General features: G+C 39.2%; 2 pseudogenes; both read right to left on the reverse strand.

Moving 5' to 3' along the window:
* Window positions 1-12667: 12667 nt before the first annotated feature.
* Window positions 12668-13680, reverse strand: LOC137223030 (hsp90 co-chaperone Cdc37 pseudogene; annotated as a pseudogene).
* Window positions 13681-43758: 30078 nt separating this feature from the next.
* LOC137223031 (ataxin-2-like protein pseudogene) lies at window positions 43759-47318 on the reverse strand (annotated as a pseudogene).
* Window positions 47319-72089: the final 24771 nt, after the last annotated feature.

Here is a 72089-nt window from a genome sequence, read left to right on the forward strand (position 1 = left end):
CATATTCCGCCTCTGTATCTCAGGTATCTGTTTTTCCCCTCTCTGTCTTAAAATCTTCTGACCACCATCACCCTTATCCTCTTTGACTTCCCAAGAGCTGCTGAAACTTAAAAGTCTCTCGTAGGCAGTCCCCACAGAGCGTGCTGTTGGGCTGTTGGCCCGCAGATGAGGCCTCACTCTTGTTGTGGATGCTGTGAGTCTCCTCAACATCCATTAACATCCTCCCCCATTAGCATCGACCCTGTCTCCAGCCTGGCTTGGTGTAAACCCAGAGGGCAATCCCCTCCTCCTGGCTACAGTTTTTAGTTAATGCACTAAAGCAAAAATTTACCAAAATATAACTTTTGGGGAGAAAAAGAATTATTTTAAGATCTGACTTTACAGTTTCAATTGTAAACCTCCCTGTCTCACCAAAGCTTTCAGCCGATGCTTTTAACACTAAAACCTTGTGCAAGTGGATTCTGGTGGCAAACAGGAAAGAGTTTTCAGTTTTACATCTGGGTTGACATGGTACAGAGTAAGAGTAAAACAATTCATAAGCTAAAGCTCAGAGTCAGAGGTTAATCTGAATCCATGACTCCATCCCTCTCAATGTTTGGAGTAGCTAGAGGAATGATCTCCTCTAGTGGGGTGTGATTCAAGCTTATTTTATTTGACCGGCCAGAAAGGATTTTTTTTTTTTTTTGGTAAAACCATTTGAGTTACATATAGGAGGGAAAAATTACAATATACATACTTTTGAATTTGTACAGATGCCAAACAAAATAATCTCATCTAGCATGAGATAGATTAAGGGTGGTGCTATTTCCAATTCCAAATTGAAGTCAGCAGGAAATAAATGATTACAATTGAACAATTTTGAGTGTAAACAGTTTCATCAGTCATGTTGTTGTTTTAAGCCACCTCTTGTGTCACTTTAGGGATGGACACCATTGGTTGTGTTTTCCTGGTTCAAATTCTAGAGGATGCACGTTTGTCTATGTTCTCACATTGGCTGCAGCCCATTCCTTGCGTTTCATATTTAGGAAAGTGGATATCTCTTTGTGAACCTAACACTTTGAGCTTGGGTTTACTATGTACCAGAAGTAACTGAATTTATTCTGTAAGTATAAAAAAACTAAGTCTTAACTAGAACAAAAATTTCAGAAAATGTCAGAGTTGTAAGGTGTAGCTTTTCAAGTTTATTTTCAGATTTGATACGGAAAAGAGAAACAGCTGTAGTATGTCTGCATTACTGGCATCATATGATTTATTTTTCATAGGAAAATAAAAATGAAATGGACCTTGAAATGAAAGTTGTTTGTTAACCAAATTTAAATTTAGACCTTATGGCAAGAAATATGGAAAAAAGGAAGAGCTGTCTCCAGCCATACTTAGCCACGTGCTGGCTGAGTCCCTCCACTTCCCTCAGGCTTCTCCGGCGAGCACTCCCTTTACACATCTCTTTCATAAAAATCCCCACCCCAATCTCCAACCAGGCACAGTAATATGTACAAATAATATATTAAAAATACATATACACACAACTATTCTTATTCCCAAGTGGAGATTTTGGGGTGTATATTTCAGATATGTAAAAACAGTGCTTTTCTGTTACTCTTGTTTTTGTCTAACTTGAATATTTGCAGCTGAGAATTCAGCCCAAGTATTATTTGTGCTGAGAGGGTACTCAACTATGGAATATAGTTTATCTGCTGTCTGTGAATCTATCCCATAGAGGTGGATTTCAATTAGATTGAGAAGTACTGAGAGATAAGTTTTTCATTCTGGAAAGGGTTGATTTTTGCACTGCTTGCTGGAGTTTCAGTCTCCTCTCGCATGGTAGATGTATGTCTCTAACCTACTCGAATAGTTTCTTGATCAATAGTTTCTTGTCTTTCAGGCATTCTCTAGCTGGGGGTCTTGGGAACTGATGAAGCAGCTTCTGGCGAAGACAACAGGAACCCACACCCAGAAGCCAGAGTCTTCTCTCTGCCCCTGTGGATTATTAGGCTACATTTTGCTGATTTTCTTTACTGCCCCCTATACGTGGAAAAACCTCTCTCTTCATTATAAGATATTTCACCTCCTTCCCTCCTTCCTTTTTCCACTTGCGGAGAAGCAGGGAAGAATGCCAGCTCTGGGGTCTGACTACCTGGGCTGAATGCTTCTTCCAACACTCTGGCCCTTAGAGCAAGTCCCTGGATCACTCTGAATTGGTTTCCTTATCTGTAAAAACATTTGCTGCTGTGAGGATTCAATGAGTTCATATGTGTAAGGCATTTAGAATAGTGCCTGGCACTTTGCAATTGCTCATAAATGTTAGTCAGTAGTTGTTAATAGCTAGTAGTTATTCTGACTCTACACAAGGCATTCTGAGGGCCACAGAGATGGGAAAGGGACAACTCTTGGTTCAAGGCGGGAGAAAAGATAGCTCCTCAGGAACCCAGAGGCCCCACCTTTGGAGGGGACCTCACTTTCCCATCCTTCTTCTTTGCCCCCATGTTTCATGCTGTCCTATCCCTGCCTTTGTCTTAGGAAGAGTCTTCCAAAGCTCATGCCTTGACTCCCAGGTGCTGTGACTGACATGTTCTATGAGGTGTGTCCTTCACATTCCCCCACCCCACCCCTCAAGCCCTTGACACTTTGGCTCTCTCTAAATGGCTACAGAGACCCCTTAACTCTGGACAAATCTTCCTTCCTTGCCTACACCAACTAAGTCAAATAACTAGTGCTATTTACTGAACTCTTAAGGTACCAAATTATTTTCAGGTTGAATGTTTCCCTTCTATCCTTAATTCAGTCTAAATTTAAGCCCGATTTACCTCGATTTTTCTTAAAACTGAGAAAATTGTTTTAAGAAATAGAAAATATCATAAAATGGGAAAGAACCAGAACACTTATGCAGATAAGCATTTCAATTAATATATTCTATATAAAAAAGAATGCTTCATAGTTGATATACAAAATAGTTTATTTTCCCTTTCCCTTTCTTTATAAAAAAAACTCATTTTCTTTTTCTGATAAAAGACGCTACACATGGACATTGAAGGCAATTTAGAAAACAGACTAAAGAAAAAGTATGAATTACCCCCAATCCCATATGAAGTGGGGCACTTTTAATATTTTCACAACCTCCGTGAATTAGAAAAAAAACACTATTTCTGCATTTTTTGAACATATATTGTGTATAATGTAATTCCCATTGTTTTTATTGTTGTAAATATATGTCTTCCACAAATCGCAAGTGTGCAAAAAAAAGTTTAAAATTTTTGCGTAGATGAGGGCAATTATTAAATATAAACCTAGATGCTTTCAAGGATTGTTAAAATCAATGTTGTGGAAAGAAGAAGGAAGGGACAATGGACAATTCCTCTTGTAATTCTTCTGGTCAAAATTATAATTAATTTTGGAGTCAGATTCACTCATTCCAATCATCTTATTATTTCAATAATGAGGAGACAGAGGCCCAGGGAGCTTATATGCATTGTTCAAGTTCACATGCTTTCTTAGTTCTCTCTTTTGCTGAATTGTCCTGTCAATGATCCCTGCATTGACTCCTCCATTTCTCTGGGTAAGTTACACAGATTCTGCTTTTCTGACAGTGCATGTGAGTAGGTTTTCCTGGAAATGTAATGTGAATCTTCTATCTTCTGTATTTATAACAGTTTTTTTTGTTTAGGTTAACTTATTCAATATCCATTCTATCTTGATGATTTCATTTCTGAGAATTTCGCATTGCCTAGTGTGATCTAAAGCTGATGGGTGCATTTAGCACCATAATTTCAAGAACTATCCTGGGACATTTATATTCAAGCAGTTTCTTTGTGAAATGCTTTCCCATCATTCCTGTCTCCCAGCCAGGAATAGATGGCTTACTATGCCTCAGAATTTAACAAATTCCCAGTTGAAGAGTCAGCATCTAATTGAATTAATGAAACAGTATAGATGGATGAGAAATATATTGGCCACACCAAAAAAATGTCAGCATAATCTCTGAACAGAATTCAGGGAAGCTCAAAATACTCCACAATTTCCAAAATCATTCAGAGAAAGCCCATTAGTCTTGGGTTCAGCACTGTACTGCGGAAGTCAATTATTATTATTAAAACATCTAAATCTGTGCAATTCCTGCATTTCAGCTCTCATATTACTGTTGTCTTCTCTTTTTATTGCTAAAACCAATCTTGAAAGAAAAGAAGTTGTTACCTATACTATAGTTGCATTTACCATAGCCTGTTGGTGATTGTTTTCTGGCTCTTTTATGATTCCTTTTTTTTTTTTCTTTTTGATGTAGACTATTTTTAAAGTCTTTACTGAATTTGTTACAGTATTGCTTCTGATTTATGTTTTAGTTTTTTTGTCGCGAGGCATGTGTTCCATCCCAACCAGGATTTTGGTTTTTCTGGACCAGGTTTTTTGGTCGCAAAGCATGTGCTCCATCCCGACCAGGGATGGAACCCCCACCCCCTGCACTGGAAGGAGAAGTCTTAACCACTGGACCTCCAGGGAAGTCCCTGTCCTCTGGCCCTTTAGAAATAGATTTTTTCTTTTTCTTTTTTTATTGAAGTATAATTTACATACAATGTTATGTCAGTTTCAGGTGTACGAAATAGTGATTCAACATTTATATATATTATGAATTGATCACCGTGATAAGTCTAGTAATCTGTCACTGTGCAAAGTTATTACTATATTATTGACTATATTCCCTATGCTGTACATGACATTCCCATGAATTATTTGTCTTATAACTGGAAGTGTGTATCTCTTAATTCCCTTCACCTATTTTGCCCAGCCCTGTACCCCCTGCCCTCCAGTGACCACCAGTTTATTCTCTGTATTTATGAGTCTGCTTCTGTTTGTTTTATTTGTCCATTGTTGGTAATTTCTTTCCAGTGTAATATTGCTATTTCTGTGCATCTGTACAGAATGGATTATTTCAAGGACTTATGAGTTAAAGAGACACATCTAGATTTCAGAAGAAACAGATTATCCCTGAAAATTCAAATCAAATCAAGTCAATAGGCCTTGAAGCAAAAGCCAAAAGTAGTTTGGAGGAATGTGAAAAGAGGTGGTTGAGTGAAAGTTGCTGGTGAGTTCCTAGAGGTACACAGGCATAAGTAGGACCTGAAGATCAGAAGAAATTAGCTTTGGTGGGTGTCTAGAAAATTCATTTGGCGGAGCTAGGCCTGGGGTGCGAGCAGGGTAGCTTTAAAATGGGAATACAAATTTCTTAGGAGCAGAGGGACATAACCACCCACATTTCCTCCTTACTGCCAGCTGGAAAAATGACGTGATGCATGGAGCTCAAGCAGCCTCATTGGACCATGAGATGAGGGTCACACTCAGGGAAGTGAAAAAGCTACAAAGAGGCTAGGTCCCTGCCAACTTTATGGAACGCTCATGTTTACTCTTTACTCCCCAAATTCCATACTTCTGTGGAAGAAATGGACCTCATGTGTTTAAATCATTATTGAGTTGGGTGTTCTGCCTTTTGAGCTGAATCTAATCCAGAAAGTTATACCACACATGCTTCTTTTCACTTTCCAGATTCCAAAATGTTCTTTCTATAATTTCTCTCCTGCTCTCCATGTCCTTATATATTTATTTACCAAAACAAAATAAAAAGTACTTCTTTTTGAAATTTTATTGAAATTTTAATGAGCTTTCAGTAGAAAATGCCTATAAATATATGTGTCCAGTCTACCATCTTTAATAAAAAAAAAAAAAAACCCCAAAAAACTGTCTTGATACAAATTACAAAACAGAAATAGACTGACAGACATAGAAAACAGACTTAAGGTTACCAAAGCAGTTAATAGTGGGGTGGGTGGGGAGACAAATTAGGATTTGGGATGAGCTACTATATATGAAATAAACAACAAGGACCTACTATATAGCACAGGGAGTGATATTCAATATCTTGTAACAACATATAATCGAAAATAATCTGAAAAAGAATATATATATATATATATGACTGAATCACTGTGCTGTATATCTGAAACCAACACAACATTGTAAATCAAATATACCTCAATTAAAAAAACAAAATTAAATAAACCATAATGTTATAAAAGACCACAGATCCCTACAATATAAAAACAATAATAATCTTGTGTAGCATATTTGAAGGCTGCTAATAGAGTACACCTTAATATTTCTCATCTCAAGAAAAAAATTGTAACCGTGGTGATACTGACTAGACTTATTATGGCAATCATTTCGAAATATATACAGATATTATATCATTGTGTTGTATACCTGAAAAAAATATAATGTTTTATGTCAATTATACCTCAATAAAATTTTTAAGATAATAAGCACTAAAAATAAGAAGTCTGTTCTGTTGAATTATGACATAAAATCAAATAATAAAATCTGTATTTGTCAGTAAGTGCCACCCTCAGGAAAACAGTCTGGTTAAGAGCAGGGGCTATGTGCCACATGAAGCAGCTGACTGAGCTGGAAAAGCTTGGCCTTTAGGGGCTTATCTGTATGTGTCTCACTTCTCTGTGTCTCACTTTCCTCCTCTATAAATTTGTGATAATACCTACTTCACATAATGTCTGACATACTTTCCATTGGCCTCAACTCTTTCTCTGTACTTCTGTGTCCCATTTCTCTGCTGACCTGTAAAGACCACATCAGCTTGGCTCCCAAGCCTGTATTCCGGACAAGGGGAAGCACTGTCAGGAGACGGGAAGTAAGGAGGAGTGAGAATTCAGGGGAAGTCTCCCTCCTGCCCCATGACTTTGCAGGGAACTTCCCTGACTACAGCTCAGGTTGAACAAACCTCCTCTGGCCCTGGGTCACCCAGGAATACTGTGCCTCCTGTACCCCTTTATGTCAGGGGCTGATGACTTTCTTCCCAGGATGCACCCACAAGATTCATCCTTCTTGGTTCCCTATATCCTGCCCGCTCCTCTGTAAATAGTACCTTCATAAAAAAATGCCTTCAAAAATCCTAGCTAAGCGTGCCATCTGTTTCCTGTCAGGACTTGGATTGAATACACTGATCAATAAATACTATTTTTTTAAACATCTTTAGTGGAATATAATTGCTTTACATTACTATATAACAAAGTGATTCAGGTATATGTATACATATATCCCCATATCCCCTCCCTCTTGGGCCTTCCCCCCACCCTTCCTATTCCACGGCTCTAGGTGGACACAAAGCACCGAACTGATCTCCCTGTGCTATGCAGCTGCTTCCCACTAGCTATCTGTTTTATATTTGGTAGTATACATATGTCCATGCCACTCCCTCACTTTGTCCCAGCTTCCCCTTCCCCTTCCCCGTGTCCTCAAGTCCATTCTCTACATCTGTGTCTTTATTCCTGTCCTGTCTCTAGGTTCCTTTTTTTTTTAGATTCCATATATGTGTATATACATACAGTATTTGTTTTTCTCTTTCTGACTTACTTCACTATGACAAACGCTAGGTGCAACCACTTCACTACAAAAAACTAAGTTTCATTCTTTTTCATGGCTGAGTAATATTCTATTGTATATATGTGCCACATCTTCTTTATCAATTCATCTGTCAATGGACACTTAGGTTGTTTCCATCTCCGGGCTATTGTAAATAGAGCTGCAATGAACATTTTGGTACATGACTCTTTTTGAATTCTGGTTTTCTCAGGCTATATGCTCAGCAGTGGGATTGCTGGGTCATACGCTAGTTCTATTTTTATACTTTTAAGGAACCTCCATACTGTATAGTGGCTGTATCAACTTACATTCCCACCAACTGTGCAAGAAGGTTCCCTTTTCTACACACCCTCTCCCACATTTATAGTTTGTAGATTTTTTGATCATGGTCATTCTGACGAGTGAGAGGTGATACCTCATTGTAGTTTTGATTTGCATTTCTCTAATGATTAATGATGTTGAGGATCCTTTCCTGTGTTTGTTGGCAATCTGTATATCTTCTTTGAAGAAATCTCTATCTAGCTCTTCGGCCCATTTTTGGATTGGGTTGTTTGATTTTTGATATTGAGCTGCATGAGCTGCTTGTATATTTTGGAGATTAGTCCTCTGTCAGTTGCTTCATTTGCAAATATATTCTCCCATTCTGAGGGTTTTCTTTTAGTCTTGTTTATGGTTTCCTTTGCAGTGCAAAAGCTTTTAAGCTTCATTAGGTTCCATTTGTTTATTTTTGTTTTTATTTTCATTTCTCTAGGAGGTGAGTCAAAAAGGATCTTCCTGTGATTTATGTCATAGAGTGTTCTAGGTTTTCCTCTGAGTTTGATAGTGTCTGGCCCTACATTTAGGTCTTTAATCCATTTTGAGTTTATTTTTGTTTATGGTGTTAGGGAGTGTTCTAACTTCAATGTTTTACTTGTTAAAGTACAGTTTTCCCAGCACAACTTATTGAAAAGGCTGTCTTTTCTCCATTGTATATTCTTTCCGCCTTTATGAAAAATAAGGTGACCTTATGTGTGTGGGTTTATCTCTGGGCTTTCTATCCTATTCCATTGATCTATATTTCTGTTTTTGTGCCAGTACCATACTGAGTTGATTACTGTAGCTTTATTGTAGAGTCTGAAGTCTGAGAGCTTGATTCCTCCTACTCCATTTTTCTTTCTCAACATTGCTTTTGCTCTTCAGGGTCTTTTGTGTTTCCATACAAATTGTGAAATTTTTTCGTTCTAGTTCTGTGAAAAATGCCAGTGGTAGTTTGAGAGGGATTGCATTGGATCTGTACATGTCTTTGGGTAGGAAAGTCATTTTCACAATGTTGACGCTTCCAATCCAAGAACATGGTATATATCTCTCCATCTGTTAGTATCATCTTTAATTTCTTTCATCAGTATCTTTTAGTTTGCTGTATACAGGTCTTTTATCTCCTTAGGTAGGTTTATTCCTAGGTATTTTATTCTTTTTGTTGCAATGGTAAGTGGGAGTGTTTCCTGAATTTCTCTTTCAGATTTTTCATCATTAGGGTATAGGAATGCCAGAGATTTCTGTGCATTAATTTTGTATCCTGCAACTTTACCAAATTCATTGATTACTTCTAGTAGTTTTCTCATACAGTCTTTAGGATTCCCTATGTATAGTATCATGTCATCTGCAAACAGTGACACCTTTACTTCTTCTTTTCTGATTTGGATTCCTTTTATTTCTTTTTCTTCTCTGATTTCGCTGTGGATAAAACCTCCAAAGCTATGTTGAATACTAGTGGTGAGAGTAGACAACCTTGTCTTGTTCCTGATCTTAGTGGAAAGGCTTTCAATTTTTCACAATTAAGAATGATGTTGGGTTTCCCTGGTGGCACAGTGGTTGAGAGTCCGCCTGCCGATGCAGGGGACGTGGGTTCGTGCCCCGGTCCGGGAAGATCCTTCATGCCGCAGAGCTGCTGGGCCGTGAGCCATGACCGCTGAGCCTGCACGTCCAGAGCCTGTGCTCTGCAACAGGAGAGGCCACAACAGCGAGAGGCCTGCGTACTGCAACAAACAAACAAACAAACAAAAACAATAAAAAAGAATGATGTTGGCTGTGAGTTTGTCATATATGGCCTTTATTATGTTGAGGTAAGTTCTCTCTGAACTTACTTTCTGAATTGTTTTTATCATAAATGGGTGTTGAATTTTGTCGAAAGCTTTCTCTGCATCTATTGAGATAATCATATGGTTTTTATCCTTCAGTTTGTTAATATGGTGTATCACATTGATTGATTTGCATGTATTTAAGATTCCTTGCATTCCTGGGGAAAAACCCCCAATTGATCATGGTGTATGATCCTTTTAATGTGTTGCTGGATTCTGTTTGCTAGTATTTTGCTGAGGACTTTTGCATCTATGTTCATCAGTGATATTGGCCTGTAGTTTTCTTTCTTTGTGACATCTTTGTCTGGTTTTGGTATCAGGGAGATGGTGGCCTCATAGAATGAGTTTGGGAATGTTCCTCCCTCTGCTATATTTTGGAGGAGTTTGAGAAGGATAGGTGTTAGCTCTTCTCTAAATGTTTGATAGAATTCGCCTATGAAGCCATTTGGTCCTGGGCTTTTGTTTGTTGGAAGGTTTTTAATTACAGTCCCAGTTTCAGTGCTTGTGATTGGTATGTTTATATTTTCTGTTTCTTCCTGGTTCAGTCGTGAAAGGTTTGCATTTCTAAGAATTTGTCCATTTCTTCCAGATTGTCCATTTCATTGGCATGTTGTTCCTTGTAGTAATTTCTCATGATCCTTTGTAATTCTGCGGTGTAAGTTGTTGCTTCTTTTTCATTTCCAATTCTATTGATTTGAATTTTCTCTCTCTTTTCTTGATGAGTCTGGTTAATTAATGGTTTATCAATTTTGTTTATCTTCTCAAAGAACTAGCTTTTAGTTTTATTGATCTTTGGTATTGTTTCCTTCATTTCTTTTTCATTTATTTCTGATCTGAGCTTTATGATTTCTTTTCTTCTCCTAACTTTGGGGTATTTTTTGTTCGTCTTTATCTAATTGCTTTAGGTGTAAGCTTAGACTGTTTATTTGAGATGTTTCTTGTTTCATGATGTAAGATTGTATTGCTATAAATTTCCCTCTTAAAACTGCTTTTGCTGCATCCCATAAGTTTTAATTCATCATGTTTTCATTGTCATTTGTTTCTAGGTATTTTTTGATTTCCTCTTTGATTTCTTCAGTGATCCCTTGGTTATTATGTAGTGTATTGTCGAACCTCCATGTGTTTATATTTTTTACAGATTTTTTCCTGTAATTCATATCTAGTCTCATAGCACTGTGGTCGGAAAAGATACTTGATACGATTTTATTTTTCTTAAATTTACCAAGGCTTGATTTGTGACCCAAGATACGATCTATCCTGGAGAATGTTCCATGAGCACTTGAGAAAAATGTGTATTCTGTTGTTTTTGGATGGAATGTCCTATAAATATTAAGTCCATTTTGTTTAATATATCATTTAAAGCTTGTGTTTCCTTATTTATTTTCATTTTGGATGATCTGTCCATTGGTTAAAGTGGGGTGTTAAAGTCCCCTATGATTGTGTTACTGTCGATTTCCCCTTTTATGCCTGTTAGCATTTGCTATGTATTGAGGTGCTCCTATGTTGGGTGCATAAATATTTACAATTGTTATATCTTTTTCTTGGATCGATCCCTTGATTATGTAGTGTCCTTCCTCGTCTCTTGTAAGTGTCTCTATTTTTAAGTTTATTTAGTCTGTTATGAGAATTGCTACTCCAGCTTTCTTTTGATTTCCAGTTGCATGGAATATCTTTTTCTGTTCCCTCACTTTCAGTTAGTATGTGTCCCTGGGTCTGAACTGAGTCTCTTATATGCAGCATATATATGGGTCTTGTTTTTGTATCCATTCAGCCAGTCTATGTCTTTTGGTTGGAGCATTTAACACATTTACATTTAAGGTAATTATCGATATGTATGTTCCTATTACCATTTTTAAAATTGTGTTGGGTTTGTTATTGTAGGTGTTTTCCTTCTCTTGTGTTTCCTGCCTAGAGAAGTTCCTTTACAGTTGTTGTAAAGCTGGTTTTGTGGTGTTGAATTCACTTAGCTTTTGCTTGTCTGTAAAGGTTTTAATTTCTCCCTCTAATCTGAATGAGATCCTTGCTGGGTAGAGTAACTTTAGTTGTAGGTGCTTCCCTTTCATCACTTTAAATACGTCCTGCCACTCCCTTCTGGCTTGCAGAGTTTCTGCTGAAAGATCAGCTGTTAACCTTATTGGGTTCCCTTGTATTTGTTGTTTTTCCCTTGCTGCTTTTAATTTTTTTCTTTGAATTTAATTTTTGATAGTTTGATTAATATGTGTCTTGGTGTGTTTCTCCTTGGATTTATCCTGTATGGGACTCTCTGCACTTCCTGGACTTATTTCCTTTCCCATATTAGAGAAAGTTTCAACTATAATCTCTTCAAATATTTTCTCAGTCCCTTTCTTTTTCTCTTCTTATTCTGGGCCCCTTATAATTCAAATGTTGGTGTGTTTAATGTTGTCCCAGAGGTCTTTGAGACTGTCCTCAATTCTCTTCTTTTTTCTTTATTCTGCTCTGTGGTAATTATTTCCACTATTTTATCTTCAGGTCACTTATCGTTCTCCTGCTTCAGTTATTCTTCTCATGATTCCTTCTAGAGAATTTTTAATTTCATTTTTTCTGTTGTTCTTCCTTGTTTGCTCTTTAGTTCTTCATGTCCTTGTTAAATGTTTCTTGTATTTTCTTCATTCTATTTCCATAATTTTGCATATCTTTAATAACAGTACTCTGAGTTCTTTTTCAGGTAGACTGCCTATTTCCTCTTCATTTGTTTGGTCTGGTGAGTTTTTACTTTGCTCCTTCATCTGTTGTATATTGGAAGATAATTGCTGTTTACTATATAGAATACTCAGTGTGGATGAACAGTGAAAACATAGCCCACGGTGACTGGAGCAGGCCCCTCTGCTGGGGACCCCATCCCTACCCCGTGGACCAGGCTGGCAACATCTACCCCTCCCTGGATCCCCGAGCCTTTTGCATAATGCTGAAGTGGGGGAGCTGCAGGCAGTGAAGTCCATTGACTCAAAGCAAAGACTTGGATGAGCACTGGGGGTATGGCAGCAGTGGAGCAGTTGGGCAGGCCCCTACAGGCTAGGTGGGGGAGCAGCAAAAGTGGAGGAAGCCAGGAGCTAGGGAGATGGTGTCTATTTCTGTTTTCTGAAAACGGGCACACAGGGACCTGCAGGCAGTCAGGAAGCAGCTGAGGTGGGCCATGTGCTGACATCTTTCTCATCACCCGGCTTGGAGGCTTCCAGCAAAGGGTCCCCGGGACTCATCTCCTCCTCCTCCTTGGCCTCGTTGGACTTGGAGTTGGGGATCCAGAGGCTGGAGTTGATGCAGTGATGCCTGTGGTACTTCATGTCGGTGGGGTCCATCTTGCTGATGGCATCTTGTAGAATCTGCACATCATTCACCTCAAAGCATTTCTGGAGTTCCTCAGGGAGGGACTCGTATACCTTGATGGGGTCCAGGCTGCTCAGCCAAGCTGCTGCTTGCACTCTTCCTCCTCGTACTCCTTCATGACCTTTTTTTTTCCTTCATGACCTTCTTGATGCGCAGCTTGGCCCGGCCCTGCACGTAGTCTTTGAAGGCCTCCAGCTTGTCATTGAAGCCTTCCATGTACTGACGGTTGGCAGTCTTGATCTTGGTGAAGAATTGCCAGAAGCAGGCACGAGGGTCCACCTTCAGGCTCTTGGCCAGCTCCAGGATGAACTGCATGACAATGGTCTGGTGGGTCACCTGCTCCATCAGTGCACATTTCTCCTCCACCTTTAGGTCAAAGCACAAAATAACCAGGTAAGTTGGTGGTCTCCTCGCACACCAGGTGGACGTTGTCCAACAGGTACTTCTGGCTGTCATCCCAGCAGCAGAGCATGCTGAAGTGCTTGATCTGTTTCTCATACTTTTCCATGAAGGCTTTGTGTTTCTGCTCCCTCACCTCCTCCAACTCCACCTCCGCTTGCTCAGGCTTGGTATTGACTATGCTCTTGCTGAAGCCGTCCTTGCTGAGCGGGTCCACGTTCCAGGGCATGCTCTTCTCCTTCTTGCACATCTCCTCTAGCTTCTGCTCCCAGCTCCGCTCCTCCTTGCACAGCTGCTGTGCCTCAGCCTACAACCGTTACAGCTCGGCCCTGCTGCCCACGCCCTTGGCCACCTCCAGCCCCTTCAGCTTCCACTGGCACTCAGACACCTGTCTTCTCATTTTGCTTAACTTACTGTGTTTGGGGGTCTCCTTTTTGCCAGCTGCAGGTTCGTAGTTCCCATTGTTTTTGGTGTCTGACCCTAGTGGGTAAGGTTGGTTCAATGGGTTGTGTAGGCTTTCTGGTGGAGGGGACTGGTGCCTGTGTTCTGGTGGATGAGGCTGGATCTTGTCTTTCTGGTGGACAGGACCATGTCCGGTGGTGTATTTTGGGATGTCTGTGACCTTATGATTTTAGGCAGCCACTCTGCTAATGGGTGAGGACGTGTTCCTGTTTTGCTAGTTGTTTGGCATGGGGTGTCCAGCATGGGAACTTGCTGCTCATTGAGTGGAGCTGGGTCTTAGCATTGAGACGGAGATCTCTGGGAGACCTCTCGCCAATTGATATTACATAGGGCCAGGTTGGCTCTGGTGGCTTAATGTCCTGAATTTGGCTCTCCCACCTCAGAAGTTCAGGCCTGACACCTGGCCGGAGCACCAAGACACTGTCAGCCACATGGCCGCAGACGTAAGGAGTTTCTTGCCTTTTGGGAAGTCTGAGGTCTTCTGCCAGTGTTCAGTCGGTGTTCTGTAGGAGTTGTTCCACATGTGGATGTATTTTTGATGTACTTTGGGGGAGGAAGGTGATCTCAATGTCTCACTCCTCTGTCTTTTTCTTTCTTTTTTTTGGTCACAGTTAAAAAATGTCATTCATGAATATTTTAAAATATTATGGACAATGTATCCTAATATTGATGTATTTTTGAAATGAAATTCTGCTGCTTTTTGTGTCAACTAATTCATGGGTGATTAAGTTGTTCAAGTTTTCTAGTTTGCACACCAAGGGGCCATTAAAAATTAGCAAGTGAGTGAAATAATGAGCCTTGACTTTCTCAACTGTAATAATCTAAATGTAAGTGTTTCATTCTAGAACTAGCATGTCCTTTCATTTTATGAGTAATACATACAAATTAATTAATCCAAATCTGGATTTGGTATATAAATACCCAGGGAGAGATTTATGTATTGATATAAAAATGCAAATATTTGAAGTGAAAATGTGGAAAGTGGCCATCAGATAACTAAAGCCTTCAATGTGCTGACATCTGGTAGCTGTCTGGAAAATTTACAATCAAAACTGGACTAGAACATGAGAGAAGTAAAAGGAAAAGAACCTTTGGGAAAATGTATCACTAAACAGCACTAACACGGTATGACAGGTGTCTTGAGTAGAAGTGACTGAGAGAATGCTAATGCCTTGAGGATGCAGTGTCTGGGGGGACTTGGACATCTTGGCCTCCTGAGGAATTCAGGTAGGTTATCACAACATGAATAAATCTTAGGTACATAAAGTGTAACAAGAAATAGCCATGAATTAACGGGCTGGTCGTCCCCAGATCACTAAATTGCAGAGGCAAATGGAATGGGGTTTATACAAAAGAAGAACAAGAGCAATCTGTTCTTATCACTTCACTAAGGATTTACAACAATAAGGGGACAGAAGGAATTCTGTAATTATTCCTTCACTCATTCATTCCTTTAATGCATTTTTAGAGCACATCTGATGTTCAGAGCATGACAGCGACCATCTAATATTTGCTTGACCTTTTTTGTCTCTAGTTTTATCCATCGTACCCCTCTTCCAGAAAGCAAATTCCATTTTGCTGAGTTACCTTTCCATCCAAATTCTTAGTGGCACAGCCAATCTCACCTCTGGGAATCTTTCCCTGGACAGAAAAGCACCAAATGTAAAGATATATGAACAAGAAAAATGGATTGCAGCCTTTTTTATAGGGGCAAAACCTGTAAACAAAAGGAATATTCATCAGTGGGAGAATGAATGAATATACTGTGGCTTATCTATGACATGAAAAAGTATGCAGCTTTTTTAAAGAATGATTTCAATCCATACCAATGAACCTGAAGGAACTTCTACAACTTATTGTTGACTTACAAAAGCAATAGGGAGAGATGTATATATAATGAATTCTACTTTTGTAAAACAATGACTTAAAAATTTCCCTATAATGTGTGTTTATATATGATTATATGCCCTGGGAAAGGTATGGGGAGATGCACACTTGGCAGTTAAAAATGACAAGGTGGAGAGAGGACATAAAAAATAAAAGATTTAAGATGTCACATTCAAAAACAGCATGTTTCATATATCATTTAAGTAAAAATTTAAGCTATGTGTTATGTAGGTATAAAATGTTAATGGTAGTTATCTCAGGGTGGTGGAACTTTAATTTACATGGCTTTCATTTTCTTCCTTACACTGTAAATTTTTTTCAACTTTACAGTATTAAAAATCTGTTAATATTACAAAAAAAAATTTTTTTTTAATTTTATAGTAAACCACCAGGCCACAGATTCCTTACACTAGACTCATAAAAAAAAAGTCCTGAATAGTGGGCTGCTTTCCATATTTTATTTTTCTATTATTTTTATTGAAGTATAGTTGATTTACAATATTATATAAGTTACAGGTGTACATTATAGTAATTAATAATTTTTAAAGGTTATACTCCATTTACAGTTATTATAAAATATTGGCTATATTCCCCGTGTTGAACAATATATGTTTGTAGCTTATTTTATACCTAATAGTTTATACTTCTTAACCCCCCACCCCTATATTTGCCCTCCCCTATTCCCTCTCCCCACTGGTAACCACTAGTTTGTTCTCTATATCTGTGAGTCTGCTTCTTTTCTGTTTTATTCACTAGTTAGTTGTATTTTTTAAATTCCACATATAAGTGATATCATACAGTATTTGTCTTTCTCTCTCTGACTTATTTCATTTAGCATAATGCCCTCTAAGCCCATCCATATGGCTGCAAATGGCAAAATTTCATTCTTTTTTTATGGCTAATATTCCATTGTGTATATATGTACCACATCTTCTTTATCCATTTATCTGTTGATGGACACTTAGGTTGCTACCATATTTTATCAATTGTAAATAATACTGCTATGAATATTGGGGTACATGTATCTTTTCTAATTAGTGTTTTTATGTTTTTCAAATATATACCTTTTGGATATATATGCTTCCCATATTTTCTTCCCACAGGAAGATGTGGGCCAATGATACTAATGTTGATGCTGATTTTCCACTGGCCATGTGACTACAATGTTACACTGTCTTCTGCACATCTTATTCAAGCTTCACCTTATCATTTGTTTGGACTTAATTTCGCTATGGAAACCAACATATTCATTAGAGCTTATGTGAATGTTATTCACAGAGACTGGAAAGAATCATGTAAATGTTTTCCCAGACATTGCTGCCCCTAAGTGATCATTCTGCCAAAAGCAGGCCTGATATCTACCTCTCCTACCCCTTACTAAGCTCATAACAGAACAATGTAATGATGACCTCCCTCTTATTGTTCTATAGATCTTGAGGACCTCAGCTAAGCATGCACATTCCAGTGGTCGTAAGTTAACCAGGACCTGGTTAGCTTTGCAGAGCAAGGTGGCAGAAAAGCTCCATTTATTTTGTTCTAACAGAGAGAACTAAATATAATGATAACAAAAGCTTTTTACTAATGTTAAAAAGGAATTTTAACTTTTCATAAGCATTATATAGGGCACAGTCAAGAGTTTAAAAGTTCACTCAGACACTTTATGCTGAGTATAAACCAAGTAAACCAAATAAGCTCCCAATGGGTGAGGCTCCTGGAGGTGGGATTTGTAATGCCAATGAATACCCAGCAGTGGCACCAGAAACAGAGAGGAGTTTATCCATCAAACATGATTGTCCCTCCTCCAAGAGCAAGCAGCACTGTAAAAGTCACAGGCCAATTGACCTCCAAGGAGGTCCAACCCATGATGATTTCTGAATTAATTAGGTATGTTGCTTTCTAGTTTTCTGCATACATCATCCCCTGAATTTAACACATTTGTTGAGTATTTAACTGTGTTCTAATTTTTTTTTTTAGTAGATAAGAAAAGTGAAGCAGACAGATTTAAAAACTTATTTAAGCAAAACAGCTGACAAGGGCTTCCCTGGTGGCTCAGTGGTTGAGAGTCCTCCTGCTAATGCAGGGGACACGGGTTCAAGCCCTGGTCTAGGAAGATCCCACATGCCGCGGAGCAACTAGGCCCGTGAGCCACAACTACTGAGCCTGCGCGTCTGGAGCCTGTGCTCCGCAACACGAGAGGCCGCGATAGTGAGAGGCCTGCGCACCGCGATGAAGAGTGGCCCCCGCTCACTGCAACTAGAGAAAGCCCTCGTACAGAAACAAAGACCCAATGCAGCCAAAATAAATAAGTTAATTAATAATTTTTAAAAAATCTGACAAAATAAATTAAAATTTGTTGTCTGTGTGACCTTTCCAGAATGCAAGCTCCCTGAGGGCAGGAGCATTTTTTACTATTCATTTCTGTATCTCTAGTGCCTGGGACACTCGCCAGCACATGAGAGGCTTTCGGTAAATATCTGTTGGATGGATGAACGACTCCGTTCATTAGAGTATTGTCCTTTATATTCTATTAAAAAAATTGAAGGAAGTTTATTGATATGGGGTGTCCAGAGCCTGCAGAAAGAAACACAGCATAGATTAAACCAATTACTTTTAATTCCAAATGCTTTAAATGCAAACATTCCCCATTGATTAGAAGACAGGGTTGTAAAAAATGTAATTACACATTCATTTTGATGAGTCCTTTCACCTGTTCTTCTTGTGCACATATCTTTATAATAATTCTCATAGTGGAAAACTGCAGGGAGTCCCATGGCAACAGGGCCTATGCTTTGCCAAGAAGAGACACATAGGTTCCCTCATTTTGTGATTTAATTTACCGATGAAGCAGGGAAGAGGAACTACAGGAAGAGATAAAAAGGAAAATCATTATCTCACTGAATCATCGATATTTTCTAGGTGGATGCATCCATGGAGTTAATAAACTGGTAGGCAGTTCTGATGTATTCACTGTCCTCCCTATCCTCTCTGCAAATATGGAGACACACCCTCAGCCCTAGCAACTCCCAGAGCCACCCACAACAGGAATGCATCACTGAGCACCCACATCATCCTTTGGCTTCTCTCTCTGAGCTTCCTGATTCCCTTCCTGTTTTCTGATTGCTGCTTCCCTGCCCATCTCTCTCCCTGCCCTCTCAATGCCATCACCCTACAAGGTTCCGTCATAGTTCTTGGCATCTGGGCACCCCAGCACAGTGGCCCCTTACCCCTTGCCACAGCATCAACACTTCCACTTTTGCAAATCTGGATCTCCAGCCCCAACTCTCTCAAGGGCCCAAGGCCAGCATTTCCAACTTTGTGCTTGTCATCTTCCAGAAGGGAAGGTACGTCACAGGTCAAACACTGCAGAAAGGTGGACAAAGGGAAGAACTGAGATAACACTTTGGGATCTAGGAGATCATTGATGATGTGCAGGAGAGCATTTCTGTAAAGCACTGAGAGAAGCCATATTAGGAAGCTGTGTATTGACCACCCAGCCAAAAACCACTTGCCTAACCTGTAATCTCTCCATATTTTGACATTACCCCTTTTATCGATACAACCTTTTTTTTCCTACTCCTCATTAACTCAGAATCTCAGTCACTCTCACACTTTCCTTCCTATCTTTATTACTAATATTACCTATGTTTCATCCATTTACAGAGGCTCAAGTTTCGCCCTCTCTGCTAGTGTCTCAGATCCTTCTGAATTACTGGGTTCAGTGGATCATACTGAACCACTGCACCTTCATATACCCTAGTCTATTATCCTTTTCTTGTGACGTGAACCTAATTTAGTTTGACCATATGCACTTCTTAGGATAGACCATGTTTGTAGGTAATCCTACAAAGTTTTATTTGATATGGAGAGTTAGCTTCTCCCCCACAACCTCTCCACTGGGCTATAATAAAAGCAAGTCTCAGAACAAATTCTCTCATATAAATATAATTATTACACAAATATTCATTAGCAGGTAGGCAAACAAATGTTCATATAATCTGTTGGAAGCTCCATGAATTCCAGTTCTTTATGTTTTTACTGTTCTAATTACCTTCATACAGTAAATGTCTAATCAAGGCAAAATGATAATATTTCAAGGCAGAATTCTGTTTCCTTTACAGTTGGCATCAGGAAACCAGAACCCTTTGACTTAATTGCTGGACCCAGAATAATTAAGGATTAAATCTTGAACGTCATGCCTGCTAGCCTTGCTCTTATATCCTGTTCATGCAAGGGTAGAAGGACAGAGCGTGTCTTTAGGTTATGCTAACCAATCTACACAATTTGAATACCTTTAATTTCACCAGTGAGAACCCATTTCTGACATTTAGCATGTTATTAAGCAAGATATCTGATGTCAACTGATTTTATTTGTTTAACACTTATACAGCATTTACTACGTGGCATATACTACTCTAAAAATGATATCCATATTAATTCATTTAATCCTCTTAGCAGCCTATAAGGCGGCCACTAGTATTATTCCCCTTTTACAGATTCAGAAACTGAAGTGCAGGTAAGTTAAATTCCTGAGATTTTATAACTAGTAAATAAAAGAGCCAGGATTCCAATGGAGGCAGTCTGATTCCAGGGTTCACAGTCTCCACAAATCCTCTGCCCCTCTGGACAAAAGAAGCATTTATAGATGTTACCTCTGGAATATGGGCTTCCTGACTGGAAATGCTAGCTGATCCAGTGAATATACCAGGACAACTTGTGTTGTGGCTTAACCTGACTAATAATGACAGCCATAATGTCCCACTCTCTATATTGAAGTATTTTTAAGTGAATAGCTAATAAAATAGTTAACTTTATGCTTTATTAGTATGTCAGTGAAGAATGCTGTTTTTTACAAGAACCTATTTACTAATTATTTAGGTTTGTAGATCTTGTTTCTCCAGCTCTACTGTTTATCCCTTGTGCTGGTAAGCATTCAGTGTACTTTGGAATGCATAGAATTATAGAATCTATATATAAAGGGAATTGGAGCTCAACCAGTCTAACTGCCCTTCCAAACTTTTCAATTCTCTGTCTACATCCTCACTGTCAGATGACTGTGTAGTATTTGCTTGAACAGTACCCATTTGGAGGATACTCACCCTCTTGGGGGCAGCCATCTAACTGATAGATTTTTCTGCCTGTAAGAAAGTTCTTCTTTTGTTAAGCAGGATATTTTCCCCCCAAACTTCCACTGAATTGGTCATGATTCTATGTGGTCATTAAGGGGTAGAACTTATGAAAACAAGACATGCCCCCTCACAAAATAGTACCAAAGATACGGTGTTTCCTGAGGTTACACACTGCCCTCATGAAGGACGTGGTCCCATGAGAAGAGTTCATTGTGGTGGGGTTAACAGACCAGCAAGTCCACGAATGTAGGACTAAGAGGAGAGAGGTCTGTGAGGACTGGTGTGGTCAGGGAGGGTTTTGGCAGAGGCGGTACCAGAATGACCAAGTTCACAGTAGGCAAACAATGCATTTTGTTGATGGATGGATTGAGCTGGTTTTAGGCAACCTGGTATCTAAGCATGGTTCCTTTTATCATAATTCTTGATTTCTGCTTTTGACTGATCATGAATCAAGATGCAGCTGTGGAAGTATCCCAAAGGTGGCTAATTGCTAATTTCTTGCAGCTTGAGGCAGAAACACAAATCAACAACCCTTGCATGATTATTTTACACGTCTGAATCTGCCTCCAGAGAGCTGCTGATTCTGAATTGCAAGTTGCCGATGGTTAAGTGTTTCACATGGAGCAAGGCTGCTATGCATTCTGAGCAAAGTATGGATAACAACTTACAGATTTGTCCACATTGGAAAACCCCAGTCTTCATGTTGATGATAAGAATAACAGAAAGAGGATTAGGAACCAATATGGTGGAGTAGAAGGACGTGCTCTCACTCCCTCTTGCGAGAACACCAGAATCACAACTAGCTGCTGGACAATCATTGAAAGGAAGACACTGGAACTCACCAAAAAGATACCCCACATCCAAAGACAAAGGACAAGCCACAGTGAGATGGTAGGAGGGGCACAATCATAGTAAAATCAAATCCCATAATTGCTGGGTGAGTGACTCACAGACTGGAGACCACTTATACCACAGTAGTCCACCCACTGGAGTGAAGGTTCTGAGCCCCACGTCAGGTTCCCAACCTGGGGGTCCAGCAATGGGAGGAGGAATTCCTAGAGAATCAGACTTTGAAGGCTAATGGGAGTGGGATTTGATTGCAGGACTTAGACAGGACTGGGGGAAACAGAGACTACACTCTTGGAGGGCACACACAAAGTAGTTTGTGTATTGGGACCCAGGGGAAGGAGCAGTGACCCCAGGGGAAACTGAACCAGACCTACCTGCTAGTGTTGGAAGGTATCCTGCAGAGGCGGGTGGTGGCTGTGGTTAACCGTGGGGACAAAGACACTGACAGCAGAAGTTCTGGGAAGTACTCCTTGGCTTGAGCCCTCCCAGAGACAGAAATTAGCCCTACCAAAGGGCCCACGTAGGCTCCAGTGTTAGGTTGCCTCAAGCCAAACAACAAACAGGGAGGGAACACAGCCCCACCCATCAGCAGTCAAGTGGATTAAAGTTTTACTGAGCTCTACCCACCAGAGCAACAGTCAGCTCTACTCACCACCAGTCGCTCCCATCAGGAAACTTGCACAAGCCTCTTAGATAGCCTCATCCACCAGAGGGAAGACAGCAGAAGCAAGAAGAACTACAATCCTGCAGCCTGCAGAAAGATAGACAAGATGAAAAGGCAGAGGGCCATATACCAGATGAAGGAACAAGATAAAACCCCAGAAAAACAACTAAATGAAGTGGAGATAGGCAATCTTCCAGAAAAAGAATTCAGAATAATGATACTGAAGATGATCCAGGACCTCGGAAAAACAATGAAGGCAAAGATGGAGAAGATGCAAGAAATGTTTAACAAAGACCTAGAAGAATTAAAGAACAAACAAACAGAGATTAACAATACAATAACTGAAATGAAAACTACACTAGAAGGAATCAATAGCAGAATAACTGAGGCAGAAGAATGGATAAGTGACCGGGAAGACAAAATGGTGGAATTCACTGCTGTGGGACAGAATAAAGAAAAATGAATGAAAACAAATGAAGACAGCCTAAGAGACCTCTGGGAAAACATTGAATGCAACAACATTCGCATTATAGGAGTTCCAGAAGGAGAAGAGAGAGAGAAGGGACCCGAGAAAATATTTGAAGAGATTATACTCAAAAACTTCCCTAACATGGGAAAGGAAATAGCCACCCAAGTCCAGGAAGTGCAGAGAGTCCCATAGAGGATAAACCCAAGGAGAAACACGCTGAGACACATAGTAATCGAACTGGCAAAAATTAAAGACAAAGAAAAATTATTGAAAGCAGCAAGGGAAAAATGACAAATAACATACAAGGGAACTCCCATAAGGTTAACAACAGCTGATTTCTCAGCAGAAACTGTACAAGCCAGAAGGGAGTGGCATGATATGCTTAAAGAGATGAAAGGAAAGAACCTACAACCAAGATTACTCTACCTTGCAATGATCTCATTCAGATTTGATGCAGAAATCAAAAGCTTTACAGACAATCAAAAGCTAGGAGGATTCAGCACCACCAAAACAGCTCTACAACAAATGCTAAAGGAACTTCTCTAAGCGGGAAACGCAAGAGGAGAAAAGGACGTACAAAACCAAACCCAAAACAATTAAGAAAATGGTAATAGGAACATACATATCAATAATTACCTTAAACATGAATGGATTAAATGTTCCAACCAAAAGACACAGGCTTACTGAATGGATACAAAAACAAGACCCATCTATATGCTGTCTAAAAGAGACCCACTTCAGACCTAAGGACACATACAGACGGAAAGTGAGGGAATGGAAAAAGATATTCCATGCAAAAGGAAATTTTAAAAAAGCTGGAGTAGCAATACTCATATCAGATAAAACAGACTTTAAAATAAAGAATGTTACAAGAGACAAGGAAAGACACTACATAACAATCAAGGGATCAATCCAAGAAGAAGATATAACAATTATAAATATATATGCACCCAACATAGGAGCACACCAACACATAAGGCACCTGCTAACAGCTATAAAAGAGGAAATCGACAGTAACACAATAATAGTGAGGGACTTTAAAACCTCACTTACACCAAACGACAGATCATCCAAAATGAAAATAAATAAGGAAACAGAAGCTTTAAATGACACAGTAGACCAGATAGATTTAATTGATATTTATAGGATATTCCTACCAAAAACAGCAGATTACACTTTTTCTCAAGTGCACATGGAAAATTCTCCAGCATAGATCACATCTTGGGTCACAAATCAAGCCTCAGTAAAATTAAGAAAATTGAAATCAAATCAAGCATATTTTCTAACCACAACACTATGAGATTAGAAATGAATTACAGGGAAAAAAACGTAAAAACCACAAACACATGGAAGCTAAACAATATGTTACTAAATAACCAAGATATCACTGAAGAAATCAAAGAGGAAAAATAAAATACCTAAAGACAAATTACAATGAAAACATGATGATCCAAATCCTATGGGATGCAGAAAAGCAGTTCTAAGAGGGAAGTTTATAGCTATACAAGCCTACCTCAAGAAAAAAGAAAAATCTCAAATAAACAATCTAACCTTACATCTAAAGGAACTAGAGAAAGAAGAAGAAACAAAACCCAAAATTAGTAGAAGGAAAGAAATCATAAATATCAGAGCAGAAATAAATGAAATAGAGACAAAGAAAACAATAGCAAACATCAATAAAACTAAAAGCTGGTTCTTTGAGAAGATAAACAAAATTGATAAACCATTAGTCAGATTCATCAAGAAAATAGAGAGAGGACTCAAGTCAATAAAATTAGAAATGAAAAAAGAGAAGTTACAACAGACACCGCAGAAATACAAAGCATCCTAAGAGACTACTGCAAGCAATTCTATGCTAATAAAATGGACAACCTGGAAGAAATGGAGAAATTCTTAGAAAGGTATAACCTTCCTAGACTGAACCATGAAGAAACAGAAAATATGAAGAGACCAATCCCAAGTAATGAAATTGAAACTGTGATGAAAAATCTTCCAAGAAACAAAAGTCCAGGACCAGATGGCTTCACAGGTGAATTCTACCAAACATTTAGGAAAGAACTAACACCCATCCTTCTCAAACTCTTCCAAAAAACAGCAGAGAAAAGAACACCCCCAAACTCATTCTACGAGGCCACCATCACCCTGATACCTGAACCAGACAAAGATACTACAAAAAAAAAGAAAATTACAGACCAATATCACTGATGAACATAGATGCAAAAATCCTCAGCAAAATACTAGCAAACAGAATCCAAGAACACATTAAAAGCATCATACACCATGATCAAGTGGGATTTATCCAAGGGATGCAAGGATTCTTCGATATACATAAATCAGCTCAATACGATAAACCATATTAACAAATTGAAGAATAAAAACCATATGATCATCTCAATAGATGCAGGAAAAGTTTTGACAAAATTCAACAGCCATTCATGATAAAACTCTCCAGAAGGTGGGCAAACAGGGAACCTACCTCAACATAATAAAGGCCATGTACAACAAACCCACAGCAAACATCATTCTCAATAGTGAAAAACTGAAACCATTTCCTCTAAGATCAGGAGCAAGACAAGGATGTCCAGTCTCACCACTATTATTCTACATAGTTTTGGAAGTCCTAGCCACAGCAATCAGAGAAGAAAAAGAAATAAAAGGAATACAAATTGGAAAAGAAGAAGTAAAGCTGTCACTGTTTGCAGATGACATGATTCCATAAATAGAGAATCCTAAAGATGTCACCAGAAAATTACTAGAGCTAATGAATGAATTTGGTAAAGTTGCAGGATACAAAATTAATGCACAGAAATCTCTTGCATTCCTATACACTAACGATGAATAATCTGAAAGAGAAATTAAGGAAACACTCCCATTTACCATTGCAACAAAGAGAATAAAATACCTAGGAATAAACCTACCTAGGGAGAGAACAACCTGTATGCAGAAAACTGTAAGACACTGATGAAAGAAATTAAAGATGATAGCAACAGGTGGAGAGATATACCATGTTCTTGGATTGGAAGAATCAATATTGTAAAAATGACTATACTACCCAAAGCAATCTACAGATCCAATGCAATCCCTATCAAATTACCAATGGCATTTTTTACAGAACTAACACAAAAAATCCTAAAATTTGTATGTAGACACAAAAGACACCGAATAGCCAAAGCATTCTTGAGGGATAAAAATGGAGCTGGAGGAATCAGACTCCCTGACTTCAGACTATACTACAAAGCTACAGTAATCAAGACAATATGGTACTGGCACAAAAACAGAAACATAGATCAATGGAACAGGATAGAAAGCCCAGAGATAAACCCGCGCACCTATGGTCAACTAATCTATGACAAAGGAGGCAAAGATACACAATGGAGAAAAGACAGTCTCTTCAGTAAGTGGTTCTGGGAAAACTGGACAGCTACATGTGAAAGAATGAAATTTGAACACTCTCTAACACCATACACAAAAATAAACTCAACATTGATTCAAGACCTAAATGTAAGACCAGACATTATAAAACTCTTAGAGGAAAACATAGGAAGAACACTCTTTGACATAAATCACAGCAAGATCTTTTTTGATCCACCTTCTAGATTAATGGAAATAAAAACAAAAATTTACAAGTGGACCTAATGAAACTTAAGTTTTTGCACAGCAAAGGAAACCGTAAACAAGACGAAAAGACAACCCTCAAAATGGGAGAAAATATTTGCAAACGAATCAACGGAGAAAGGATTAATCTCCAAAATATATAAACAGCTCATGCAGCTCAATATTAAAGAAACAAACAACCCAATCCAAAAATGGCCAGAAGACCTAAATAGACATTTCTCCGAAGAAGACATAAAGATGGTCAAGAAGTACATGAAAAGCTGCTCAACATCACTAATTATTAGAGAAAGACAAATCAAAACTACCATGAGGTATCTCTTCACACCAGTTAGAATGGGCATCATCAGAAAATCTAGAAACAACAAATGCTGGAGTGGGTGTGGAGAAAAGGGGATCCTCTTGCACTGTTGGTGGGAATGTAAATCAATACAGCTACTATGGAGAACTGTATGGAGGTTCCTTAGAAAACTAAAAATAGATTTACCATATGATCCAGCAATCCCACTACTGGGCATATACCCAGAGAAAACCATAATTCTAACAGACACATGCACCCCAATGTTCATTGCAGCACTATTTACAATAGCCAGGTCATGGAAGCAACCTAAATGTACATCGGCAGATGAATGGATAAAGAAGTTGTGGTACATATATACAATGGAATATTACTCAGCCATAAAAAGGAAAGAAATTGAGTCATTTGTTGAGATGTGGACAGATCTAGAGACTGTCATACAGAGTGAAGTAAGTCAGAAAGATAAAAACAAATATCATATAATAACACATGTATGTGGAACCTAGAAAAGTGGTACAGATGAGCTGGTTTGCAGGGCTGAAGTTGAGACACAGATGTAGAGAACAGATATATGGACACCAAGCGGGGAAAAGCGCAGTGGGGTGGGGATGGTGATGTGCTGAATTGGCCAATCAGGATTGACATGTATACACTGATGTGTATAAAATTGATGACTAATAAGAACCGGCAGTATAAAAAACCAAACAAACAAACAAATCAACTAATACTAAACTTTCATTGAATTATTTGTATGGAAATATGTTAATATAAATGTTTCAGACATTACATGAAATTTCTAAAAATCTTATATGTTCTGGTATAATGTTATAAGTCATAATTCTAGTTATTACTTTAAAATGTATATTTCAGAAATAACTAAATTTCCTTGTCAATTCTGAAAAAAAATAAATAATAAGGATTTCAAATCAATACCTTAATACTCCACCTCAAGAATCTAGATGAAGAAGAGACAACTTATCCCAAATGTTCACCTACTGATGAACAGGTAAACAAATTTGGTATATCCATAATGGAATATTATTCAGCAATAAAAAGGATTGAAATATCAATAAATGAGACATCATAGTTGACCCTTGAAAGCATTAAGTTAAGGGATGATGCCTAGTCACAAAAGGACACATATTGCATGTATCCATTTGAATGAAATGTTGAGAATTAGATAAATCAATAAAGATTAAAAAGTAGATTAGTAGTTGCATAGGGCTGGGAGGAAGGGAAAGTGTGTTGTGACTGCTAATGGCTGTGAGAGTTCTCTTCAGGGTGATGAAAATGATCCGAAATTATATTGTGGTGATAACTGCACAATTCTGTGTATAAAGACCACTGAATCATACACTTTAAAAAAGTGAATTGTACAGTATGTTAGATCTCAATACATTTGTTATTAAAATAAAATGCAGGCTTTGTTCCTAGAGATTCTGATTCAGGTTTGGGGTGGACTCAGATCATGTACTGTGGGAAGTGTGTGAGCTACAAGTCATGCTATTGTGTTTTCAGAAGACTGCTGTCAAAAATGCAAATATAGCATCTGGGAAGAGTACGGTAATAAACATCTGTTCTCCCACTGATATGAGTTAAATCCTCCATCTGTCTTGTGGACTCTGAAAGACTGAAACCTAATCATGAGAATCTTAGTGACAAGAAAGTGGAAGATAGTTAAGTGGCTGGCGATGGAGGGTGGAAGGGAGTCCTTGGAGGGACACTTAGTAGGAAAAAGGGGTGCTGGGCAGATGGAGGTGCCTGAAGCCCACTATTCCTAGACTAACACGGCTGCATCTGCCTCTCCACTTAAGTATCAGGGTGAATATGATAGCCCACATGTATTAGGCACTTATTTTGTAGCAGGCAATGTTCTAAGTGCTTTTTAGTGTAGAAACTTCTTTATTCCTTAAAAAAAATGAGATTGGTACAATTATTATTTCAATACTACAAAAGAGGAAACTGAGGCACAGAGCAATTATCATGTCCCAAATCACATAGCTGATGCAATAAAGAGCCAGAATTCAAACTTTGCAGTCTTGCTTCAGAGCCTTGTAACCACCACACTACTTTGTTCCTCCAATGCTACCTGGGAATCACCAGCCAAGGCAGATGGTGGAAGGAGAAGCTGCCAAGTGCCTTATCTGTGGCTTCTAGAGGCCGTGATAAGGCTGTGTGGAGCTCCAGAGAAGTTGAGTAACACACGTGGTTGTAGAAATGAGTATTAGACTTGCATTTGGACCATCCTGAGATTAAAACCACAGCAGAGGCCTAGCTTTTAGGTTCTCATGATTCCTGGAGGCTCTTGGATTTATAAGTGATCTGGGAAAGAAAAACTGTCTTTTCAGACCACTCCTTAGAGATGAGAGATGTCCATTGCAGTTTGAGGATAGCTGTCTCAAACAGGATACAGGTCTCCTAGTAGGTAAGTCCAGTTTTAAGTAATTGACATTAAAAATAATAATTCTTTCTAGAAAATTATTGTTAGTTTGTTTCGTGAAAAAAAAAGTGGCAGAAGAAAAGTTAGTTCACCTCCACCTCAGGGCAATTGTTCAGCAAATCTTACAGAAGTCTGGCTGTGCATGGGGGAACAGGCTCTGAAAAGTTCACCTCGAGGGCTCGCTTCATATTATGACGTCACTCTTTAGTCAGGTGGGGTCCATCTTTTATGTCTGTGTTATGTACAGTTCAATGGCAGGAGGGAAGAGGAGAAAGGATTTGATTTTGATTTCAGCTTGCTCTGATTAGGGGGTGGTGGAGGACTTTTTCTGAATGTGCTGTTAGGATGGCTGACAGATGTCTTCTTAACATTTGTACTGGAATTTAGAAATTCGCCAAGTGTGTTCAATGACTTTCTGGTAGCTGTGGGATTTCATAGCTCCTGAATGCGCTAATTTAACATTTGTTTAGTTTGGATGGCCTTGGTTTGAAATGGTAGCAAAGAAGGCTCTGAGGATCATTTTGAAGGAGAGTTGTTTTGGAATGTAGTGACAAGCTCATAAACTGAAGGTCATAACTGTGACCAGTGGATCATTAACTTGTTTTTCTACTTCTTGGCAGACCAGATCCTGTGTATTTGCAGCAGACTTTAATGATGATGATTTAGACAATGAGAAATGTCCCTGCTCGTATTCCTGCATTCAGAGGCTCTGAAGTATAAGTGAGCTGAAAGCCTAGAACAGGTCTTAGCACCATTTTACTCTAGTGGATCCTTTTACGCCAGTCTCTCTCTCTTTCTTTTTAACTGGTACAATAGAAACCTACAGATAGATTTCTGAGCCCAGTTGAGGAAATTATTCTTCTAGGAATTTTTTTTAAATTTTTATATTTTCTTCCTTGGTTAGATTCATTAATCAACAGGTAGAAATAGTTTAAAAGTAGTATGGGACCCTCTCTGCTGCTCTCCTAGGGCAACCTAACCAGGTTGCTCTCTCCTATTCTCTTTCTTCTGAATATGTAATTACGCATCCAAGAGGATTTGTGTTCCTCTGGTTCCTGCCTTTTTATACTGCATTAGTCCAGTTCTTCCAGGCATATTTACGATTTACTTTCAGAAGAAGATGAGTCCTACCTCATCAATCATGCCTGAGTCACATACTCCAACTCTGCTTTCACCAAAAGGCCCTACTTTGGCAGTGTCTAATATTGACTCACTTATATATAAATAATTGCTTCCCTACATGACTAGTCTTTCTTTCCCAGAGTTCTCTAGGACAGAGGCTGTGTAATAGCTCAGGACATGGATATCCCTGATCTCCTGATCATAATATTCTCAAAATAAAATAAAACATTTTTTAGAACTCAAAACAGTAAGCGTTTCACTGCATGCTTGTCTGACTATTGCTTTTGCCACAGTAAAATTGGAAGTACGCTGACTTGGTGATCCTTGATTCTATTCTGTTCCAACTCCGCCTCTTACTCCTTTGGTGCCCTTGGCCCTTAATTTCCTCATTTGTAAAATAAAGAAGTAGATTCTTTCAGGTTAACCTTTAATCTTTAACACTTTCTGATACTGAAAATACCTCTCTAATGAATTCAGAGCCCACTTACATAGGAAATTTATTTTTATTTTTAATCTTTCCTCTGAATTTACTTTTGAATCTCAATCTGCCTCTCTCTCCCTCTCTGCTACCTCCACCCCCATACACACACTTAAATATCAGTGAATTAAATACATTTTCTGTGAATGGAGAAAAAATTTACATGACATAAAACGTCTATGGGGAAATGGAAGAAAACACCCAGAGTAAAACAGGTCTCACCATATTTAGGAGGTGTTTTTTAACGCAACTTCAAACGAAATATCCTCGTGTCAGAAGAAGCAGTTTCAAGCAGATCAAGCAGTTTCTAATATGCCTCATTTATAGCCTTTTCACATAACCAAGGATATCACATTTTTAAAAAGAATGAGCCATGCCGAACTCTGAAAAGAGCTTAATGTTTCTATGAGTAACATAATTACGATGAACATTCACATCAATGACTTAATCTGGGCCATTGCTTTATGAAGAAGTTCAGAAAGAAGGATTTATTCAGGAGGCCTGTGGAGACGATAGTGAAAAATAAAAATACAGCTCGGCTTTGGAGCAGGAGGTTATACAATCACAGAGGGCAGCTGCTGAGTCCAAGCTGGATGAAAGGTTCTGCCTGGAATCGCAGGCCAAATGGACAGGAGAAGAACTGGATGGAGAAAAGGAGAGCAAAATCCAAAATACAAAGTGTAGTATCTCAGGATGAGTACATGAGGCTCAGCCTCAATAATACGTAGCTGAAAAGGAGCACTTGCTGGAGCACCGCGCTTGTGAAAGAACAGAGTGACAAAGGGGATGGAGATGCAGCACCTGCTCTGTGCAGTCTGTGTAGTCTTCTTTGTGCTTAACCCTGGAACTTTCAGGGGTTAGAATGGGTTGAGCTGTTTGTGCAGATATTCAATATTATCCTCATATCCTTGAGGAAATACCCTTTGCTCTGACAAATCCCTGTTTGATTTCAGTTTACGATCTGAGTACCTGGTGCTTCGTGTGTTTTTGCTGGATCATCTCATGTGGAAGAAAGGGGGAAAGGACAGTGTGAAGTGGTGGAAAGCAAGCCAAGCTCATCACCAACTTTTACCATCATCCCAGAGGAAGTTCTATTTCATGCACAAATTGCTTGGCATATATTATTCATGGAGTCACCCAATGAAAACAATGAACTGTCAAATACAAAATAATCACTTTTATTCACTCACGGACTTGGTCTCCCAAATCTAATTATTATTTGGAGAATTTAGGAGAGTTTTAATCCAAGCCAGTAGAATGTTGATTTTTTTTTTAACCAAATTCTTATTTGTATTGTTAGGACAACATTCTCCATGGATGTCTCAATGTTCCTGTGTGTCTTATGACAGAGGCACTAATTGCTCTCTTATTCTGAGCTACCTCTTAGTGTTTATATACCAAACAGCCTTGAAAAGATAGCTCCAAAACAAAGAGCAGGCATGTCTCTCTAAGCAAAGGGCGTGCATGCATACCACCAATTACAGAAGATGAAGGTTCTTCTGCTCTAATGCAAACCACTCTGTGTGCAGCCATCTTTCTGGGCTTATTCATGTCTCCCTCTGGGACTTGGGACAAGGGGAAATATGCTGATTCTCATGCCTTTTGCTACGTCATGAGTAATAAAGTCCTTTGTCTCTGACCCAGGAATCTTGTGCCTTCCACCAGCATCCATGAACTGCTAATGAGTTGTGGTTAACTTGTTAGCTTGTAAATCAAGTAGCATTTCAGACAATTAACAGTTCTTGATGAGGTGGTGCTAAGGTTGAGATGTTGACAGAGATATACAACTGAGAACGATCCTAACATTCTCCTCTTCCCTTTCACTTCACTAAATGGGAGTTAGGCCAAGAAAATAAAGTGATCCAACAATTTTTATGAGCTTTAAAAAAATTTGTCATCAGGAAGCAAAAGATTAGATTTATAAAATCTTTAGACTTATATTACTTTCTGTTGTAAATATTGTGTTCCAAATGGGCTTTGTGTGCACATGAGTGACCAATATTGAAAGTGGAAACAGGCAGAACTCACAAATTCAGAAAACATTGTAGTCTCTGGGAGCATCTGAGTGGCAATGTAAATTCAAGTTCTCTAGGGCTAAATCTTTACCTAAATCTCAGTTTTATCTAATATATGATAGATAAACATACACTGATGTTTGTTAAACTGAATTAACTAAAAGCCATTTTGCTTAACTCAGTACACACATGATACACATGACCAGTACACAGTTAAACATTTGCAAAATTTATCGTCTTTGTTGATTAAAAAAAATTGGTTTCAGGATAAAGAGAGAGAAAAAAAAACCCAGTATTGTAGAAGGACTTCACAAGGCTGGGAAAATGCAGTTATGAGGAAGGGCTTCCGGGACAAATATGATTTGACAATAGAATAATCAAGTTTCCCAAAGAGCATGAAACTCCTCTGAACCATTCTTATCACTTAACAAAGAGGAAGAGGGTGATGCTGTAAATAAACCCTATCTATGCATATGGATATACCTATGGTTCCCTCATATTTGAGAGCTAGACTCAGCTATGTTATCTAGGCATGTGGTTGTGACTGATAAGCTGGTATTCAACCAGCTGGGCTTGCCAGACCTGTGGATTAGGACTTCAGCTCCTCCTGGCAGAGCCTTGTTTTTATTTGTAAATCTGCACTTTTGCTAGGAGTCTGACTACCTGCACTCAGAAAAGGTTCCTATAGGCTCCATTCCCACCACCTAGTTGATGCACCCCAAACTGGTTTCGATAGGGACAGAGTAAAGGGACAAAGTAGGGAATTAAGTAGCTAACCCTACTAGGGGATTGTAAGTAAAGAAAAAAATATGGGAAACCCCTGTAAATTAATGATCACTCAAGAAAGCATGTTTGCTTAACCACAAAACCAAGCAGGCTTGCTTAGCAACAAAACCATGCAACAGAAGCATGAGATATACCCCAAAACAATAAAACAATGGTGACATGAGACCCACTTCCTGCCCAGTGAGCTCAGTAAGTCAATGATTCCTAGGACATGCTCCTCTGTGCACATTAAAAAAAAAAAAAAAATAAGGAAAGGGTGACATTATACTGAAACCTGAAATGATTTGCCATTTTTAGAATATGTTACCTCCTTTTTGCTTATTTCTATTGTGCCATGACAGTCCCAGCTTCACCCTGTAGGGACAAGAAAACTCCCCTGCCCAATGTGGAGGAGGAACTGATAATGGAGGTGTGATGTCTACTAGACAAGAATGAGGAAGAAGGTGGTCTTTTCCCCCCTCCCCTCTTTTCCTTTGATTATAAAACTGTAACCCTGTTCTCAGGGTACAGCACCCTCTCGCCCACCTGCTTGTAAGCCTCACAAGCATCCTATTCTAATAAATCACTTATCTATCACTTTGCCTCTCGTTGAATTCTTTCTGTGCTGAGACATAAAGAACTGGAGCTCCTCAGAGAGCCCCTGAAACAGCACTTAGCTGTTTCAGCTTCTCTCGTCATGCTCCAGTTAAGGCCCTCTACACAGCTTAGGACTTATAGCAGGTGTCTCACCTGATTGCAGCTGCTGTTTATTATTATTTTTCATTACCATTTATGCTAATAGATTTATTATTTTCTCCATTAATTTTTTATGCTTATAAACTTTCCATATCTCAGGTCTCTAGCCTATTTTTTAAACTTTATCTTTTACAAAAATATAATTTTTACATATACACACATATGTACATATATATAACAAGATGTGTACAAATGTGTGCAATAAAAATTCCTGTGTATCTATCAAACAGATCAAGAAATAAAATTTAAAACCCTCTTTCATGCTTTCTTTGAATAAGTACTTTCTCCTATCAAAAGTAGTTAGTATCTTGACTTCTAACACTAGAGAGGAGTTTTGTCTTTTTTTGAACATCGTGTGAAGGGAATCAGTATGTATTTTTGTGTGTGTCTGTTCTCCTTGAATCAGAATTTTTTTCATATTTGTGAGATTCATCCATGATATTGCATATAGGCATTGTTGTAATTCACCCCCCCTCCCACACACACTATGCTTTATACACTCTACTGTTTATAGACTGTTGTGCTGTTTCCAATATTTGGCCATTATGAATAAGACTTCAAAAATCATTTTTATGCATCTTTTAGGGCACATATGTACACCACTCTGTTGGATATATAACTAGGAGTAGAACTGCTGGGTATATTACATATATGTGAAGTTTAATGTTATGTGTCAACTTGACTGGCCATGGGGTACTCCCACATTTAACATATTTCTGGGTGTGTCTGTGAGGGTATTTCTGGATGATATTACCATTTGAATCAGTAGACTCAATAAAGTAGATTGTCCTCCCCAATGTGACAGGCATGATGTAATCCACTGAGGGTCTGAATAGAATGAAAATAGAGGGAAGGAGGAATTCCTGTCTCTTTGCTTCCTGTCTGCTTGAGTTGGGTCATTTCATCTCATCTCTTGCTCTCAGACTGGGATTTAAACCATCAGCAGCTCCCCTGATTCTCAGGCCTATGGACTTGGACTGAAGTACACTATTGGCTTTCCTTGGTCTCCAGCTTGCAGAAGGCAGATTTTGGGACTTCTTAGCCTCTGTAATCATGTGAACCAATTCCTCATAGTAAATCAATCTCTACATATATATATATATATATATATATATATATATATATATATATATCATCTACACCCTCACAGACACACAAAGACAAAAATATGTATATATGTCTTACTGGTTCTATTTCTGTGGAGAACCCTGACTAATACAACATGTGTGCTCAGTTTAATAGATAGGAATAAATACTTTTCTAAAGAAGTCGTGTTAATTGCAGTCCTACCAACAGTATACAAGGGTTCCACTTCCTTGTCAGTAATCAATACTGTCAATTGTTTAATTTTCTTTTGTCTATATAGTATCACATTGAACATTAATTTGCATTTATTTGAGGGCTGATGAGGTTTAATAACTTTTTTTTTTGCAGTAAGCGGGCCTCTCACTGTTGTGGCCTCTCCCAAAGGCTCCGGAGCACAGGCTCCAGATGCGCAGGCTCAGTGGCCATGGCTCACAGGCCCAGCCGCTCCTCAGCAATGTGGGATCTTCCCAGACCGGGGCACGAATCCGTGTCCCCTGCATCAGCAGGTGGACTCTCAACCATTGAGCCACCAGGGAAGCCCTTAATAACTTTTGATATAATATTTGGCCTTTTGCAATGTTGGTGTTTTGTCATTTTCTCTTTTTCTTTCCGAAGCTTCAATTACACATGTTAGATCCTTTGTTTCTGTGTTCCCTTTGTTTTATGCTTTTTTCTGAACTTCCTATCCTTGTACTTCTCTGGACCCCAGTCTGTCCATTTTTTATTCTCTTATATTCTAATTTATTAATTTTTCTTCAACTGTGTCTAATCTGCTCTTAATGCCATTTATTGAGTTCTTGATCTCAGTTATGACAATTTTATTTTCAGAATATTGGCTGATTTCTTTTTTTAAATTTTTATTGAAATATATTTTATCTACAATGTTGTGTTAGTTTCAGGTATACAGCAAAGTCATTCAGTTTTATATATATATATATTCTTTTTAGATTCTTTTCCATTATAAAGTACTACAAGATATTGAGTATAGTTCCCTGTGCTATAAAATAGGTCCTTGTTTTATATATATATATATATATATATATATATATATATAGTAGTGTGCATATTTTAATCTCAAATTCCTAATTTATCCCCCCACCCCTTTCCCCTTTGATAACCATAAGTTTATTTTCATGTCTGTGAGTCTATTTCTGTTTTAGAATTAAGTTCATTTGTATCATTTTTTAAGATTCCACAAATAAGCAATATCATATGATATTTGTCTTTGTCTGGGTTACTTCACTTAGTATGATAATCCCTAGGTCAATCCATGTTGCTGCAAATGGCATTATTTCATTCTTTTTTATGGCTGAATAATATTCCATTGTGTACATATGCCACATTTTCTCTATCCATTCATCTGTCAATTGATACTTAGGTTGCTTCCATGTCCTGGCTATTGTAAATAGTGCTGCTATGAACATTGGAGTGCATGTGTCTTTTTGAATTATAGTTTTGTCTGGATATATGTCCAGGAGTGTAATTGCTGGATCATATGGTAGCTCTATGTTTAGTTTTTTAAGGAACCTCCATACTATTCTCCATGGTGATTCCTTTTATTGTTGCCAGCTCTGTACTGAAATTCTCTTTCCTCTAATTTATTGAACAAATTAATCACAGTTGTTTTAAAGAGAGTGTATCTTTGATAATCTCCAGTGGATATATTTCTATTTTCTCTTTTCCCTCACTCTCTCTCTCTTCTCTCTCTCTCTCTCTGTCTTTCTCAATTCTCAGTTCCTTTTGGTCAAGTTTTCTAATCTCCTGCTAATTCTGGTAACATTTAATTAAATCCTGGAAAATTATAGAGATAATTTGAGGTGCTAGAAGATTATATTTTTCTCCTTCTAAAAGGCAAGTATATGTTACATTAATGCATCTAGCAATTGAACTGATTTGAAGCAATTTGTGAGGCTTGACCTTCTTCATTACTAGTTCTAGAGTACAGATTTTCTGGAGTTTCAGCCAGAAACCTGGTTGGTTGGCATGGCCCTTCCTTCTGGGGTTTCCAATTTATATAAAAACAAACAAACAATAAAAAACAAAAAAACCCTAAAATGAAGCAAAAAGAATGCCCAGTTAATTTTGAACTTTGAATTACTAATATTATGTGAGGCATATTATGCTAAAATTTTTTTGTTTGTTTTTTTTCTGAAATTCAAAGCTAACTGGCATCTTGTATTTTATCTGGCAGCCTTGTTGGACCTGATCTTCAATTTCCCATTAGCCGACCCTGTGAGATTTTTGCAGCTTCTGCTCAGTTTCTCTTTTACCAATTTCTATTTAGCTTCTGCTTTGGAAATGGCAAATACCTCATGATGAAATTTGGGGCTGAATACTGAGCTTACCACTGAGCTTCCTTTCTTAATCTTGATCTCTTAAGTCTTCACACAATTGTAACTACTTTTCTAGGAAATTTTGTTCTAGACACCAGTAATGAAATAGAAATCTTAGGTTAGCCAGGATTCAAACTTCAAATACATTTATTAAAGTTACTATTTTTGACTAATTGTTTCATTATTAATAGCAATATTAATACTAATAATAATAGAAGATAACATATTGAGCACACGATGTGTGCCTGGTAATATTTTAAGTGTTTTTCATAAATTAACTAATTCTCACTATCTGTATGCCCATTTTTCAGATAAAGTATTAAGCAGCTGCGTGAGATGTTTGCTAATGTCTGAGAAGTACAACCACAGAGAAATTAGAAAACATTTACTGCTCTCAGCTGGAGCTTGCCATGGTGCCTAGTACTAAATTTTCACTCAATGAATAATAAATTATGGTCATTAGATACTTCTCTATTCAGGTAGCACACATCCCATTAGCTGTTTGAATTTATTGGCCTCGGTAATGCCTACCTCATTCAGAATCTTAGTCTTTAAACAGCATTATACTTTGGTTGGTGTGTTTCCCCAGACGATTTTAGAACCATGTTTTTCAAAACCCTGTTTTAACAGCAGTAGACCAATACCCCAAACACATGAAAGTTATTTACTCTGGTTGAAGAAAATTAGAGTGACACAACCCACCCAATTATCTTTCCCTCTCTCCACTGTGGACTGAGAACCATCTAGAAATTTCTAGGACTCTGGGACAGCACATATTTTTGGAAAATGTCTACTGTCAGTCCAACCTGATTGGTCTAGAAATTTTATGATAGTAAAATATGATTCCAGCTCATGGGCATAGCTAATTGATCAGGACTGGGAACCTGATGCAAGCGGAGGCTAACTCTCCTCCAGTGTTTGGGAAAATAAGCTGAGGAAAGAGCTGAGCTTTAAAGCATAAAGGAACTAATTCTCAGTCCTATCACAGATAGCTTGGATTTTTCTCAGGAGTTTCCTGCTTGGAAACATTGATTCTTTACTTATTTTTACTGAGGGAAATTACCAGAAATTTATTATGAGGTCTCTCAGATGGTAGGCCTCTTGGAGGGCCCAGGCCATGTGCTTTTGTCACAGGGCACCCTCTGCAGCAATGATCGTAGTTGTACTCATGTTTGTTGAGGACAGAGCAAAACCCTGGAAGAAGGTGACTCTGCACATCTCAATTATAGTAGCAACTGGTCTAAGTTCAGAAATTGTAACTTATCAGTGCGCTAGATCTCTGGTTCTTCAGTTAACTTCAGAGGGTGTCATGCAATCTCTCTGGTCAGAAAGAAAAAAGGATTTTCTTTTGTATTTATTTAAAATGTAGAAAAGAGATGACACAGAAACAAATAGAAAATAGTACAGGTTCACAACTACAGAAAGTCAAAAAATCTGACTAAAAAAAAGAAAGATAGATGAGGGTGACAGAATTTTTAAAGAACTATAAAAAGAGTGGAAATCTTTATCTTCTGAGAGAAATGGAGGTTCAGTCCAATATATTTTTTTTTTCCTCCAAGAAAGTCTGGTAGCTGAAAAGGAAGGAAAGAAAGAAAGACGAGCTTTATTTTTCAACTTAAGGACAATGTATACATTAAAATGGACATACTGCTGTCTTCTTTGAAGAATTCTGGTATGATTATCATGGAGTGGTGTCTTGTCGACCAAATAGCCTTTGTTGTATTTGTTTTCTGCAGGTGATTTCTCCACCCCACCCATATTTTAAGTAGAAATGTTGATGCTGCTTTTGTGCCTGCAGAGCCCTCCAGTCATCAGATGGGAGTATGAAAAGTCAAGGATATTAACTTAATAGGTTACGTTTCCGCAGCCCCTTCATTTCTCAAATTTGTTTCTGGCCTCATGCCACTGCTGCAGTAGGACACCAAGGAAATTGCTTTTTAGCTCTTCTCTGTTGCCCAAGGTCATTTCCCAGACTGTTGGTATCCAATTTGGATTATTCTGTAAGCAGCCCCAAATGTCAATCAAATAATAATTTATACAGTGACATATATTAGGATAGACATGGAAGAGAAGAAGCTGATGCCAAAGAAATAGCTACAAAGCTGATTATTATAGTTATAAAAGTCATCTTGGGTACTAGGGCCCAAAATGCTGAGGGCAGAGCTATGGAACACTGTACATGGATCAATATACTTGCTTCAATTAACCAATTACATTTATATGAGGCACTTTGGTTATTGTGGTTTCTTCTCTAACTCATCCTGGAAATATTGAAACATGGTTTGGAACTAAGGTTCCAATGAAAGAAAAGTCTTTTGACTGGCATGACTAGCTATCTTGTAATACAAAATCAGAGAACACCAGAATAATAAGCAAAGTTGGGTGAAATTCCATACAGTCTATAGTATAAATAATATTAAAAGTATCAACTTGCTGGCAAAACCAGGATGGCACGTGCCTGCACCTTTCCGTCATGTGCTTTCACGTTCTTTGCTTTTTTTCCTCCTATTACCTGTACACTGTGAGGTTCTCCACAATCAAAGAGGTCTACGATCAGATAAATTTGGGAAACTGAATATTGTCAACTTTCTCCACAGCTATTTGACCATAAAACACTTGATTTTTTTATCACATAACATTTATATGAATAGTAAAGTGGGGGAATCATCTTCTGTTAAAGTAGTAATCAAGAACTACAGATATTAAAATGTTTTTTTCGCTACTTTATTGGATCTCTGGTCAAAATATTCAACGTTACATTCTCTCTGTTGGTGAGATGAGAACTCCAATAACAGTGTTTAAAACACTAATCCAGTGTCTCTTTCCTGCCAAGTTCCTCCAGGTCTTGGAGTTTGTGTGTCTTGAGAGCTTCCTCCTCTCCTCCCCTGGTGCAGCCCTCTTGTCCACAGCTCTCACCAAGGCAGAAGGTGGGACACCCAGCGGTTTGAGACATCCTCATGCTTTAATCCAGGGATCAAAAGTTGGCTTTGGAGACCTGAAAGTAAATAGCATATGTATTTTAATAATAATAGTATCTTGTATTCATTTATTTATTCATCTATGCATTCACTGTTTTTTCTTTTTTTCTATGATTTATCTTTTGTCCATCTCTATCTATGGCCTCCTGCTTTTTTCAAGTCACAATTTTGTAAAATTTCTGTATAAACATGTATTAGTTAAGGTACCACTAACTGCAGTAACAGGCAAACCCTGAAATCGTATCCATCAATCCACTACAAGATTATTTCTCCATTCGTGAAGTTCAAAGTAAGTGTTACGATTCAGTCTCCTTCCATTTTGTTCTCCATTGATCTTCATTTGGCCTCCAAAGTCTCTGCAGGAGGGAAAAAGTGTGGAGGTTCACACGGGAGGTTTCATAGGCTAGGTGTGAAAGAGGTACAAATAACTTCTTGTTCCATGGGCTACAGTGCAGTCACACAACCCAACTGTAAGGAAGATCAGGGAAGACAGTCAAGCTATTTGCCAGACCTGACTGAGAGCTATCGAAACAGTGGCACTGAGCATCTCTAACCTGAGGAGGGCTGGGAAGACTGAATTTCAATTGTTTGGGAAGAAATTTCAAGCTGCTGGCTAAATTAAAATGAAAGGTGAAATATTGTATCTTACCAATGCTCTTACATGTTTCTCTACGAACAGATTCTTAACAAAGGAATTTACCAAGAAGACATAGTTGACAACAAAAAATTTATTATGTGAGCATGATTCCAGTTAGGTAGGAAGGTGAATAACGGAGAAAAGCCAAATATTCATGAAGCATACACAATTCTCTAAAGGAATCATCTTTATACAAACAATGAGCACACTATACTTGCATTTCATTGACAATTTAATCGTCAGTTTAGACTTTTTTAAGCTTTGTCTTATCATTTTTATTACAAAACCTAACTTCTAAACCAGCACCCTGACAGCAATAAATTTCAAAACCTTCTCAAATGTGATATTCCGTTTGCTACACATGCTATATTGCATTCGTAGGAGAAAATTTCATAATAAGCCCCAAAGATTTAATATTCTTATTATAAGAAAAAAGTTTTCAAAGTCACCACCATTTGAATATCAAAACTTTCTCTAGATCCAAAGAAATAAAAGAAAAACTTGATACGATGATAAATATCTTCATTAAACAAAAGATATGCAGAAAAGGGCTCTCTTACCTCACTATAACTGACAGTATTAAAAACAGTAATCAAATAAGAAAATTGAGGTTTTGGTTTTCAAGAAAATGTACTTTTTACTCGAGGTCCAGATTGATTTTAATACCGACGCAGTTGTTTTCAACAGAATTTATGGTTAAAGTATGCAAATTGCTTTAAAAAAATAATGGTACACACAGAACTTCTGTCTGATATTTTCCTTGGCTATTTCTAGCTTTCACTTACTCCCAAATTCCTACCAATTCCTTCCACATTTCTGTTTCCAAACCTTTTGGCTAAAAAGCAATAAATCTTCCTCCAGCAAATATCTTCATATTCTATGCTCATACATAAATGTGTAAAAAAAGTGATTAGAAGAAAGAGTATATGTGAGTCCTTATAGTATACTGACTAAATTTTTTCTATTTTTTTTTTAGTCTATTACTTTGGCCATACAAAAGCCAAAACATTTTATTTCCAGGTCTCTTGGCTTTTACACATTTGATCACTCTGTTTTGTACACTTGGGTGGACAGTGTTAGAAATATTTAAGATCAAGTTGTAATGGTTGACTCCTCTCTGCTCCTACCAGCCACTCTGTGGCTTTTGCAGAAGACATGTGCTATCACCAAGAAACTTACCCTCAGACCTGACAATTGATACTATTGCTGGTTAATTCTTTTGACCAGGATTAATCTGTGTGGTCCATATTGAAAAAAATTAAATTCTTGTGCGAAGGCTAACCCTTCAAAGAGTTGGAGAAACAAGCAGCTCATTTTATTCTTCATTTCATGACAAGTGGGGGGGGTCGCAATCTCATATCAGACGAAATAGACTTTAAAACAAACACTATAAAGAAAGATAAAGAAGGGCACTACATAATGATAAAAATGATCAATACAAGGAGAGGATATTATTCTTCATTTCAAGCTTGAGTAAGAAGTATGTTTGTTTTCTATATTTATTTGTGTCCTCTGCTTCTTCTTGCTAGATAAACTTTTCAAGACAAGACCAAAATTTGATATTTTTTATCATGAATTCTGAACACAGGTATAATGCTAATGATCATTTACATAATGATAATTGTCTAAACAGAACATATTAATTAGGAATTCAATTTTCATGTCATTTGACTTGTCAGAAGAACATAGGTGTTGCTATTCTTATCTTTTGAGATCCAAAAGGAAATGGAATTTACCAGTTGCAGGGGCATCACTTCAGGAATAAGTGGCTTAAAATTGAGAAATGACTAGTGTTTTATGTGTGAGAGATTTTAAGTGACGTGAATGTTAAGAAAAGATTGTAAAGATATAGTATCCAAACATAGCAGTAATCCATGAGAGAAAAATGATTGAAAGAAATTTGTAACTGTAAATTATTTTAGAAAATATGGAATTCCCTTTGTAATGAGCAAAATATTAAATATTCATAGTACAATACTCATTTATGAACTGTAATCAGCATTCTATAAAAGTGTCCTGAAATGATCAGAACATGTTAATTACCTAATTAAATACAAATTTGACTAAAATAAAGTATAGCATGTTAACCTAAGTTTAATTTAGATCAATTTACATGTAATTACTTTAAGTTGAAGGGAGCTTTCACCAAATACAGATTCTACAAATCATTTATGCACTTGTTAATTTACTACACAAAGATATTTTTTACATGACGTCAATGTTCTAAGTTTTCTTTGATTTATCTATGAACGCCCACTATGTTCCAGACACTGTGCCAGTGGTGGCTGAAACAGGGCAGTTTAAACAAAGGAAGGCAATGCCGTCCAGTGTGGAGTGTGGGGGGAGTGTTGCTAGGTCCGGCCCCCTCAAGGTGTCTCATGGGGCTGTCAGAAGCACTGACCAATCACCGTTTCCCAGTGAACCAGAGCTCTTCCTCATGTGCCCAGCTCAGCCCCCCACATCCTAGCTTGACGTTGTCTGCTGTGCTGACCTTACCTTGGCTAAGTCAGGAGACAGCTGGGTTCACTGAGAGCTGAGGAGGCAGCAGGGATGGGGGCTGCTGGATCACAACTGAGGGAGGATGGAAGGAAGCAAAGAACAGAGCCAGGAGCAAGGCCCTGGTGGCAGCGACTGTGGCTTCTGCTCACCCTACATCACAGACAGGTGCAGGTTGGCAGGTGCCCTCTGCAACAGCCCTGCCTCCAAGACCCCTCACTCCCCACCCAGAGCCCATGCATCCTGCCCTACCTGCAGTACATCAGCCAAATTCCTCCAGCTAAAGAGAACTCATGAATCCTGTCATCAGCTCCTCCCAGACATCCAGGCACCTGCCCAGGCTGCTTACTTTGGGAGTGTCCAATGTAGGGGTAGGGTGAGTGTATGGAAGCTGAGAATGCAGGCACCCCACTGTGGGGCATTGCCCCTTGAGGGGAGCCCCCATGGCTCTGGGGTAGGTGTAGCATCATCATCTGGGACAGGTGGGGGCCCCAGGGTGAGGAGGCTGGGCTGTTGTGATTCCAGTTTGGACATGGGCGTGGGTAACATGGGCCATATTGGTGACACCATGGGGCAGCTGCTGGTGGGCATGGATGGAATACACAGCGGCTGGTTGGGGAAAGCTACTTTGACGGGACTGGGCAGAAGGTCCAGGTGGCAGAGAAGGTGGTGTACCTGTCAACACCCCTGGGTGGTACAGGTTCTGCTATGGCTATACACTGCCCAGGTGTGGGGCCTGCCCCACCTGGTGCTGGATGGGACCAGGGTCCACATTCTGGGACTGCAGTTGGCTCCCAATAGGTATGGTGTCTGGTTGCGGCTGGTGCACATGGAGCTACATGGCATGGTGCAGATAGGACTGGTGAACCGTGGCATAAAGGGCTTGGGGGGTGGGCTACTCTGCAGAAGTGTACTGAGGGGTGAAGGGTGACACAATGGCCTGGGGATGGCTCCCTGACGTCAGCATGCGTCGGTTGCTTTGAAGCATAGGGGCAAACACTGTGAGGGGTAAGGGACTATGGGCTGCATCATGGTGGGCTGGCCTGGGAACTGCTGTGGGTTGTAGGGAATGTAGGAAGAATAAGATGTGGCAGCCACCAGAGGTGGGGCAGAAGCGGTGGCGGTGACCTGCATCATCAGAGGGGCTGAAGCTGTCTATTTGTCCGAGTGCTGGGAGGGCAGGGAGCCTTTTGCTCCCTGGTACTTGTCCTGCTGTCCAGGCATTGAGTTGGACACAGGATTTCTGTCCTGAGGTGCCTGAACAGCTGGTCCCATGTGTATCTGAGGTATGTAGGAAATGTACTGGGGGCTTTATAGCCCACTCTGACCTGCTGTCAGCACCGGGATGGAGGGAGTTGAATGAGTCCGGGGCCCAGGAGAAGGTGGAGTACTGGTTGATTTATTAACAGACAGCAGGGGCTTAGTGGGATTGAACTCCTTGGTCTTAGGGTTCAGCGTTGACTTCTTCACTTGTTCAGCAACAGAGACCTCATCCTTGTCATCTCTTTGGCTTGGGCAAGGCAGAGGGGCTGACCCCGCCCCTCGGTGCCTCCTGCTGGTAGCAGGGGTAGTTCGTCCTCCTTAAGCGATATGGATTCTAAAAGGAAGAAACAGCCCCCATGGAGTCTGAAGCCAAAAGACCTCCTTCTCCTTCCCTTTGGCCTCCTTCTTTAGGATCTGGGGAGGGAAAGGATCCAGGCTGGTCTCAGGGGAGCTACTAGGCTGAAACTTAAACTGGGCCCCAAACTTTCTCAGTTCTTCCAGTTGAAAGTGTTTCTGTTTGTTCTGAAGGCCAGGGACTTTCCTAGCTATCCAGGACAGCTCCTGGAACTGCAGCGTTCTCTCAGGGTACTTGGCCAGGAGTTCTTTTACATCTGTGGGGGCCAGTGAGATCTTTGGAGAAGCTGGGGAAATGAAGCCTATTCCAGGATCCCCAACTGATGACATCATGGAGATGGAAGCTGAAGAGGTCGGTACTGCTGAGCAGATGGGAGGCTCAGGACAGGAAGCTGAGACTGGGGCAGGGACAGCTGACTTGGGAGAGTGCAGGGGGTACATCCGGCCCACTGCAGGAGTAGGTGGAACAGAAGCTTCTCCAGACGGCCTGTTGCTGGGGAAAGACAGAGTCTTGGTACCTCTCAGAGGCCACTGTGCCTTAGGGAACATGTGGGAGGCGTCTCCATTGATACTGCGTTTCTCAGAACCTGGGCTAGAGCTGCTATTGTCAAGATGGTGAAGGCCAAGAAGTGGCAAAGAGCTAAGGCCAGGCCGGCCGGCACGAGAACTACTGCATCAAACTCCTCCTCTGGGACACTCCTGAACTCGATGGGGTAGAGGGATGTACTTTCCCTCTCTAGATGCCAAGCTGGGGCTCTCTCCTCCTGAACCCCGTTGCTGAATTGTACTGTTCTCCTCCTCGGTGCACCCTTCATCATTGTCTATGGTGATCCGCAGGCAGTACTGGGGGCTCGATTTAGTCTTTCAATCAACTGGGCTGCGCACAGCTCCCGCTGATGAAATTCTTCTGAGTTGTCCTTCTCTAAGGGACAAGAAGAGAGACTACTGTCATAGGTGGTCTTTACACTGTAGTTCTCTTCATTGAACTTGAACATTTCATTGGGGCGCCATCCATTGGACATGTCAGACTCCAGGTCATAGTCATCGCTGTTGCTGTCACCCACCCTCCCAGCACTGAAGCATCTTCTCTTTGTGCTTCCCACTCACTTTTGAGTTCATGGCAATGGCTGAATCAGTGAACTTTAGTAGCATAAGTGAAGTCAACATTTTGGAAGTAGACAAGCACGACATCACTTGACTTAAACACCATGGTGTCCACAATGTCTTCCTGACGAGGACCACCTGCTGGCTCCGATGCTTTCTGTGCACAGCGTCTACTGCCAGTTCGAACTTTGAGCTCAGCATCTTGAAGATACTTTCACAGGTGGTACAATTCTTCACCTTTACATCACAAGTGGAGCCCACAACAGTTGTAAGGAAATGCAGCATTCTAGAATTGCTGTCACCCTCAAACACCAGTGACTGTGGGGTGCCTTTCCTGTGCTTTGTCCCCTGGCGCTGCTGATGGCTGCTGCCCTGGCCTCTCCTGATGTTTCTGCTGTGGTGGCAGTGGCTGCGGCACCAAGATGCCCTTGGCTCCAGCGAAGCCTGCTCCCAGAAGCAGCTGCAGGCCCCAGGCAGGGGGAAGCAGCCGCGGGAGGCCTTGGGGCAGCCGAGGTGGAGGCCAGGGGCCCCCAGGAGGCGCCCGTTGGGATGGCTGGTGCTCTTGGGAGGCCAGTGGATCACGGCCTGTTGCGTGGGGGCGGCTGCTGGGGCTCGAGGTTTGTTGTGGTGGCTGAGGCTTCAACTTGAGGGCAGCGTCTGGAAGGGGAATTAGGGGGAAGCGAGGGAAAGAGGAGGCTTGGGCTGGGCCCGTGCTGGAGACTGTGGGAAGCGAGGGGGACTGGGAAGCTGGGGCCCCACCACCGTTGGTGAGCAGGGGCGAGCCCCATGGTGTCGGGAGCTGCTTTCCTTTAATTCCAGATAATTTTATCTCACCATAACACATTATTATGACTCAAAGCATTTTATTGACCACCCTAACAAAACATGTATGTAAGTTGAAATTTAATTTTTGCACATGACCATATGACCTAGGGACCAATAGATTTCTTCCGAATTAAGAAACCCCAAAGGAAGCAGATGCTCAGCCTGGAGGAGGCATAGTTTCACATCCAGCAGACAACATGAGAATTTCTGTGCGGTGCTTGTACAATCTCATGTCTCTGGTACTTGGCCAAAAACCAACTGTCATCCATCAGGGGCATCCTCCCTCTGAACAAATAAAACTAAATATAGCAGGTGACCACTATGATCAGCAAGCATCTTTTACCCGAGTAACTGTGCCTTAAGGAAGATTCATGTTGAAGCGTCTTACAGAGGTTATTGTTGACCGTCAGAGACAAACCAACGATGCAGAGAAAAAAATGTGGAAGAGATTAAGATGCATAGTTCATGGGGATAACTTTGGCGCTCAAGAGATCTCTGGAGCCGAAAGATTTCAAGTAAAGTAAACATGTTTTATACATCACACACAGTGGCGAAGATAAATTGTCAACAATTAGAAAATAAGGTTGGTGCCTGATTTTAATAAGGTTACTGCTGAGGATATCTCTAACACATGTCCTAGCTGCCAATGGCATGATCCTTATAAAACTGTAAAAGTAGGAAGTAAAAAGGAGGTAAAGTCCTGAAGCCCCTTTGAACATCCCCAAATGGATTTTATACAAATGCCCCAAGCAATGAGCTATGATTGTGTTCCAGTTATTATTTACTTTTTCTTAGGGTGAATCAAGGGCTTTCCTTGATTCACCCTAAGAAAAAGTAAATAATAACTGTAACTATGGTCCTTAAAGTGGTAATAGTCCTCCTCCTTCTTCTATTAATAATATTAATAATAATAATTGCTTGACTTTATTTTCCTGACTGGAGTGTGGTGGAAGTCAAGAAATTATCTCTCCATTGACATAGGCACATATTTCCCTGGCATTGCTATTATTTAACTCTGTAAATGTTCACCTTTTATTCAGAAACTTCACTGTCTTTTTCATCCAAAATCATCAGGAAAAGTAGAGAGAATCAATGGAATCCTACAATTATTATGAGCAAAGCTCTCAGATATCCTTGAAATTTCAAGGCCTAAAGTATTACCAATTAGACTTGACCAGAACAAGACCAACTCCCTCCAGGACCCATAAGTTGTCTCCTCCCAAGTTAATGATAAGCCTTTCCATGTGTTTGGGAATTTCATTTCCAGAGTCAGATTCTACCTATTGCAAACTGATATGATTAAATAATACAAGGGGCTCATATCCAGCTTTATTGCCAACAGATTCAGGCTCCATTATAGAAGAGTCGCCCTGCATGATCTTAAGCCTGAAAAACTGGTCTTCAAGGAAAGACATCAGAGAACTCTGCCCTTGAGCCATGATGGAAAGAACGTTATGATGTACTATTAACAATTGAAACAGCAGCAAAACTCCAAGATGGTCATTAGATTCATGTTTCTTAAGAAGGCATACACCATTTCCTCTAGAGCACTGGATGTCCAGTCCGTCAGTAGTCTGTAAACTGACAGCTACACGGGTGAACAGTATCCTCCCAAGACTCTGGTCAAGTTGGTTACTGCAGACATAGACTGTTTCTGTCCAAGGCAACAGAACATAATTTTCTGATTCCCTGGTACAATTTTTCTTTGCTTACTTCTAGTCTTGGTTATTACTATTGTACTTTGACACCCTCTTTTAACAGAATAAAGGTTTTTCAACTTACTCTCCATTATTTCTATTCTATTTTTACTCCCTAAGGTCTTCTGCCCCTTAAGGAAAAACAAACTGTCTTGCTCATTCGTCTCTTAGCTACTGTGGTAGTTAATTTTATGTATCAGCTTGACTGGATCAGGGAATGTCCAGGTATCTGGTGAAACTATTTCTGGGTGTTGTCTGTGAGGGTGTTTCTAGATGAGATTAGTATTTGAGCTGGTGGGCTCAGTAAAGTAAGTTGCCCTCTCCAACTGGTAGGCATCATCCAATGTGTTAAGGGCCTGAATAAAACAAAAAGGTGGAAGAAGGAGGCATTTGCCCCTTTTTCCTGCCTCATTGCTGCTGAGCTGGGACATCTCATCTCATCTTTTCCTGCCCTCAGGCTGGCATTTACACTATTGGCTTCTCCCATTCTCAGGCCTTCAGGCTTGGACTGAACTACACCACTGGCCTCCTGGGTCTGCAGCTTGTGGATCATGGGCCTCCTTAGTCTCTATAACTGCATGACCCAGTTCCTTATAATAGATCTCCTTTCATATCCTATTGGTTGTATGTCTCTGGAGGACCCTGACTAATACAGCTACAATTCTGAATTTACTTCATTACTAGACTTGTCTTCTTCTAGCTGATTCTGCTGACAGAAAAATGTAATAGTTATTCCTTTTAACATTTCAGAAGGTAAATTTCATCTTATAGACCCCTTCTCATTCTTAAATTTCAATCACATAATGCATTCCAAACTTCAGCCTTGTGAAAAGTGGGCCTTGACTCCACATCAACAAAATGATTTTTCTCAGGTCATCACAACCCTATCAACAAAACCTACCATGCCAGGAATGGGAACTAATATTGGACCTACCATAGCTATAATAATCAGTCTGTTCTCTTCAGAGCTGTTTACTTTAAAGGAACAATGACTGGCTCACTACAGTTGATATAAACACTATGCATATTCCCAATAGTATCTGTGCCCCTTTCAGGTACTTCTTATGAGAATACCTTCTACTCTGGAAGCTCCATAAACTAGGTTAAATTTATTATCCAGTTGATGTAATAAAATTTATGTTTTAAGGCAGGACAAGAAAAAATTAAACATAAAATTCTCTCTCTGTGTTACTTGGGTCTTCTCCTTCCCTAATGTGCAGGGTGCGTCTGCCATACACATTAAGCAGAACTCCTCAAAGATGGAAGAGCCTACTCAACCTTAAAAATCAATTTTTTTTTCTTTCTTCTGATGCTAGCAATGTAACTTCTTAAAAGAATAGTGTTCTTTCCCAGCTCTGTAGGGGATCATGGTGACTTGCTGTTTCTTTGTATGTGTTTACCTGGACTATGTATCCTTGGTGAACTTTATGTAAAATATATCATTTTGATGTATGATCCTTTGTCTCAAAAATGTATATGACTTTGGCTTCCAACTTCTAACAGGTGGAACAGTTCTCAGAGCTTGCTGAGAATCTGCTTCCCTGGTTATAATTCTCAGTTTGGCTTGAATAATATTCCATTTTTCTTCTTATCTTGATAGCAAATTGAATTTTCATTGACACAGTGTTGTCACAAATAATCACATAGCCATTGATTTCCTCTTAGCTAGCCAAGGGAAAATTAATGCTGTAAGAAACACTTCTAACATAAATATTATACCTAGGTAAATACTACAGGTAAGTGAGCACATGGTTTGGGACATTACTCATGCCCCAAACTCTAAAACAGGTCAGGATAATTTAATAGGTCACTACCACCTTCACCCTCACTCCTTATTATTAGCCTCTGAAACAGTTTTCAATGTTGGACCAAAAAGAGTGAGACTGAGGAAAACAGTGGAGACATGAGGGGCTAGAAAGCAACTTGCTTAACCTCCATATCCTTAAGGACAGCAATCTTCTGAACATGGAATTTTTTCAGTATTTTCCTTACATTTTAAATATCTTTCCTCTGATTTCAAACAATCCTGAGGAAATGGTTTTGAGAAGCACTGATTCATCCTTCACTTTTACTTGTGACACCTCTCTCACAGGTAACACAATGTCTCATTGTATGTCAGACAAGGAACTGAAATAAAATCTTGGAGGTTTTATGAGAAGGGTGTGAATTGGCAAACCACTAAGCCATCTCTACTTCCACCCTGTATTTCCTACCTCCCAGCCACACTTCATGTTCTTCAAATAGGAGCATGGGCATATGATGTGTTCTAACATTTCTGAACTGCTGTAAGAATGCCTCAGTAACCAATATTCCTTCCAGGCATTATCACAGGTTTTTATTTTTGTATGAGAATTACTAGATTGCCCTCAACATGTCCGAACATTCAAAACTTTAAAAGCCCTCAATCTATATTCTGATCTTCTCTAGCAAACCAGTTTTTATTTAAAAAATATTACCCTTAAATAGAGAAAATCATATAAATCTATTTATTTCACCTTTATTATTTAATATTTATTAGATTCTCTTTAATAGACATTTATTTATAAATCACTTTTTGTTATAACTTAATGGTATTACTTATTCTAAAGGTGTTGATCTAATAACTCAAACTTGGATGAGAGAACATGCTAAATTAAAAGTGTGAAACTTTTTTTTATTTATTTGTGTTTATACTCACAGAGAAGCTTTATAGCGCAATGAGAAGAGCTTGGACTCTGGTTCCAAATACATGATTTCAAGTCCTAGGGCTATCCCTTGCTGTGACCTCAGGCAATTTAATGAAATTTGTTACATCTTATTTAAAAACAAAAACTGAATATACTCCAATATAATTCAAGATGAGGCATTTTACTCTCATTAATAAAACTTATAAGGAGTAATTGTAGTCCAGGACACTTTATGGACAGATTCACGCACAAAATATCCTTTCCAAGAGGGTAGTGTGCAAGTGGTGAGTTTTCCATGACCCCTGATGGTGAGAGTTGGGGGTGGAGAACTTGGGAGAATAATTTAGAAGCAGACCTTCTCTACCCTTGCTCACCTGGGAATTCTAAGAACAGGTAGGGGAGAAGATTTGAATCTGATGACAGATTGAAACTTCAATATCAACCAGATTTTTAATACTGGAAAAAGAGATATGAGTGACCCAAAAGCTCTGGTATTTATGCAAGATTATCTGTCAGAGATGAGAAAACCAACAGAGCTAGTCTGAAGGGCAGTTTTGAGAACAGCACTGAAGCTATTTCTTAATTGTACACCGCTGAGTCTAGCCACCCCAATGAATGTTCTATCTGTAAAGCACCTGGCACGTAAAATGAGCTCCAGATATGCTAGTTCCTTCCCTCTTACTAGTTCTGGGTCCTTCACAAGCTCAGTCCCTCTGAGGGTCTTCACCTATGACACACAGGGAGTTACCATGAAATCCAAAAGAGATCAGGGGTTCAAGTGCTACCTCATTCACACACTTTCTGGTTCCTTGAGTTCCTTTCCTTCTTTACATCCATTCATTGTTAATGTGAAGTCTCAAAACCAAGGAAATAATACCCAGAAAGAATATGGAAAAAAAAAGAGAGCTGAATTTTAAATTGGCCATATTCTGATCCTCACAATTTCAGTCTAACATATTTTAACACTGTTAAGGTATTACAAGTTACCAAAGGAGCAAAGAAAAGGCATTTATATCAAATTGAGGATTTAATTCCTACAGATTTTCTTTTACATGTGCTTCTATAAACTCACAAATCTATAAATGTTAGCATGATTAACAGTTTGGAACTGTTTCAATAAACTCCTGCTAATTGTAACTAAATGAAGAGAAGCAGCAGGCCATTGAAGGGAATCAATAAAAATGTATCTGTAAGCAATTTTGAAAGACATAAAATCAATGAAATAAGTGGATTTTATTTGAAAAGTATTTTTCAGAGGAAGTGTTTTGTTGAGTACATAAGATTCCCAAAGAACACATTAGTATTTTATATAAATAGTTGAAAAGAGCTTGAATGTGTCTGGAAAGTTCATTCTCTTGCAAAATTTAAGTATTCTACCCGATGACATAGTATTTTGTTTAGCAGATTTTTGTCCTTAATTAACATGGCATTAAAGTTTAGGCTTCTTCTATTATCTCAAATTCTAAATCTGTAGAATTGAATGTAAAATCCAAAAATGAATATTGTTTTGCTTCAGTTATAATTTTCATCAACATGAGGAGATACTGGGCAAACAGAAAAGGCAGTGCTGGATGCGGTGGGACTCATGAGAAAGAAGAAATCTATAGCACAACTGAGTGTAAATCAGGGCCTGGGTCCTGGACCTGGAGCTCTGACACCAGTGCTATGGTGGCCTAGGGTGATAGGCAGAAGACTTTAACCAGGCAGGCAATCAATCATTGGGGGTCCAAAAGGACACAGCAGCATGTCTCCTCCATTGTAAAGAGCAGAGTCACAGGGGTAATATGGGACCTGCTGGCAGGAAGTCTGACAGCAGGAAGCAGGGAACCCAGGTATTGGGCTGGGGGTTCAAGGCAAAAACTTCAGTCTTTGAGTGCACCTAAAGATGGCAAAATAGGTTCCTGAAAGTTCTGGGAGGTTTAGTCCTGGAAATGTTATCAGAACTAGCCCACAAAGTGAGCACCAAATTAGCTCCAAGTGTGTTTAGTCCCAGATCATAGCACTAAACTCCTTTGGCCTAAATCAGAAATGGTTCTAGCAGTTGGGGCTACATTGAACCTGCAACTGGATTCAAGAGAACAGGAATTTAATCAGGTTTTTGGTATGTGCTTTCAGATTTATGTTAGATCCTTGAGAGAACTAGTCATCATCCTGAAATTTTTTTCCAGCTCCAAGATGAGATTATTTTTGTGTACATTCCTTAAGAGAAAGTTGAGAGAATTTAATATGATTATGGCCCTTGTGTTCTTTGCATTTATTTTTCTAAATTGGGTAGTCTCAGTGCTAAAGCTTGGTTTAGACAAGGCTTAATTGGAAGTAGTTTAAGTGCATATATGCTATGTGCATCCTTATGTGCCACCCTTAGAAAGTGTCACCTTAAGCTTTACTGAATGAAAGAACCTATTCTTTTCATCACCAGAGCCCCTCAGATTGTATAATTATACATACATGAACACACAGAGACACACTTTGCAATTGCACTCTTTCTCTGTACATAAATAGTATGTATGTTTAAATAGAATCTATATACATATATATACCGTGCAAGCCTACTCTTTATGCAATATGGAAAAAAGCAACAAATTTCTAAAATTAAAAACAGAAAGAGGAGTGCTTACTTTGTCCAAAGCTTAATGCAATCACTTCTTAGCCTTTTACAAGAAAGAGGCCAGAATTCAGTTGCAAGTTTTCTACATAGTTTATTAAGGTAGAAGATTAAAATACATCCTCCAATCAGAGAGGAAAATTGAGAATGAAAAAGAAACAAAACTGTGACAAGAGCTGCCTGGGACCCTTAATGGAGCGTAAGTGTTCTTAAAATCTGGGGCAGAAATAAAAGTAATTTCTACAGCACGGAAAATTTCACTGGGAATCCTCTTCCCTCTTCTATGTGCATTGTTGTGAAACCCAAATGTCCACTCTTGTTTCTCCCTACTTTCCCTTTTCATTTCTATCATGCTTTTTAGAAAGAACTCCAGTTATCAATTTCTTATTTGCTCTACCACCCTTTAACTTTTCTTTCATTTATTCTCCTTATAGTTTTATCCAGTCATATTTCCCACTTTCCTCTCCTTCATTTCTACTTTTTTTTTTTTTTGCAGTACGCGGGCCTCTCACTGTTGTGGACTCTCCCGTTGCGGAGCACAGGCTCCGGACGCGCAGGCTTAGCGGCCATGGTTCACGGACCCAGCCGCTCCGCGGCATGTGGGATCTTCCCGGACCGGGGCACGAACCCGCATCCCCTGTATCGGCAGGAGGACTCTCAACCACTGCGCCACCAGGGAAGCCCTCTATTGTTTTAAGTGTTGATGTTCAGTGTAATACCACTCATTCTTTCCCTATCTGTCTCCAAATTCAATACTATACATACTTGAACTATGTCATGAGAATTTGTTTTAACCTCAAATATTAAATGGAACTTCTTCTCTCGTCTCTCTCTCTTTCATAACATGATAGTTGTATTAGCTAAACTGCCTTTTGAACCATCATTTTATCCCAGAAGCAATGTAGTGCACTTAGTTGTTTGGGCAGGCATCCACTTCTACCAGACATTTTTATATTTTTTCTTTACCAGTTCCTCATGAAGTTTACTTTATATTGTCTAGAATAATTTTCTTAGAGTCTTCAGTTGAGACCAAAACTCTTGGTTTTTCAGAGTAAGACTTGATCATCTAATATGTGTAAGAACTGGCACACCTCCAACCCTCTGATTTCCCTTCTCTTTTAGCCTTGGACACTGCTCCTTCTCACACTCCGTATCCTTGGAAGCCCCTAAAACACTCCTTGCACTCGGAGATCTCATTCAGTCTCATAGATTCAACTATATGAGTTATTTTCAAATCTACCACCAGTCTCAAAATTACCAACAGAATTTCTTAATCCTACAATCCTACATGCTGAGAATTAGAATGTGGGATGGCCAAAAAATCAGAACAAGTGTTGATATAAGATTGGGTCCCCTCCTCCTGCCGGGTCGAAAAAGGTTGTGTTTAGATTTCGATCGGTTAATAGTATAGTAATTCCGGCTGCTAAGACAGGTAGTGATAGTAAAAGTAAGACTGCTGTGACCAGGACTGATCAGACGAAGAGAGGTGTTTGGTATTGGGTTATAGCGGGTGGTTTTATATTAATAATAGTTGTGATGAAGTTAATAGCTCCAAGGATTGAAGATACACCGGCTAAATGTAGAGAGAAAATAGTAAGATCTACTGAGGCTCCTGCATGTGCTAGATTTCCGCCTAGAGGACGGTATACAGTTCAGTTTGTACCTGCGCCGGCTTCAATTATCGAAGATGCTATCAGTAGTAGAAAGGAAGGGGGGAGTAGTCAGAAGCTTATGTTGTTTAGACGAGGGAATGCTATGTCAGGGGCTCCAATTATTAAGGGAACTAGTCAGTTTCCAAAACCCCCAATTATGATAGGTATAACCATAAAGAAAATTATTACGAAGGCGTGAGCTGTTACTAGAACATTATAAAGTTGGTCGTCTCCGATAAGTGTGCCAGGCTGACCTAATTCAGCACGAATCAACAAGCTTAGACCAGTACCCACTATTCCTGCCCAGGCGCCAAATAGTAAATACAGGGTACCAATGTCTTTGTGATTGGTAGAGAATAGTCATTGGTTTATGAACATAGGTAAAATGGCCGAGTAGGCATTAGACTGTAAATCTAAAGACAGGGGTAAAGTCCTCTTTTTACCAAGTCCTGTAGTGAATGATCATTTTGAATTGCAAATTCAAAGAAGCAGCTTCAATCCTGCCGGGACTTCTCCCGCCTTTTTTTTCTCGCGGCGGGAGAAGTAGATTGAAGCCAGTTTATTAGGGTATTTAGCTGTTAACTAAAAGTTCGTGGGAGATGTATCCCTCCAATCTAGTGAGGATTTAGCTTAATTAAAGTGTTTGATTTGCATTCAATTGATGTAAGATATAGTCTTGCAATCCTTATTGGGCAGGGGTTAAGTAAAATTATACTTGCTTAGGGCTTTGAAGGCTCTTGGTCTTATTTAACCTAAACCCCTATAGTAAGACAAAGAGTGCTGGTGTAAGGGGTAGGACTATTGTGGATAGTACGATTGCTGTTGGTAGAAGGGTCATTTGTTTTGTGCGGTAGAATTGTCATTTTATTTTTATGTTATTGGTAGAGGGGAATAGGGTTAATGCTGTGGAGTAGGTAAGGCGTATGTAGAAATATAGGTTGAGTAGAGCTGTGATGGCTATGAGGGTGGGTAGGATGAGAGTGTCGTTTTTTGTTAGTTCTTGAATAATTATTCATTTGTGTATAAAGCCTGTGAGTGGAGGAAGTCCTCCTATGGAGAGTAGGGTGAGTATAGTAAAGGTTGTTATAACGGGTATTGTGTTTCATGTTTGGGATAGTAGTAGTGTAGTGGTAGTGGAGTTTTGGATGAGTAGTATAAATATAGTGAAGGTTATTACAATATAAATTAATAGGTTTAGTAAGGTGAGGGCGAAAGGGCCAGCAGCATATTCTACGTTAAAGCCAGATACGAGTTCTGATTCTCCTTCTGTAAGGTCGAAGGGGGCTCGGTTAGTTTCTGCTAAGGTGGAGATAAATCATATTATAGCTAGTGGTCATGAAGGGAAGAGTAGTCATAGTTTTTCTTGTGTAGTGTTTAGTGTAGATAAAGTGAAGGAGCCGTTTATTAGAAGTACAGATAATAGAATAATAGCTAGTGTTACTTCATATGAGATTGTTTGTGCTACTGCTCGTAGAGCTCCGATTAGAGCGTATTTTGAATTGGAAGCTCATCCAGATCATAGGATAGAGTAGACAGCTAGGCTTGATATTGCTAGTATGAAGAGTACGCCTAGATTTATGTTGATGAGTGGGTGTGGTATAGGTAGGGGAGCTCATATTGTGAGAGCCAAGGTTAATGCAAGTACGGGTGCAATTATGAATATGGTGGTGGAAGACGTGGCTGGTCGTAAGGGTTCTTTAGTGAATAGTTTGATTGCATAGGCGAAGGGTTGTAATAGGCCATATGGGCCTACGATGTTTGGTCCTTTTCGGAATTGTATGTAGCCTAGGATTTTGCGTTCTACTAGTGTTAGAAATGCTACAGCTAAAAGAATGGGAAGAATGAGTGTTAAAATGTTAATTATAAACATTTGTTGAAGAGAGGATTTGAACCTCTGAGTACAAAAGCTTAAGTTTTATGCAATTGCCGTACTCTGCCACTTCAACAAAGCCCTGATCTTGGGCAGGGTATGTTTGCGCTAGATTATTAGGTTGAGACTGGGTCACTAATTGTTTGAAGGCGCTTTTTTAAAGTTGGCCTTATTTCTCTTGTCCTTTCGTACTGGGAGAAATGCGTAATAGATAGAAACCGACCTGGATTACTCCGGTCTGAACTCAGATCACGTAGGACTTTAATCGTTGAACAAACGAACCCTTAATAGCTGCTGCACCATTAGGATGTCCTGATCCAACATCGAGGTCGTAAACCCTATTGTCGATATGGACTCTAGAATAGGATTGCGCTGTTATCCCTAGGGTAACTTGTTCCGTTGATCAAAATTTTGGATCAATAAGTGATACTATACTTTGGCTGGTAGGCCTAAGTTTTAATCACTCGGAGAGTTTTTTATACTCCGAGGTCACCCCAACCGAAATTGTCAGCCCATATAAAGCTTTGTTATCCCTTGGTGGTATTATTTTATGCTTTTTGAGTTGATTAATTAAAGCTCCATAGGGTCTTCTCGTCTTATTGTGTTATCCCCGCTTCTTCACGGGGAGGTCAATTTCACTGATTAAGAGTAAGAGACAGTAAAACCCTCGTGTGGCCATTCATACAAGTCTTTATTTAGAGAACAAGTGATTATGCTACCTTTGCACAGTCAAGATACCGCGGCCGTTTAACGATTGTCACTGGGCAGGCAGTGCCTCTAATACTAGTTATGCTAGAGTTGATGTTTTTGGTAAACAGGCGGGGTTTGTGTTTGCCGAGTTCCTTTTACTCTTTTCAATCTTTCCTTAGTGCACACCTGTGTTGGGTTAACAGTATGTTTAACAAATAGTTTAGTGTTAGGTTATATTTATTAGCTGTTAACTACCAGTATATTATCAGTCACTGATATAAGCTTGTGCAAGGAGAAAATTTTTCTTGTTACTCATTTTAACAGTATTTCTTCTATAGTTAAATAGATTAGTCCAATAGTCAGGCTAGGAGTTATTTTATTTATTGTTGAAATTAAAACTTATTTTTATTGTTGAGCTTGAACGCTTTCTTAATTGGTGGCTGCTTTTAGGCCAACTATGGTTTAAGTTTTATATTACTCTCTAGTAAAGGTTGTATCCATTTCTAAAAAGCTGTACCTTTTTAGACTAACAGTTAAACATACGTTGAAACTTAATATGGTTTTTAGTATTGTTTAATGTTGAACTGAAATTCCTTTCTTGGACAACCAGCTATCACCAGGCTCGTTAGGCTTTTCACCTCTACCTACAAGTCTTCTCACTATTTTGCCACATAGATGAGTTTGTTCGAGTTACTGCTCATAAGTAGCTCGTCTGGTTTCGGGTAATTTAACTTAAGGTCTCTTTGCTAAATTATTACTAGTTAAATCATTATGCAAAAGGCACAAGGGGTAAACTTTGCTTTTTTCTACTTTTAGTAATTCTTTCATCTTTCCCTTACGGTACTTTCTCTATAGCGCCATTGATAATTAAATTTCTATCTCCTATACTTTAGATGTATGGTAAATGTTTTATTTGACTGACTTATAGTAGTAGTGATGGGGAGGAGTATGGGCTAGATATAGTTCAAGATGTGCACAAGTTGTGGAATCTTCTAGGTGTAAACTAGATGCTTTATTTAAGCTACATCTTGTTTATCCAAGCACACCTTCCGGTATGCTTACCTTGTTACGACTTGTCTCCTCTTGTATGCTTGCTTAGCATGGGTTAGCGATCTGGGGCTTTGCTATGGCACTTGAGGAGGGTGACGGGCGGTGTGTGCGTGCTTCATAGCCTTATTCAATTAAGCATTCTATTCTTAATTTACTGCTAAATCCTCCTTTAGTTTTTAGGTTTCATAAAAACTTTCGTGTAAGTTTAAGGGATGTTCTTATCATAGAAAATGTAGCCCATTTCTTCCCAATCCATAGGTTACACCTTTACCTAACGTTTTTACGTGCAATAGTTGTGCTTACTTTCGTTCCTTTTTTAGGGTTTGCTGAAGATGGCGGTATATAGACTGAAGTAGCAAGGATTGGTGAGGTTAATCGTGGTTTATCGTTTACAGAACAGGCTCCTCTAGAAGGATATGAAGCACCGCCAAGTCCTTTGAGTTTTGGGCTGTTGCCGATAGTACTCTGGCGAATAGTCTTGTTTTAGGACTATTTAAGTTTACGACTAAGCATAGTGGGGTATCTAATCCCAGTTTGGGTCTTAGTTGTCGTGTACTCAGTTTATGGTAAAGTTACTTTCGTAGTTTAACTTAATTTTAATTATGGCTTTTTACAGCTTAATTAAGGTTTGACTTTATTTTTGTATTGTTCCTTGATACTCTTTACGCCGGGTGTCTATTAATTTGGGTCAATCGTATGACCGCGGTGGCTGGCACGAAATTTACCAACCCTAATTAGCATGGCTAGGTCAAACTTTCGTTCATAGCCTAATTCTTGTCACTGCTGTATCCCGTGGGGGTGTGGCTAAGCAAGGCGTTATGAGCTACTAGTGTAGTGTGCTTGATGCCCGCTCCTTTTAGCCTTTAATGATTTGGAGGGCATTCTCACTGGGATGCGGATGCTTGCATGTGTAAGTCTGCTAAGAACTAATAGAAAGGCCAGGACCAAACCTTTGTGTTGATGGGGCAATAATGCCCATCTAGACATTTTCAGTGTCTTGCTTTGTAAAAATTTAAGCTACATTAACCCGTGGAGTAGAAAATTATTTGTATAATTTCATTATGGGGCTTGTGTCAGATTTAGTATTGATTTATTTAAAAAAGTGCGCGTAAATCTAGGGACGAAGCACTGTAGGGGGGTGGTGAATATTAAAGCAGACGATCAGTTTTGTAAGGGAGAAGGGGCGTTTAAACCCCTATGAGATGATAGAGTTTTTTGAGCCCTGGGGGAATAATAGAGTACTATGTCCTGTAACCATTAATTAAATAACACCTGTTGGTTGTGCTAGTCCAATCAAAAATACACACAGGCCCAGCTACAATTTATCTGACTGTGACAGGGCCTTTCTAAGGCCATAGCTGAGTCGATGCAGGCCCCCCCAAAAATAAAAGATACCAAATGTATGAAATCTCAGTTATGTTAGGCATGGGCTGATTAGTCATAAGTCCATCGAGATGTCTTATTTAAGAGGAACGAGTGGGCGATTTTAAGTTAAAATGGTCCTGAAGTAAGAACCAGATGTCTTATAAAGATCACTGTTAGCTACCCCCACGAGGTATGGGCCCGGTGCGAGAAGAGGGATCCCTGCCGAGCGGGTTGCTGGTTTCACGCGGCATGGTGATCAAGCTCGTGATCTAATGGAGCAGCCATAGGATATAATGGAAATAAAATTGTTAGAGGGTATATAATATGTAAGAGCATACATATTATGTAATATGTAAAATTAATGATAATTAATATGAGCTTTAACTTACCGTATGGAAAATAATTGAATGCACAATAATACATAGCTTGTACACATGAATATTTATGAGAGACTAAATATTAATATGCATATGTATATATGTATGTGATGTGTACAGTAAAATGTTTTTAAAACAAATTACTTTTAATACTGACATAGTACTGTGGTGTTGTGGTAATTGTACAATAAGCTTTTTCAAGGAATAGTTTATGTAGAACTCCAGCTTTGGGTGTTGGTGGTGAGGTTTAATGTCTCTTCCTTGAGTCTTAGGGAGGAATGGGGTTCTCCTTTTCCGGTTTACAAGACCGCGGTATTTTGTTATACTACAAAGACTCTTCATTTTAGGAGTTTATTTTCAATAAGGCTGACTGTTGGTATTAGCACTAAGATTAGGAGGAAGTATAGAATAGATGCTAATTGGCCTACAATGATGTATGGATGTTCTACAGGTTGGCTCCCGATTCATGTTAAGGTTAGGAGGTCTGCGATTAGAGTTCAAAATAAAAGTTGGCTAAAGGGTCGGAATATTATGCTTCGTTGTATAGATGTTTGAAGTATTGGGATGAAAATTAGGATAAGGATAGAAAGTAGTAGCGCTAGTACTCCTCCAAGTTTGTTAGGGATTGATCGTAAGATTGCATATGCGAATAGGAAATATCATTCTGGTTTGATGTGTGCAGGGGTGCTTAGTGGATTTGCTGGAGTATAGTTATCAGGGTCTCCTAGTAGGTCAGGGGTGAATAGGGTTAGTGCTAGTAGGGTTAGGATTAAGAGTAAAGCGCCTAGGATGTCTTTGATTGTGTAATAGGGGTGGAATGGGATTATATCTATGTTGGATGGGATTCCTGTGGGGTTGTTGGATCCTGTCTCGTGTAGGAATAGCAGGTGAACAGCTACTAATGCTGTGATGATGAATGGGAGGATAAAGTGGAAAGCGAAAAAACGTGTTAGTGTTGCTTTGTCTACGGAAAACCCGCCTCAGATTCATTCTACTAAGGTAGTGCCGATGTAAGGGATTGCTGATAGGAGATTAGTGATGATGGTTGCGCCTCAGAATGATATTTGTCCTCAGGGTAGGACGTAGCCTACGAATGCAGTGGCTATAACTGTTAGTAATAGGAGTACACCAATATTTCATGTTTCTTGGAATATATAGGAGCCATAGTATAGGCCACGTCCGATGTGGGCGTAAAGGCAGATGAAGAATATGGAGGCTCCGTTTGCATGTAAATAGCGGATGAATCAGCCATAGTTAACGTCTCGACAGATGTGTGCGACTGATGAAAAGGTAGTTGAGGTGTCTGGCGTGTAATGTATTGCTAGGAATAAACCTGTTAGGATTTGTATGATTAGGCAGAGGCCTAGTAAGGAGCCAAAATTTCATCATGAGGAGATGTTAGATGGAGTGGGTAGGTCAATGAATGCGTCATTGAGAATTTTTATTAGTGGGTGTGTTTTTCGGATGTTGGTCATTAGGGTTCTTGTAGTTGAATTACAACGATGATTTTTCATGTCATTGGTCATGGTTGGAATCCATGTGAGAATAATGGCAATATATATTGTTTTTATTATGAGCACTATTTTTGTAATTAGTCTTGTGGGGGTTTCTTCAAAACCTTCACCAATTTATGGTGGTTTAGGGTTGATTGTGGGTGGTGTTATGGGATGTGGAATTGTTTTTAGTTTTGGGGGTTCATTTTTAGGTTTAATAGTATTTTTAATTTATTTAGGAGGAATATTAGTTGTGTTTGGTTATAAAACGGCTATGGCTACTGAGCAGTATCCTGAGGTCTGGGTTTCTAATAAAGTTGTACTTGGGGGATTTCTTCTAGGTTTAGTGTTAGAGTTATTAGTGGTACTGTATGTTTTAGAGGGTGGGAAAGTGAATGTTGTATTTAGTTTAATGGGTTGGGGGATTGAGTTATTTATGATACAGGGGATTCTGGGTTTTTTAGTGAGGAAGCTATAGGGATTGCTGCATTGTATAGCTATGGTACTTGGTTGGTTATTGTTACTGGATGGTCTCTGTTTATTGGTGTAGTGGTTATTATGGAGATTACTCGGGGTAATTAAATAGTAGCATGGTAAGTGTTATAGTGATGAGGAAAGATAGGAAGTAGAGTTTGATAAGTCCTTTTTGGTTTGAAGTTAGTGTGGAGGCTTTTAGTTGAATGAGAGCTGTTGTTTTTGGTAGAATTGTTTCTGTTCAGGTTAGATCTAGTAAGGAGGTTGCGAATTTCTGGCTTATTGTCAGGATTAGATGAGGAGGTAAGCGATGTATGATTGTAGGGAAGTAGCCTAATAGGGTAGAGAATTTAGTAGAGTCTGATGAGTAGGGATATTTTAGGTTTTTTGAGTAGGTGTTAATTTCGAATGCGAGAATAAAGCCTAGAATTGTTACTATAAGGGCTGTTAGTTTTAGATACAGAGGTATAGTTATTAGAGGGGTGGTTATTGGGGGTATGCTGTTGGAGAGGATGAATCCGGCAAAGATGCTTCCGATTAATAGGCGTTTAATGGGGTTAATCAATATGGGGTTAGTTTCATTAATGTTTATGAGAGGAGGGAAGCGAGGTTGTCCTAGTAGAGTAAAGAAAATGATGCGAATGCTGTAAATAGCTGTTATGGAGGTGGCGATTAGTGTTAGTAATAGGGCTCAGGCATTGGTATAAGACGAAGTGGCGGCCTCAATGATGAGGTCTTTAGAATAGAATCCTGTGAGAAATGGTATTCCTGTTAGTGCGAAGCAGCCGATGATTAGGGCAGTTGTGGTGAAGGGAAGGATTTTGTATAGCCCTCCTATCTTTCGAATATCTTGTTCATTATTTAAGTTATGGATGATGGAGCCGGAACATAGGAATAACATGGCTTTGAGGAAAGCATGTGTACAAATGTTCAGGAATGCTAGGTGTGGTTGATTGAGACCTAATGTCACTATTATTAAGTCAAGTTGGCTGGAGGTGGAAAAAGCAATAATTTTTTGATATCATTTTGGGTTAAGGCACAGATAGCTGTGAATAGGGTGGTGAGGGCACCTAGAGAAAGTATTATTGTTTGAATAAATTTGTTATTTTCTGTTAGAGGGTAGAAGCGGATAAGTAGGAAAATTCCTGCTACGACTATTGTGCTTGAGTGAAGTAAGGCTGAGACTGGAGTGGGACCTTCTATTGCTGAGGGTAGTCATGGGTGTAGACCAAATTGGGCTGATTTTCCAGCTGCGGCTAATGTAAGTCCTATGAGAGGGAGGATTGGGGGATTTTGGTTAAGTGTAAAGACTTGTTGTAAATCTCATGCATTTGTATTATGTAGGAATCAGGTTATGGATAGAAGGAATCCAATGTCTCCGATACGGTTGTATAGGATTGCATGAAGAGCGGCTGTATTAGCATCTGTTCGTCCGAATCATCAGCCAATTAATAGGAAGGATATGATTCCTACTCTCTCTCATCCAATAAATAATTGGAAGAGGTTGTTAGCTGTGACGAGGATAAGTATAGTGATGAGGAAGATGAGTAGATATTTGAAGAATTGGTTGATGTAAGGGTCGGAGTGCATATATCATATTGAAAATTCTATGATAGACCATGTAATGAATAGTGCTACGGGCATAAATATAAGTGAAAAGTAGTCCATTTTAAAGCTGAGTGTTAATTTAAGAGTATGGATGGTGATTCAGTGTCAGTTTGAGATGAGTATTTCTTGATTTGTGTGGATGAATATTATTATTTGGATCAGGCTGGTGATGAAAGCAAAGAGGGTTATATTTTTCACATAATGTTGGTACTTGTTGTTTTTGTAGAAGTCTGTACTAGATGCTATAACGGGGGCGATTAGTATAAGTAGTGTGAGTAGGGTGGAAGAAGTAAATAAGTTTATTACTTTTATTTGGAGTTGCACCAATTTTTTGGTTCCTAAGACCAATGGGTAACTACTATCCTTTAAAAGCTTGAAAAAGCCACATTGTTAAGTGTGGAGCGCATGAATTAGCAGTTCTTGCAATTCTTTTTCGGTAAGAAGCTTTTATCTTCTGTTTTTAGTTTCACAAACGAATGGTTTTTTTAAACTATACTTGCAATAAAGAGGCCCTAGAATGATTTTAGGGTTTAGTGACAGGAGTAGGAGGGGGATAATGTGTAGGGCTATTAAGGCATGCTCTCGTGTAAAAGTAGGGGTAAGATTATTAATATGGTGTGTGTGTTTGCCACGTAGTGTTATGATTAGTATGTATAAGGAGTAGAGGGCTGTGATTACAATGTTTACTCCTATGAGGATAATAGTGAGGTTTGATCATGAGAAGGTTGACATAATTACGAGTAGTTCTCCGATCAGATTAATGGTAGGGTGTAGGGCGAGGTTTGTTAAGCATGCTAATAGTCATCAAGTAGCTATTAGTGGGAAAAAGATTTGTAGGCCTCGTGCTAGGTTCGGCTATGAATGCGTTCGTAGTTTGAGTTTGCTAGACAGAATAGTATGGAGGATGTAAGGCCATGGGCAATTATTAAGGCGGTAGCTCCTATGTAACTTCAAGGGGTTTGGATAAGGACAGCTGCAATGACGAGTGCTATGTGGCTGACTGAGGAGTATGCGATTAGTGATTTTAGATCTGTTTGGCGTAGGCAAATAGAACTGGTTATGATTATTCCTCATAGGGATAATACAAGGAAAGGGTAGGCTATGTGTTCTGTTAGGGGATTAAGAATTGATGTGATTCGTAGTATTCCATAGCCTCCGAGTTTTAGTAGTACAGCTGCAAGGACTATTGCGCCTGCAATGGGGGCTTCTACATGTGCTTTGGGTAATCAAAGATGTAACCCGTAAAGGGGTATTTTTACTAGAAAGGCTATTATGCAAGCTAGTCATATGAAAGTGTTAGATCAGGAGGTTGATAATGGTTGAGCTCAGTACTGTAATAGTAGGAAGTTTAGGGAGCCTACTGTATTTTGTAAGTATGTTAATGCTACTAGTAAAGGGAGAGATCCTATGAGTGTATAGAATAAGAAATAAAGTCCTGCGTTAAGTCGTTCTGTTTGGTTGCCTCAACGGGTGATGATAATGAGAGTAGGAATTAATGTGGCTTCAAATGTAATATAAAACATAATTAGTTCTATAGCAGTGAAGGTTATAATTAAGAGGACTTGTAGTATAATTAGTATTGTAATGTAGGTTCTTTTAGGAGGTGAGATTGACTTGCTATTAGTATTAAGGGGAGAAGTCATATTGTTAGTATTAAGAGCGGTGCGGAAAGGGAGTCAGAGAAAAACGTTAAAGAGTAGTTAAGGCTATTATCGTTAAATTGATTAAGTAGGAGTAAGCTTGTAAAGCTGATTAATAAACTATGGGCTGTAGTATTGATTCAGATAAAGTTACTTTTTGATAGCCAAGTCAGAGGTATAAGTATGATAGTAGGAATAATAAATTTTAGCATTGGAGGAGGTTAAGGTTTTGTACATAGTCAGTACCATACGTGTTGGAGACCATGACTAGTAAGGCTAGTCCAATAGCTGCTTCGCAGACTGCAAATACTAAGAGAATGATTGGTATCATGTTGGCTAGGGTGAAGTGTGTGTTTAGGATTGTAAGGGCCGCTAAGATGAATAATGATAGTACTATGCCTTCTAGACATAATAATGCGGATATTAGGTGGGATCGGTACATTAATAAGCCTGTGAAGGATACTGTAAAGGCAATTAGAATATTAATGTGGACTAGAGACATTTGGTACTTGTGAGTTTAGATCACAGTCTAGTGGGTCGAAACCACTTGTTTTACTTTAAACTAAGTATCATATTTATCTCATTCTAGGCCTTTTTGGGTTCATTCATAGGCTAGGCTAACTGCTAGTAAAGAGATTAGGAATAAGGCCATAAGAAGTATTGTTGTTAGATTATTTGTTTGGATTGCTCAAGGTAAGGGGAGCAGGAGAGCAATTTCTAGGTCAAAGAGGAGGAAAGTAATTGCTACTAGGAAGAATTTTATGGAAAAGGGTAGGCGAGCAGATCCTATTGGATCAAAGCCACATTCGTAAGGGCTAGTTTTTTCTGCATAGACATTTAGTTGGGGGAGTCAAAAAGCAATAAGTATAAGTAGTAGGGCTAGGGTTGTATTCGTTAGTAACGTTAATAGAAGGTTTATTGTTCTTTTTCGGAGTGTACCGAAACTAACTGATTGGAAGTCAGTTGTACTGTTAATACTAAAAGGACTATGAGCCTCATCAATAGATTGATACATAGAGGAATAATCATACGACGTCTACGAAGTGTCAGTATCAAGCAGCGGCTTCGAAGCCAAAGTGGTGATTTGATGTGAAGTGGAACATTATTTGGCGTATGAAGCTGACGATAAGGAAGGTGGATCCGATGATGACATGTAGTCTGTGGAAGCCTGTGGCTACGAAGCAAGTAGAACCGTAGACTCCGTCTGAGATTGTAAATGGGGCTTCATAGTATTCTGATGCTTGGAGTAGGGTGAAATAGAGGCCAAGTATAATTGTAATGAGAAGGGCTTGGAGTATGTTTGCGGTCACCTTCTATGAGACTATGGTGGGCTCAAGTGATAGATACACCAGAAGCTAATAGTACGGCAGTATTGAGGAGTGGGACTTCTAGTGGATTTAAGGGGTGGATACCCGTTGGTGGTCAGGAGCCTCCTAGTTCGGGAGTAGGGGCAAGGCTTGAGTGGTAAAAGGCTCAGAAGAAGCCTGTAAAAAATAGGACTTCTGATAAGATAAATAAGATTATGCCATATCGAAGTCCCTTTTGAACGGTTGGTGTGTGGTGGCCTTGGAAAGTGCTTTCTCGAATGATGTCTCGTCATCATTGGTATATTGTTAGGGTATTTGTTAAAAAACCTAAAGTTAGTAGAATTATTGATTTGAAGTGGAATCATATGATTAGGCCTGATGTTATGAGAAATGCTGAGAGAGCTCTGTAAATTATTTTCATCTGAGTACCACAAAACTTCCAACCTTCATGTGTTCAAACCAGTAACTTTCAATTTTTTCTAAACACAGATTCCTTTCTATAATATGTCTTAAATGGAAAACCAGTATTTTATCAGGTTAAAGCTAATAGACTAGCAGGTACTTATTATGAAGTCCTTAAAGGTGACAAATGGGCAATTTTGTTATATGTACACATACTGATACATACAGAAAGAGTTATGGGTAACAAGTCAGTTATATTTCTGTAGCTTGGTTTTGCACACACAGTGTAGATGGAAAATGTGCCCATCTCAGTAGGCCTAAATTTAGAAAAGATCACTGAGAAACAACAGTCTCTCAGCAATATTTTTGTAAGAATTCATATTTGTGTGCAAATATGAACACATAGCAGGAACATGCAGATTTATTCTGAAGTCTGCACAGTGAGTTGGCATGGAAGCTCAGGTTAATGCCGTTGCTGGCCCCATTGAGCTTAAATGTAGATATTATGCAACAAGTTTCATGAGTGTGTTGTTTTATATTAAAATTTGAAATTTGTTAAGTTTTTTGTTTTGTTTTGTTTTTTTGGCGGTACACAGGCCTCTCACTGTTGTGGCCTCTCCTGTTGCAGAGCACAGGCTCTAGACACGCAGGCTCAGCGGCCATGGCTCACGGGTCTAGCTGCTCCGCGGCACGTGGGATCATCCCGGACTGGAGCATGAACCCGTGTCCCCTGCATCGGCAGGCGGACTCTCAAACACTGCGCCACCAGGGAAGCCCAAGAGATAATTTTTAAATTATGTTCTATGACTCCCAGAAACTGTGAAATTTCAGCTTCTAAGGAACTATAACAATTTACAAATCACAGTTTAAAAGCCATTCTTTTATTTGAATGAATGAAATCATTCCTCACCAAACACTATTTTCTGATCATAATGTCTATATTCTCTTGGTTTTAGCCTATGAGTTATTTAGAAGTGTGTTGATTAATTTTCAAATATTTGATGTATTTCTAATTTTCTTTCTGTTGCCAATTTCTAATTCGATTCATTTGTGGTCAGAGAACACACATTCTATGATTTCAGTCTTTTCAAATGTATTTAAGCTTGTTTTATTTCCTCATGTATGAACTATACTGGAGAATGTTCTATATGTGAATGTTCTATGTATAAGAAAAAATTCTGTTTTTGTGAGGTACAGTGTCCTATACATGTCAGTTCAGTCAAGCTGTTTGATAATACTGTTCCAGTGTTCTATATCCTGACTGATTTTCTATCTTTTTTGTGTGTGTGTGTGGTATGCGGGCCTCTCACTGTTGTGGCCTCTCCAATTGCGGAGCACAGGCTCCGGACGCACAGGCTCAGCAGCCATGGCTCACAGGTCCAGCCGCTCCGCAGGTGGACTCTCAACCACTTCACCACCAGGGAAGTATGTATATGCATTTATAGCGGGTATACCTTCCTGATATATCGAACTTTTTATTATGAAATAGTCCTCATTTATCTTGTAATATTTCTTGTTTTGTAACCGAACAGAACACTATGGGGCCTTTCTGGGGCAGGCCCTTCCCCCACATCCTCTGCTTTATCTCCTCTCTGAAGTACTTAGGTAACAGTATTTGATGCACATTTCCTGAGTTGTTTTACAGATGTGAAAACCCCCTACCAAATGGAACATGTTAACTTCTTGATGACCATGAGCACATAGCCCCAGCCCTCCTGGAGCCTAGGGATTGATAATCTTAATCCCTGTGACACTTTCCTGTTACCTCATCATCAACCAATCAGAGAACTGTGTACAAGCTGATCACATACCCAGAGACCCCCTTCCATCACCTGGCCCTTAAAAATGCTTTGCTGAAACCCTTTGGGGACTTGAGGGCTTTGGGGGGCATAAACCACCCATCTCCTTGCTTGGCCCAGCAATAAACATTTCTCTGCTCCAGACTCCAACGTTTAAGTATTGTTTGGTCTCACTGTGCATTGGGCACACCATTGCATTCAGTAGCAGTTTTAAAGTCTTCTTTTATATTATTAATATACCCACTCCATTTCTCTTATGACTATTTTTTTCATGGTATTTTTCTACCTTTTCTTTTCAACCTATTTATATTTGGATCTAAAATGTGCTCTTTTAGTCAGCATTCTATTCTCAGTGAATGGCATAACAGTCCTTTGTGGTTATTCTTCACTCTTAAAATTCAACAAACAAATGATAATTTCTTTGGAATTTTTAGATATGGTGCTACTTAAAAGGATAGAGACTAGGTAGAAAATATTGTTAGATATCTTCCTTCCCTTAACACTGGGGAGGTGAATTTCATAAAGTTTGGAGAAAAATAAGTATATTAAAAGTAAAAAGTTAAAATAGTGTAAATGTAGTTAAATATTAGAAATTCATATGAAGAATTAGAGAAGAACATATTATGAGATCATTTTATGCATTCATGATGTAGGTGTTTTTTTATGTTTTATTTAAAGCTAATATTCCCAGTCACCTAGAACTGAGTGGACTCTCTCTATATATATTTTTGGGTGGATGGAGGCAGTCTTAAAAGAAACCTTTTATAAGAAAAAACTATAAGGGTGTGACCAAGGATAAATATTAGTGACTTGTAAGTGGGCTGGTAAAGCCCCAGTAAGGTGATTCCTATAAAAAGTACAAAAACTACACTAACATTTCTGATCTCCAGAGAAAGGAAATAAAAATCACACTTTTGGGAACAAGCGTGTATTAAATACAAAGATTAAGCAAGTGTACAGGAATTATAGTTAAGATACATGTGTTCTAATCCTTGTAATTTTTTTTTCTGCTTTTCACTTGGGCAAATCAACTTAACATTTTTTAGCTCCTTTCCTCGATTTTGAAATATGGTAGCATTAACTTTAAGACCATCCTTCAACTAGATCTATTCTTCAGATGACAAGGGAAATGGAGCGAGATTCCCTATGTTCAAGTATTTTTCATTCTTAGAGATAGGTAAGACCTCTGCAAGACTTGTAAAATTGACTCTGTTGTGCTGGCCCGGATGGGACTGCCCCCATCCTCTCCTCAAGAGGATCCACCTGAGCCAGGCCATGCCAAAAAGAAATCTGAGCCAGATGAGAGCAAAAGGGAGAAAGTCTTTAAACCTGGGGATGGCACTAAAACCACCACATCATCCATCTATTCCCCTTTGCTACCAACAGCCCCCTTACCACCTTACGCAGGAGATCTGACTCTCACAAAGGCCTTCCCCTAGAATTTGCCCTTTGGTCGAGGCAATAGGCGAATTCAGACCCCAACTCATTCAGAAGACTTTTACCCTCTAGAGTTGAAGCAGATCAAACAGGAACTAGGTAAATTTTCTGATGATCCTGACCACTACACTGACAACTTCCAATACTTAACCTTGGCTTTTGACTTAGCCTGGAAGGATGTCATGATAATCTTGGGGCAAACTCTACCAGATACTGAGAAGGAAAAGGTCCTGAAGGAGGTCCACAACTTTGCGGACTGCCTCCATTTATCCAGCTCAAAATACCCTGTGGGGGAAACCATCTTTCCCAGTATGGACCCTCACTGGGATTGCAATAACCCCAATGAGGAATGGGAAAAGAATATTTTATAATTTGTGTAAAATCTGGACTCAAAGCAAGCAGCAACCATTAATTTCTCAAAGTTCTCGGCCATCAGCCAGGAACCCAATGAATACCCTACAGCCTTCTTGGAAAGATTCAAGGAGGAAATAATTAAATATACTGACCTAGGCCTGGACTCCCTTGAAGGAAAAACCATTTTAAAAGATAGGTTCCTTAACCAGTCTGCACCGGACATCAGGAGGAAGCTCCAAAACTTACGCAGGAACTCAGTGTTAATCTAGGTGAACTGCTAGCTACAGCCACCACTATCTTTTAT

This window comes from Pseudorca crassidens, chromosome 4, assembly GCF_039906515.1.
Source record: "Pseudorca crassidens isolate mPseCra1 chromosome 4, mPseCra1.hap1, whole genome shotgun sequence".
Lineage (NCBI taxonomy): Eukaryota > Metazoa > Chordata > Mammalia > Artiodactyla > Delphinidae > Pseudorca > Pseudorca crassidens.